Source organism: Crotalus tigris, unplaced genomic scaffold (genome assembly GCF_016545835.1).
Source record: "Crotalus tigris isolate CLP2741 ecotype Arizona unplaced genomic scaffold, ASM1654583v1 scf7180000019249.191612, whole genome shotgun sequence".
Taxonomy (NCBI): Eukaryota; Metazoa; Chordata; class Lepidosauria; order Squamata; family Viperidae; genus Crotalus; species Crotalus tigris.
Window position 1 is genome coordinate 118231 of NW_024097455.1, and position 72089 is coordinate 190319.

Below are 72089 nucleotides of genomic sequence, written 5' to 3' on the forward strand. Positions count from 1 at the left end.
ATATGTTAATTCACAGGTTGTCATTGCAACATTTTGAGATTGCATTGCTGAACAGAATTTTTCCATCCTGAGTGCTGAAATGGTACTCAGAAACATAAATAATTCAAGATCCATAATTAATAGAAGTCTTTTGATCAGGCCAAGAAGAAGAAGATGGATTTCTTACTCTACACATCAATTGGATGTTTTAGTTGTTGCAGGCAGTACTCTGGTTAACTCCTGTAAATTAGGAATTTAACTTGGGTGACTTAATAAATTATGAATTCTTAATCTTTTATTTTTGCAAGGTTAGCCTCTGGATCTTGTGTCTGCCTCCATTTTTAAAGAAAATTGAAGCTAAGTAATCAAAAGGCCACAGCTGAGAGACCTCTGACAAAAGCAAACAAAATAATATACTTAACCCTAATAAAATTATTGATTGGTATCAGCTTTTTTAATGTCAGGTACGTGAAAGTAACTTTAACAACAATAAAGTTTTTCTCTTAATTTCTTTTATCCCAATTTACTTGGTGTTCCTTACTTGTTTTCCATAACTTAGATATAATTGTTTTGCCTGGAAAGGAATAGCAAAATGTGTCCTTCTATAGATGAACTTCAACAATACTAACATTAGAACGAAAGTTGTGCTTAGAATTCTTCTCCCATTACAGTTTTGGCAACATGTGGTGGTATCTAATTTCATTGAGTTTTTTTAGAGAAGGATTGAAATTCTCCCCAGAAGAAAATTCACAATTTAACAGAAATTTACCACAAATATTCAGAGAATGAGAATATTCAGAGAATATTTGGAAAAGAATCTGACAAACATTATTTACCAATATCATTTTTGAGATCATTGCTTAGCTTGTAATAATAAGTTGCATAAAACTATTGAAGGGGGGAGGGGGAAGAAAAAGCAACCAAACAATGTTTCATATATTATCTTCTTTGAATTAACAAATATATCTGCAATGAGGAAAAGATTTATATTTTCTCAAAGATTACTACAAGCAACAAGAATTGATCTATTGGTTGAAAGGGAAAAAAGACATTTACTGCAGAGGAAGGGACGTACATTTTCCCAAAGATTACTACAAGCATCAAGAATGGATTTACTGGTTGAAAGGGAAGCGCTTTTATGGAAGCCTGGGTGGCATAGAATGAAACCTAGAATTAGACTGAAAAAGAAATTTAAAAATGTTTAATGGAGTAAAAGGCAATGTTGATTTTATGGATTGTTTTAAGGATAATGATCTAGAGCCAGAACTAAGAAAAATGCAATTATATACATGCGTGTTTAAATTAGTAAGTGCTTAAATTGATTAGGTGATTTTTGTGTATAATAATATGATCTGATAAGGTATGATAATTAATTGGATGGAATTTGAAGTTTGTGTAATGAACTGAAAGGAATTAAGGTTTAACATTATTATTATTATTTTCTTTTCTCTTTTCTCTTAATTAAGTCAGTTATAACTATATATATGTGTGTTTAAATTAGTTAGATGCTTTGTTGTATGGAATGGTTTGGATAAAAGAAATTTGAATTTGTAATGTTTCGCAGTTGCGACTTGGACCTGCTTAACGCCCCTAGTTGGGGGGCTGCAAGGCAAAAGAGATTGTAAAAAGTAAAACTGCAGTATAGCAGTTAAAAAATGTCAAGGTGTAATCAATTAGATATCTGTCTGAAAAACTTCCTGCATATACTCCCTTGACTCAGCTGGCAAAGAGGGAGGAGAGTCTGTGGCTTGGTGATTAAATCACTGCCTAGTATGTAAACTGCCCAGGTTCGAATCCCATAAAGGGTGTGGCTAACTGAAGAGAGCAGGATGAGCTCGAAATGGCCATCTTAGTCTCCCAATTTAATTCTTTAATTATTTGTCAGAAAAAGAAATTTGGATTTGTAATGTTTCGCAGTTGCGACTTGAGCCTGCTTAACGCCCCTAGTTGGGGGGCTGCAGGGCAAAAGAGATTTGAAAAAGTAAAATTGCAGTATAGCAGTTAAAAAATGTCAAGGTGTAATCAATTAGATATCTGTCTGAAAAACTTCCTATATATATGTGTGTGTGCTGATAAGGTATGATAACTAATTGGATATCTGAATTTTGAGTAATGAATTTAAAGGAACTAAGGTTTAACATTGTTTTTTTTTTTAAATTAAGTTAGTTATTAGTGGAAGAAGAAATGAATGAGATTGGTGATAAGAAGAGGGTTGAGAGAGATTAAAAACTTTAATATACATGGTAGAGATACTTGAAATGATAATTTGTTGATGTAAAACAATATTTGATTATGGTAATTTTAAATTGATAAAGCTTTAAAACAGGTGGAGTAGTAACAGAAATTTAAGCTAGAAATGTAATATATTAAATCTATTATGTTATTTGTGAGAAATAGAGAGATGATAGTGAATGTATTAAGTTGAGCTGTTTATGTATGTTTTTCACCTTGAATTGTTTGTTTACCCAAACACCACGGTGTGTCTAAAGTACTCTTTGTTAAAATTAAAAAAACCCAATAATATATATATATATTTTTAAAAAATACAAATATATTTGCAAGCAGAGTGATTCGAGAATAGGAAAACATATATTATGACATCACAACTGAATCTCCTGGTTAATACATGCATAGCAATGTTGCATATAAATACATTGGAATCCAGGAGTATTTATGGCATAATCCCTGGTTCCCAAAGACATATACAACTGCTAATCAAATCCTTACTTTTGTTTTAATTGTATGCTCTACTCACTTGATAAAAAAAGAACAGGGCTCTGAAGTTAGTGACCAAAGCTGAGAATACCCACATAAAGTGTACAGTTTGGGACTCTTTGCAAAATCTGTCACCAACCTACCCATTGGGCCCCCATATATTATACGGATATTGAACCTATCTCTGGAAGATTCAGATTCCCCAAAACTGCCATGAATGAATCAAAGTAAGGCAAAGTGGAATACATATTTTACCAGAATAGCCACTTAAGGATATACTAAGCAAGTGCATATTCTCATATGTCTGATTTGCTCAGCTCTTGGACATTTTTTTTCTGCTGACAAAAATAATCAAGAAAAAATAATTCAGTTCTACTAGATTTCCATGAACCTTCTTGGAATATTGGTAAAAGTGATAAATCAAAATGGACATGATATTGATTCTACCTGATTAAACCAAGTGGACCAGATGAAGTCATCCTCCCTAATGGTCAGCAGGTGACGCCAGAGTGGGTCTGGATCTATGGTTCCCACCTTAACTCTAAGGAAAGATTGGTTTGGGAATGTGACCCAGTTTATGATATCAAATTTTCCTACAAATTCTCCATTTTCATCAAAGGAAATCTTGCCTCCGGCACTGTTATTAAACGAAACTCTTCTCAGGAAATGGTGAAGCTAGACAGCAAGGAGGAAAATGTTGGAAAAGAGATAAAAGCATGGTGTGAAGGTTGATTGTATATGCTTTGCAAAATGTCACCAATATGATGGATGCCATCAAATAAGAAAACACATTCTCGGCACAATTTTAGTACTTTCAATGGAAGATTGCATCATTGTCTGGAATCTTAAAGCCTCTTAGCATTCTAATGAAAATGATTAGTAAGGTTTTGCTACAAAGTTCCTTTGAACTACAGAAATATGTAGAAATGAGTCATGATCCCAATAAATCTGGCAGACTCATAAAGTCTGGTGGGATTTTATATGGAGATTTCTTTTGAAAAACTAAAAACAAAGTTGCATCAGATAATTAAGTTTAACATTAGGAGATTTTTTTCCTTTTCACAAAAGCGTCCTGATGGAAAATAGTTCAAGATCATGAGAAAATAGAAATTTGCCATGTATGTTATCCATTGTTACAAGGATGGAGAGAGTCCAACATGGAGAAAGGATTCTAATGATCAAATAAAGGAAAATAATTCCCATCCGCTTTGGAATAAACTTTTATTGGAATGGCATCATACTGGATGAAAATTGGAACCTAGGACAATTGAGGAAATGAAAACAAAATTGCTAATTAAAATGCACAGAAAGCATGAAAGGAAAGACAAGAAAAAATGGATGAAAACTAACTAAGGAGAAAAGCAACCAGAACTAAGGAGAAATAAGAGCAATTAATCAGTTGAATAGTTTGCCTTCAGAAGTTGTGGATGCTCCATTACTGGAGGCTTTTAAGAAGAGACTGGACAGCCACTTGTCTCCTACTTGAGCTGGGAGTTGGACTAAAAGACCTCCAAGGTTCCTTCCAACTCTGTTATTCTATGTATGTTCATCCCAATTTTTTTCTCTTCGATCACACATCTTCATAGAAGCACCCAACCTGAAGATAACACTGATTTTATTTCATGGTAATAAGATCTCTGATCGCAAACATCTCACAAGGATCAGTTAAATAAAATAAATCGGTTGCATCAACAGATACAGTGAAATACCCTGCGCTAATCTAAGAAGGAAATTTACCTTCCACGATTCTTGTTTAAGAATTTTCAGTGTCATCCTCGATCTTTGCTTGTTTATGGATGAATATAAGGCTTGCAAAGCCTGTGCAACAGCATAGACAGCATTATAGACACAGTAACTGTGGGGAGTCATCTTTGTTTCAAAAACAATCATGGGAAGATCCTCCAGTTTCTCTTCCCCAGTGCAGATATTCTGATCTATGGACTCAGATGAAGAGTTTGGAATCAGACAATCAAATAGTTGCAGCCAGATCTCTTTCAAGAAGCCATCTTCTTTATGCAAAAGAGGGTTCCTCATCTGAACAAATTTCTGAAATCCTGACACTTCCTTAGATTGGATTGTCAGGGATATAGCACCCTGGAGGAAATCTATACTCCAGTTTCTTTGAAACAGGATTGATGTAAAGTCCACATCTGCTGTCATGATCCAGACTTTTGCTTTTTTCCCTGCCTTATCATAATATTCTGAAAGTTCAAGTAAAGCCCATAAAGATGTTAAACTGTGAAATTCTCCATGAAAGATCACTATATTAGCTCTGCTCTTCCAGGCAAGGTTTAATTTAGCACGGGATGCTTCTATAAGTGCATTCAGATCATCAAATAGCCCACCAGCTAAAGTTTCAATGAAATCAAAACAGATGCCATGCTGTGAAAAGAAAGGTAATATCTTCCTTAGCAATAATTCTGTTTGATTTCCCATGTTAATGTAAAATATGCCCAACCATGTCCACTTGAAATAAAGCAATAGCTGAAGAATTCCATAATATTGATAATCTGCATTTGGGAACATCCAATGGAAGGAAATTGCTTGATTTGGTCTATTCATCTCTGGAGCAGAAGAATAGGCAAGCTAAGAGAAGGTAGCAAAAAATGAAGAGAAGAAGGAGAAAAACAGAATAGGAAAAAAGTTTGTCTCAAAAGGAATTAGTGATTTTGACTTTTTGTTTTTTATTGCAGGAAAACCCTTAGTATATTTTGATTTCTAAAACTATACTGCCTTTCATTGACTGAAATCATATGGTCTGATACTAATGGGAATTATGCCTTTTATGACCTGTTAAATGGAAGTCTCCCAATATTAAAAATAGTAAAATATTTAATTAAGGTAACCATTAAACAAAATATAGTTCAGTGGAAATACTGAAAGTAACCCGAATTTCAAAAATCAATTCAATAAATAAATATTTCCATATTTTGGTTTATTTCACATACTTCCTTGACTGAGTTCCATTTTTTGTTTACCCTTTTTATTCTGTTTAAATTTAGAATTCTAATTAGTAGCCAAATCATCATTCTGGAATCCAAAATCTTGTGTTTCATATTTAACAAGCAAGGAAATTCTTATGGATTTCTTCAGTTTTTCCCTTTTCATGAACAGAAACTACCTGGGCAATCTTGTATTGACTCAGACTGGTTGCTATGTGAAGAAAATCATTTGAATTAGGTCCTCCAATGACTGCTATCAGATTGTTCTGGAAATCACATTTATAGTTTGGGATGAACCTGCCTGGTGTGGAGAGAATTTCCATTGTTGCTGCATATGTCAGTTTTGGATTAAAATAGTTGTTATAGATGTTGAAGCCCAGGGTGACATTGGTCAAAATCTGGGGATTTCCATTAATCTCTATTACAGCAAATACCAGAGCCAAGATATGTTGATAGGTCTGAGTTAGTAATCTGAAATACAAATGAAAAATAATAAATACCTTCAATGAATGTTTACAGAGAGACCTACTTACAATTTTAAATAACTCTGAAGTTCATCACAATCTGAATTCATAACAAATACATTGGAAGTATCTCCAGATATTTACTACCATAAATCTGGATAGTAACAACTAAATATTTAAAATATAAATGCAGAATTAATCCTACTTCTACAAAATTTGTCTTATAAATTGTCTCTGCAAATTCATGGTAGAACTAATGCTTGCCATTTTTAAATTTGGTTCATATTCAACATACTCCCCAAAAACCCAAAACAAAACAAAACAAAAGTAATGTGAAGGTTGTCATCTTTTCTTTGAAAATATCATTATCTCCAAGAATGAGGTTCTACAGATGACAGACCCTTTTTGTCTTTCTAAACTAAAAAAAAGTGATTTTTCAGAAATCAGAAGAAATGGTTACTTTGAGTTAAATAATGGCCAAACTGAAATTTCTTTTTGAAAGATTTTTTACTTACTTAGTTTATATATGTTGTATCAGGTCATTGACAGAAATATCATCTATCTATCTATCTATCTATCTATCTATCTATCTATCTATCTATCTATCTATCTATCTATCTATCTATCTATCTACCATCTCTCTCTTTCTCTCCCTCTCTCTCTCTCACCTATCCAAAATCCACCCCATCTCTTCACACATAAAACAGTAAGCAAACTATACCATCACCATTTGTGATATTAGCAGAAATGAGATACAACATACAATATGTCTAAAGCATCCAACTCCTTACATAAATTCAGCAGAGCTGTCTTCAAAAGGATGTCTTCTGAATGTGATCGTCTGTGAAACTATAAAGCTGTGAGAAATTATACCACCAAGTATGGAGTCTCCTGGTTTATGGTATTTATGAAAAAATGGACTGCGATCACCCCTAATGCCTTTTGAAAAAGAAACTTTGCAAATGCTCATAGGAAACAGTCCTAATACCAAACTTCCAACTATAAGATATTCAAATGCAGTTCTAGAAAATTTTTTCACTTCACCCATGATTGGTGGAATATTCTCCAATTGAACGGTCAGGATTTAGCTGGAAAGCCAAACAAGTTGAGAATAAACTAGCTATTGAGCTACAAGTCATCTGTATTCAGAGTTTGAAAGATCAAAGGGAATGTTTGCAATATCCTTTATTTTCAAAGTGCTGGCTACATCCTGTTGTGTTTTACAGGGAGTTGCCAAATTGAAAGAAGAAGTCCGTCAGGATTATAAAGACAGGGAAGAACAAGAGTTCTTCCTGAATCAAAACAGTGAGAAAATATTCCCCCTCCCCACACCTTGTTGCACAGTTATTTTTCAGCTTATCCCCCTGGTACAATTAGGCCATGTTTTGTAATTATTATTCCAAATGTTGCCAGGGAAAAACAGTGACCACAACAGATGAGTAACTTCAGAAGAATGTTTTTCATAAGATTTGCATTAAGTGGAAACTTTTCTTAATGTGCTATAAATGATGCAACCTGTATTGCATCGTTACAGATACTGAGATTGTCATTGAACATTACAGGGCTTTTCAAATCTGTTGCATTTAGCACTTCTAGTTTTGATCTGCAACAGTGTGGTTTCAATTCATTTAGAACCAATTCAATTCAATTAGATCTATTTTAGAAAATACAAACAAAAATAATAAGTGAGCCCCAAGGAATTGGGAACTAAACAAGGTGCTGATCAGAATAGTTTGCCTATTGTTAGTAGTATAGACAGGAATGGTATTTGCTAGCAATGAAAGGAACAAAAATGTGTGGATTTTTACTCCCCCCTCCATCACTGCCCATTCTGGCCAATGGTGAGCCACTGCATGGGTAGAGTAGGGGTAAGCAACCCAAAACACTCAAACAGCCACTTGGACCCGTTTCCCACCGAAAACAAAACACTGGGAGCCGCAAAATCTAAAATGAAGATAACACTGCATATATCCTTTTTTACCTTTATTATATATATATCTTCAGTGTTATCTTCATTTTAGATATAAAAAGGGTCTCTCTCTCTCTCTCTCTCTCTCTCTCTCTCTCTCTCTCTCTCTCTCTCTCTCTCTCCCTCCCTCCCTCTTTCTGCCCTTGGTCTGCCAGTCCTCTTTCACCACTCAATGTGTGTGTGTGTGAGAGAGAGAGAGGGGGGGAGAGAGAGGCAGTTGCACTTCCTCTCTCTCTCTTTCCTCTCTCTTTCTCTCTCTCTTTCTCTCTTTCCCCTCTCCCTCTCTCTTTCTCTCTTTCCTCTCCCTCCCTCCCCCTTCTTTCTCCAGGTGAGGAGAGAGAGAGAGGGGGAGAGAGAGAGGCACTTGCGCTTCCTCTCTCTCTTTCTCTTTTTCTCTTTCCCCTCTCCTTCTCTCTTTCTCTCTTTCCTCTCCCTCCCTCCCCCCTTCTTTCTCCAGGTGAAGAGAGGGGGGGGAGAGAGGCACTTGCACTTCCTCTCTCTCTCTCTCTCTTTTTTCTTTCCCCTCTCCCTCTCTCTTTCTCTCTTTCCTCTCCCTCCCTCCCCCTTCTTTCTCCAGGTGAGGAGAGAGAGAGAGAGAGAGAGAGAGAGAGAGAGAGAGAGAGAGAGAGAGAGAGAATGAAAGGCAGAGGGCACTGTAGGGGTGGGGGGGCAGGAGGCAGCAGAAGACCCTGTTGCCGCTGGAGGCACCCAGCTCTGCTGCCCGCCGGGCCTGCAGGGGCACCCCAGCTCACAGTCACGTTGGTAGGCCGTCCCATGTGCTGCTGGCGTCCCTGAGCTCAAGTCGGGGCCATGGGGCATCTGCGGAATGCCCCGCCCATTGGCTGCATCACCAAGCCTCCCTTTGCACTGTCAGCGTCCCCAGGCTTAACTCACAGGGCATCTGCAGAACATCCCCATCAGCTGCTGGAGGAGCTGGGGCCACTCTGCAATGCACGACGCTCCCGGCCATCCATGACCCACCAGCATTGCCCAGGGAGCGATGCCCCCGCCGGCCACCACCCCAGCCAGGACTGCCACCTGGGGGACAACAGGAGGAAGAAGGGGAGGAGGAGGAGGGCAAGGAAGCCAGTGCCGGACCCCAGGAGGAGGCGTTCCCACGGGTCTAGTTGGAAAATGCCTCCCCTCCCTTTCTCTCCCCCCATCTTCTACTCACCTCTCAAAACAGCCAGGACTCCGGCGCGCCTTCCCGGACAGCTGGGCCAACAGTCCCATGGCTGGGGAATGCAGAGGCAGCTGTCACTCAGGGCCGCAGCTTGCAGGAAGGCTGGCCCGCTAGGCTGAGGCTCTGGTGGGCTGCTCCCAGTGGGGTTCCCAGGGATCCCCTGCGTGGTTCCCCGGCCACGTGCACCTGGGACAGGGCAAGCCAGAGAAATGGACTTCCTGGCTGCGCTTGTCCCAGGAGGCAGGGCACCCGGGTGCAGGGCCAACTAGGAGCCCTGTGAGGAGGCAAATCCGCATGAGAGAGAGAGAGAGAGAGAGAGAGAGAGAGAGAGAGAGAGAGAGAGAGAGAGAGAGAGAGAAGCACAAGTGCCTCTCTCTATCTCTCTCTCCAAATGGTAGAGGAGGCTCAGAGCCACAGGGGCAGGCTCAAAAATGTCCCCAAAACTTTTTGCTCCATCGCCCCCATATTGCCCCCTTTTCGTTCCTTCGCCCCCATGTCACCCCTTTTCATTCCATCGCCCCCCTGAAAAACGAAATCATGTTAAGAACCACTGATTTAGATTATGAATAATTTTTAGTTTTTAATTTGGAATTGCTTATATTGTTAAAGTTTTTTTTAAATTTGTTTAAATTTGTTTTGTATTCGAGTTAAAGTACATTATTGATTTTGTTATTTGTATAGCTGGAAAAGTTTATTTAGAATTTGCTTGTTTATTTGTAATCCTGTAACCAGCTCTGGGAAGTGAGGGGGGGAGGGAGGGAGGGGGTTATTTTAGGGGGGGATATTGTTAAAAACTTGTATAAAACTTTTCAATAAAATAAAGTCATTTACAAAAAAAAAGAGAGTGATGCTCCAAATAATTTAGTTGCTGTTATTGCACGACCTAATGTCAACATATCTCTTCTCAATACAACCATCTTGTCTATCTATAAGGTAGCTATAAAAGTTTAAAGGTATGAATGACAGGTAATTAAAAACACTGAAAAAATACTTCAGCTGTCTTGTCTTTCAGAGATTGTTTTGTCACTTTTTGAAAAAGCAAATTATCTTTTTGCAGAAGAAAGAAAGAAAAAGTATGATTAAGGTTTATGATAGAAATGAATATCCTGCATTTTCAGAGTCAATTTATTCAGAAGAATTTACAGCTTAGCAACAAACATTACTTCCCTTATTGAAACTCATTAAAACACATACTGTATATCACAGAAATACACATATATTAATGTGTATATATTCATACATAGATATATACATACACACTAATCAATATGAAAGGAATGGACTAATTTTGAAATATTGGAATATATGTTTATTGAGACTTATTTTATAGTTTAACACAAATATAGACAACTGCAACTGAAGGAAATTATTAGAAAATAATTAAAACAGCCTTTCATCCACTGGTTATTATGTTACAGAATGTCTTCATTCTTGTTTGCTGTCCCCTCTTCAATGGCAATGCAAACTATTTGTCTGAAAATTGGCCAACCAATATTCTAACATTTCTCACCAGAAAGTCTAATTCTGATATGCAAATTGCAGGCTTCTATCAAGCACAGTCAGCAAATCTAATAATAAGAAAATGCAGAAACTGGATTGGAAATTAGACACACAACAGCACACACAGGATGACAATTCCATGTAAAAACTGATCTATTGAAGTTATTGAAGGAATGCCAGGTTGTAAACTACACAAAGATAAAGTTGCTTCTGTAGAATCAGAACACAGAATAACCAAAACTTACTGCAATGTTTATTATATGAACACTATACAGTGTACAGGAAGGGACCCTATCAAAAGGATAGTGCAAACAAAAGAGATGAATTGATGTTTATACATTTCAAGAAAGGATAGAAAATGATGCACACAATACATATGCAAAAGTAATAGATGATGAAACCATACATTTTCTTAAGTAATGGTCCTTGGGTTAGTTCCCACCTTTCTGATGCCTACTTTTTTCAAGAGAACAATGAAATAGATCAAAAGGAGGGCATAGTTTTAGAATGCCAAATGCCAGGAAGAAGACTGGCATCTTGAGCACAAATTCATAGGTTGCTATGAGAATGTTTTGATAAGATATTCAACAGGCTGCACCTCTAAGGCTAGGGCACATTCCCTTCAGGCTCCAAAACCAAGAAATATATGTTGTGACTTTTTTCCAAGCAAATTTCTTTATTCTTCCTTACTTAATGACAGAACTTTGCCAAACTAAACCAAAATTTATTGATCAATTTCCTCTTCTTATTAATTGCTCTCGTTTGTTAAGATCGGGTCTCACTATAATAATGTAACATTTTGGGGGAAAGACACAAGCCAGGAGTCCAGCACTGGAGGCCAAGATGGAGAAAATCTCCACAGCCACTGTGTATTTCCCTTTGGTGCTGATATACGCAGGGACAAATGATAACCACACACTGCAAAATACCAGCATGCTGAATGTAATGGATTTAGTTTCCTGGAAAGTGTCTGGTAACTTCCTAGCTAGGAAAGCTGCAATAAAACTGACCATAGCTAGGAAACCCATAAAAGACAAGACACTATAAAACATGACAACTGACCCCTCATTGCATTCCACAACAATTTCAGAAATAAAGGTGTGTTTATCCAAGTCTGGGAAAGGGGGAGAGGTTATGAGCCACACAATGCAAAGAAGAGCTTGAATAAAAGAAAAAGAAAGAACAATGGAAAGAGCCAGTCTTTTCCCAACCCATATCCTCATCCGTGATCCTGGCTTGGTGGCCATGAAAGCAAGAACCACAGTGATGGTTTTGGCCAATATGCAAGAAACAGCCACTGAGAAGATGATCCCAAATAAAGTCTGTCGAAGGAGACAGGTCACCATCATGGGTCTGCCAATGAAAAGCAGAGAGCAAAGAAAGGAGAAGAGGAGGGAAATGAGGAGGGTGTAGGAGAGGCTGCGGTTGTTGGCTTTGATGATTGGAGTGTTGTGATACTTCCTGAAAATTCCTAGCATGAATATAGTGATAAAGGAAAGTACAAGAGCCAATGTCACTAAGATGGTCCCCAAAGGTTCTTTATAAGTTAAGTAAGTTATATCCTTTGGTACGCATACATCCTGTTTGTTGTTTGAATATTCATCTTCTGGGCACTGGAAACAGTCATCTAGATCTGATAAATTAAATTTACAAAGTTAAATAAGGATATATTTTTGAGTTCTCCATATTTAGTATTTCAGATTAAAGAAATAAATGTATAATTGATTTGTCTCATAGTATGATTTGTTAATATAGATTTTATTGATGAAGAGTAATAAACAGTATCCATTTGTATTTCCTTTTTTTCTTCAGTTCACATATTGTGATGCCATGGAAATATTTTAAAAATTCATATAGATCTCAGTACAGAAGGAACAGATTGTGTATGAGAGAAACTACATAAAACAACATTTTGGAGGGTTTTTTTGCTTGTTTGAAAAATTGGCTAAAATTAAAAGAAATTTTAAGAAGAATCTTAGGTCAATTGAACATACTGTACCTTGATATCCAAATATTCAGACAAGGGCAATGTCTTTCTTGGAATCTCTTACCTATCTGATCTGAGATCTTTCCTTCTGGGCATGGAGTGCAGTCATAGCAACAAAATGATCGCCCTTCAATCTTAGTCTTTCGGTATCCTGGGTTGCACTTCTCATTACAAAGTGAAAAAGGCTGTTCCTTTCCAGAAAAAAAAAAGGTTCATCAGAATGAATAGGACTTTTTAAATTCTGGAGATCTGGGCAGGTTGAACAATTGATTCATGGAGAATCTACAATCCTTTTAGAATACTGTAGTATAAGACTACTTGGACAATTCACTGCAGTTTTCTTGGCAAGGTTTCAAGAATTGGTTTACCTTTGCCTCCTATCTAAGGTTGAGTAAAGATAACTGGTCAAAGATCATCCAACTGGTTTTTTGTCTAAGGTGGAACTTGAACTCATGGTTACCATGTTTCCATCCTGATATCTTAACAACTACATTAGACTGGTCCATTTCTTCTGTATCTTAAATGTGGTCATGTAGGAACATACTGAGTCTTAGGAAATAAATTTACTGTATTATTGCATTTATTTATCAGCATGCATTTTTTTAATCCAACAGAGTTTGTTAATAGGATTGAACAGAGATGGGTACCCTACATGAATTAAATTTTGTGGACCAAATTCTCTGTTATTTGCAATGGGGCCACAAAATACTCTTAACTTTTATTCCTTATCCAGAAAATGCATTAACATTCATTGGAGGAATAGATTATAGAATATGCATTTGCACCATAATTCCCAAATCTTTCCATTACTAGAAGCTAAGAGAGAAGCAGATGACAAACCATCCCTGTCTTTTTGAAGGAGATATTGTTTTCCATATAATTACACTGAATACAAGGATTACAAACAAAAAAACAATTCACATGTCTGAATATCTGCCATTTACATTAAATTTTTAGCAGTTTAACACTTTTGGGACAGTAGGAAACGAAGTGCAACAGAAATTAAAATAACATGGACTACCTGATTAAACCAGCTGGGCCAAACCACTTCATGCTCATAAATAGTTAAACATTTATCAGTGGTTGCCCATGGATCTATCTTTCCAACTGTCATTCTGAGAAACGTCTGGTTTGAAAAAGTGATCCAGTTTATGATGTCAAATCCTGCCAGCAATTCACCATTGTGGTTAAAAGAAATTTTTTCTCCAGCACTGTTATTAAAAGATATACTTCGTAGAAAGTGGTGGAGCTAAACAATAGTGAAAGAAGTGAAAACATATATATATATTTGTAGGATAGTCAGTAGCTAAAGTTCTCTTTCAAAAATGCTAATAATAATGTTAGTTAATAACTTAGCAAATAAAATATTCACTAACTCAATAATATGATGTGGAATATTTACACTTACAGAAATGAACAATACATATGTGAAACAATATATTTTTCTTCTTTTCTTCTTCTTTCGTATATTGAAAAGAATTTTTTTATAAAGATGACTTAGTGCATCATTAAAGGAAGTCTAACTATTTATCAAAAATAGAAAATGTATAAGAAACAATACAATAATAAATAATCTACTAAATATCTGGGTCAAACACAGAAAAAAAACTTATGTTTACCTTTCTACTTATTTCCTTGTTGAATGTCTACTTTTAAGAAGACTTTTATGATGATAACAAGACATCCCATGGAAAGATAATAAATTAGAAGATTTTATTGTTAATAATGAGAGGTCTTGGGATTCTTACTTCATATTAACCTAGTGTGCTCTCCTGATTCAATGCTTTAAAATAAGAAAAATACACAAAAAGAACAGGAGAAACAAGAAAATATTGAAAGACTTTTTGACCCCTGAATTATAAAATCTTGTAACACACAATTTTGATTATTTACTCCATTTAATTTAGACATTGTTGCAGTAATATTAATTAGAATCTAAAAAGGTCAAATATATGATAAAATGTATATTGAATTTGATTATGGTAGCTGAGATGCAATAATTGGAATTTCAAGGGAAGAACTTTATTGTGAAAGTTCTTTCTCTGCTCTGTCTCTCATTCTCTCTCTCTCTTTCTCTGCATATGTGCATACATGTGTATGTGTATACATGCATCTTTGAGTCAGTATTGACTCCTAGTAACTACCTGGAAAACCCCTGGAGTTGAATGTTATACATAGAGAACATTGGTATAACGTGTTCTATTAGTGGTAGAACAGTCTTGATTGTTAAAATAAACAAATTATTTTCTAGAAAAAAAGTTGGAAGTCTAATGAATCACACACACACACACACACACACACACTAACACAGAGAGTTTTGAGAAGTTATTAATAAAGCCAGAAACAAATGTTGAAAGTTAAATTCTCATCATAAATTGTAGTATTTTTGTAAAATTTTATTAAACCATATATTCCTTCAAAATATACCTAATTTGCTTTGTATATGCTAATTGCTGTAAGGACATTATAAATGTCTTATGGGAAAGCATATTGGATTTCTTCCTTAGAAGAATGACCAAGTCATTTATGGGAGTAATCTTCAATATCTAGAATAACTTCATTTCTAAAACAATAAATCTGATTGTAGAATTCAGATCTATTAGGAAACAATACTGAGATATAGTTTAATACACAAATTTGTATCTCATTGGGCATAAATACTGGAAATTATTAGAGGTCGCTACATACCCAAGCAACTTGAAAATGAAAAGGCTGATACATATCCTCAATCACTGCATAAATATACCTAATGGAATGTCCTAATTATTTTCCTTACCCTCCATGACTGTTGACTAAGGAAATTCTTTCTTGTCATTGTTTTTTGTTGCCCTTGGAAAGAATACATGGCATGCAAAGAATGTACAATTGCATAGACAGCATTGTAGATACTGTAGCTGTGGGCAGTCATGCTGGTTTCAAACACAGATACAGGGAGAGTATCTAATTTCTCCTCCCCAGTGCAGATATTGCCATCTTCTTTGTCTATGAGGGAAGCTTGGAGCAAACAATTAAACATCTGCTGCCAAAACTGAATTAGAAATCCATCTTGCTTATCTAAAATTGGGCTCCTCATCTCAACAAATTTCTGGAATGCTGACACTTTTTTTGAGTGTATTGCAAGTGTGATAGAGCCATAAATGAAATTAAGATCCCAATATCTTTGGAAAGGAATGGATGAGAAGTCTACCTCTGCTGTCATAAACCAAACCTTGGGGTTATATGGCATATCGTCATATTCTGAAATTCTGAGCAAAATCCTTAAATTTAGCATACTCTGAAATCCTCCCAGAAACATCACTATTTTAGTTGTACTCTTCCAAACAATACTTAACATATTGTATGATGTATGCATTGTCTTCTCATCTTCACTGAGAAATCCACCTGGTATTTTTTCTATAAATTCAAAGCAGATTCCGCTTCTGGAAAACATGGGAATAACATTCCTCAGCAAGTTCTCAGCTATGTTGCCAATATTAAGGTACAACACCCCAATCCAGGTCCAGCCAAAATGTAAAAAGAATTGGAGAAGTCCTTGGTATTGATGATCAGCCTTTGGGAGCATCCAGTAAAAGAAATGACTTTGGGTGATGCTATTGGTCTCTGGGATAGAACTATATGCAACCTGAAACAAACAAGATGATTAAAAAGGGCACATGGCAAATTCTTTTTTTATTCCTTTTGGTATATCTATATTAAATACTGCTTTTTAATATGCTACTTAACGTTAACTAAAATTAATTTAATTAATGTTTCAATTTAATCAATTTATTTATTTATTTTTATTAAGTTGATTACATAGAGCCCACTCGTATTAAGTTCCTGATTATCAGAGCCCACATGAGGTGGGTGAGATACATCTTCAGAATGGACATGCCTTGCCAGTTGCTCTAGAGCAGGGATGTCAAACTCGCAATGTCACGTGATGTGTTACAACGTATCATGACTTTTTTGCCATTGCCATTGGGTGGGTGCAGTTTTGTTGCTATGATGCATCTAGCCCACAGGCCAGCAGTTTAACACCCTTGCTCTAGAGTGTATGGAAGTTTGGGAAGACTTCAAGCTTGTCCATGCAAGTGCTACAAAGATGCTGCAAAAGATCCCTATACCAATGTGATATCCAGCTAAGGAAAGTACAAGTTGTGGCTTCTTATAGTGAGACCATTGCTAGACAGTCTCCACTGGCTTTGAAAAAGAAGCCACTAAAAACTGATAGAAAACCATGAGAAGGCCCCAGAATAACTCCCACAATTATTATAACAATGATTTCCTGTGTCCCCTATTTTATTAGACTCTGCACAGATTGAGATTGCAGTGTCATCTCTGTGTCCAGAGATAAACCACATAATATCAAGTCTTCTTTGAACCTGAAAAATTATCATATATACTATATATATATATATATATATATATATATATATATATATATATATATATATAATATATATATATATATCATATATATATATGATAATTCTTCAGGTTCAAAGAAGACTTGATATTGTATGGTTTATCTCTGGACACAGAGATGACAGATCAAAGGTTCTTTTTCATGAGGCAATTGGACAACTTGGTGGACAGATACATCAAATTCACACATGAAGATGTTAAGGAAAATAGTCTAGCCTTCCTGGACTTGCTTAAGGAAGACAGAAGCCTTAAAACTGAAATTTACAGGAAACCCCTCCACGCAGATCAATATTTATATTTTGATTCCCACCATCCACTGGAGCACAAAATGGGAGTCATCAGAACCCTACACCACAGAGATGAAGGCTTGTCTACCTAAGAAAGTCCAGTTACATCATGGAAAAGCATCTTTGGCATAACTATGGCTGAATGACTGAGAATCTCCATAGACATATCATATATATAGCTATATTTGTTATATGAGGATGCTCTTTACAGAGTTCAACTGAGATTATCCAAGCTACATTTGTTTTGAAACTTTCTTCAAAAGAAAACTCAGTGAAATGTATTGCCCACAATGAAAATTAGAACACTAAAGTATTGTTAACCCACCTCAATCCCCAATAGGTTAAGCAAAGGACTTACCTGCACAAACTTGTAAGCTGTCATAATGATAGCCATATCTAGAAATTCAATAGAACTCGGTCCTCCTATGACTGCTATAAAATTATTCTGATTGTGACACTTATAATTAGGGATGAATCCATTTGGTGTAGAGAGGAGTTCCATTGCAGCAATATAAGTATATCTTGGAAGAAAATAGTTATTGTAAATGTTGAAGCCTAGTGTGATATTGGTCAAGATCTGATGATTTTTATTAATTTCCTTTACAGCAAAAACCACAGCCAAGATGTGTTGGTAGCTTTGTGACAATAATCTACAATGAAATTAAAAAAATAGTTAAGTATTCACTGTGTAATTAGTTCTGAAATAAAATTTTCTTCTTTCCTGTGTTCAAGCACTGGAAGAATGATGTATTTTATTATAAATATTTCTTGTCTCTTATTGAACTAACATTAAAATGATTTAAACTGTAAGATGTATTAAAGCCCTCAGTCTACATTGAACAGAAAGAGGTTTTTTTCTGAAGAAAAATAAACAGATACTATAGTACATAATTTAAAAAATACTTGGTTCTTCACATGTGACCAGAATCATACAGTGTAGATTGTCTTGCCCAGAAAATAAAAAGAAAGAATAAGAAGACGTAGGAGGAAGTTTTAAAATATCTAGTTCCTCACATGTGTTCTACCAAACCATCCTTACTGGGATGACATCTGAATGATATTCTTTCAGATATAACGAAAGTCTGAGAAATTATGCCACCAACAATGAGGTCCCCAGATTGATAATATTTATGAGGAATTGATGCAGGCTCAGTGATTGTGCATTTTGCTAATGGAACTTTGCCAACACTCTTAGGGAGGAAGAATAATATGAGGAAACCAAGAATTATAGCTACATAGAAAATCATTTGTGAAAAAAAAGACTTCCCCAGATCCCACATTATTGTTAGCACACCCTTGACCTGCAGAGCAAAGTGATGAATTAAAAGCCAGGTAAATGCAGATTAAAGCCTAGGATAGCATGCTATCTCTGTAGTCTCCCTATTTCTAAAGGCCAGGAGAGATGCTTCAAGCCTCTGTCAATAATAATAATGGCCCTGGGAATTCCCCAGTTTGCTGCAGAAGTTATAATTATAGAAAAGATGAGTGACTCAAGATCTATTTTTGTTCTGTTCTTCTTTTGCAAAACTATAGAAAAGATTGCAGTAGACATTTAAATAACTCCATATTCTTGATCTTCAAGATGTGGGAAAAGAAGCAGAACATTATAGTTTTAACTGGCTTGGTTAAATGATCATATTACATTGTTGGGGTTTTTCAGAGATGAAAACCCCTCGTGTTGCTACTTTTCTATAAAGTGAAAGGGAGAAAGGATGAAATAAAAACGTTAAAGACCTGAACACTGATTCATCTTGTGTAATCACATATAGAAGAACAAAAAGAAAATAAATGACAGACTGTTTGCCAGAGCAGTTTTAGAATGGGAGCAGTTAAAAGAATTTAGACTCTAGATACAGTATATAGGCATATCTTGGACTAAAAGAGTCATTATAGATATTGAAGCTTAGGGTGATGTAAGGTTAGAACTGGGGATTTTCATTAATTTCTTTTATAGCAAAAATTGATTGCTATAAAAGTATGTATGACTCCTAGTTGCACTGAACCTTGACTACTGAAGGACATACAGACAACATCATTTAAATTATACCATGATAACAAAACTGAATATAGACTATGTGAGAGTCATTGGCTTCAAAGTCCATCTCAGAAAGTACAAAAATAAAAAAGAACATACACAATTCCCTTCATGTTGCCACAATAACAAAGATGATGTATAGAAACACATGCTTTGATGAGATTGATATGTCAAGTAATTTTTTTTATTTTGTTATATATATTTATTGTGTTTTATCAACAAGAATAAGCTACAAAGCAAGAAAACTCAGAAAATCACACATCCAACTCTAACAACATCAACAAAGAAAATTGTATACAAAAGAAGAAAAAAAAAGACCCAAATATTAAATAAGTCTAACATTGAACATAAAAGAAAATCTAACCTGGCTGGATGCTGAAAATAAAATAACAGCACCTGATAAATTCTCCTTCCTTTACATAACAGGTCTTCAAATAGTTATACACTTTCTATCCTTATTTAACAAGAAAATTATGTTATATAAACAAATATTCCAGATGAAGAGATCTCTATCTGATAATAAAATCGACCCAACATCTCCCTCTCCCTATCTGTCTGTCTGTCTGTCTGTCTGTCTGTCTGTCTGTCTGTCTGTCTGTCTGTCTGTCTGTCTGTCTATCTATCTATCTATCTATCTATCTATCTATCTATCTATCTATCTATCTATCTATCCATCCACCTACCTACCTACCTACCTATCATCTATCTATCTATCTATCTATCTATCTATCTATCTATCTATCTATCTATCTATCTATCTATCTATCTATCTATCTTTTATAAACAGTGAACAGATTAGCCCAAACATTACACTAATCTTCAAATCTCTCTGTTAACTATATGTTATTCTATTGAACTCATAGAAAGTCCACAAATGGTTTCCAGTCTCTTATAAAACTTAGTAGTCCTTTGTCTCTAATCAAAGCAGTTAATTTTGCCATCCCTAATAATTCAGTCAATTTTAACATCCATTCTTCAAAAGTTGGCATCTCCTTTCCTTTACAGTGCTTTGCAGGTTCAATCCTTGCAGCAGTCTCCATGCAAAGAAATAGTGTCCCAAATAGTTTTTCAATGGATTTATCCATAATACTAGAAGAAAAGCTTCAGGTTTCATTAATATTTGTATCTTAAATAAATTCTGCATTGTCATTACCATGTTTATCCAATATGTTTTCACATGCTTCCAAGATCACCACATATGATAAAATGTACCTGTATTTTGATTATATTTCCAACACTTGTTAGAAATCCCTCTATACATCTTTTCTAATCTATCTAGAGTCAAATACCAACAATACATCATTTTATTAAAAAATTGTTTCAAACTATAATTCAAAGTAAATTTTAATCCATTAGTCAATACATTCTCTCATTTATAACATTATGATGTCAAGTAGAATTTAAATGTTGCAAACTATTGTATTTCCAGCAGTGGAGAAAAAAAAGTACAACATTTTTATTTGAAAAAATCCTAACCACAACCCCATCCCTAATCCTAACCCTAACCCAAATCCCAACCCAATCCCGACCCCACCTCACTCCTAATCCTATAAAAACTAATAAAATTTATATTTTAAAAAATCACATTTTAATTCACTCTTTTTGTCAATTGCTCTTTTTTATTAAGATCTGGTCTAATTATAATAATGTAACATTTAGGAAAAAAGAGTCCAGCACTAGAGGCCAAGATGCAAAAGATCTCCACAGTTCTTGTGTATTTTCCTTTGGTGCTTATGTAGGCAGGGACAAAGGACAACCAGACACTGCAAAACACCAGCATGCTGAAAGTAATTGACTTGATTTCCTGGAAAGTGTCTGGTAACTTCCTGGCTAGGAAAGCTGCAATAAAACTGACAAAGGCCAGGAAGCCCATAAAACCTAAAACAGAATAAAACATTGCAACAGATCCTTCATTACATTCTATAATTATTTCACTACTTATGGACCACATGTCAAAGTCTGGGAAGGGGGGAGAAATTCCAAGCCATACAGTACAAAGGATACTTTGAATAAGACAACAGGAAAGAACAATGAAAAGGGCCAGTCTTTTCCCAACCCATGTTCTCATCTGTGATCCTGGTTTGGTGGCCATGAAAGCAAGAACCACAATGATGGTTTTGGCCAAAATGCAAGAAACAGCCATTGAGAAGATGATCTCAAAAGCAATCTGTCGAAGAAGACATGTTATCTTCATGGGTCGATCAATGAAAAGCCGAGAACAAAGACAAGAGAGGATGAGGAAAATGAGGAGGGTGTAGGAGAGGCTGCAGTTGTTGGCTTTGATGATGGGAGTGTTGTGGTACTTCAAGAAGATTCCTAGCACCACTATTGTGATAAAAGAAAGCACAAGAGCTGATATGAATAAGCTGGTCCCCAACAGCTCTTTGAATGATAGGTAAGTTACATGCTTTGGCATGCATAAATTCTGGTCATTGTTTGGATACTGATCTTCTGGGCATTGGGAGCAATCTCTCATATCTGGAAAAACAAATGTATATATTTAAGTCTTAGGAGAAAGCTTGGAATTTTTTTTTAGATGGTATTATTATATAAACAATATGAGTAACTTTTATGATTGAACCTAGGCCACTTTTTTTTGGCCTAGGTTTCATATTAAAGTTCACAATGTTGTCAAATATTGGTATGAAAACCTTTTATTTTATATTGTATACTAGTGTATTTCTATTAGATAAACTATAGCTGTATATCTTCCTTCCTTCCTTCCTTCCTTCCTTCCTTCCTTCCTTCCTTCCTTCCTTCCTTCCTTCCTTCCTTCTTTCCTCCCTCCCTCCCTCCCTCTTTCTTTCTTTCTTTCTTTCTTTCTTTCTTTCTTTCTTTCTTTCTTTCTTTCTTTCTTTCTTTCTTTCTTTCTTCACCTTCTCTGCCTTTCTTCCTTACCTCCCTTCCTCTTGTTACCTGTTTGGTCTGAAATCTTCCCCTTTGGACATAGAATGCAATCATAGCAGCAAAATAATATTCCTTCAATTTTGGTCTTTCTGTAACCTGGATGGTATTTTTCATTACAGACTGAAAGAGGCCGTTCCTTTGCAAGAATGAAAAAGATAGTTTGTTATGTAGAAAATTATTTTCAAATGCTGCACTTGTAATGAATGGATAGCAGTTCTCCATTCTCTGAGAGGAAAACCAGATGTGTGAACATAAAACTGAAAACTGAATAGTCATCTGTCATCAAACATAGAAGAAGATGTTTCCCCAGAATACTCTAATGCAGGGGTGTCAAACTCAATTTCCCTGAGGGCTGCATCAGCATTGTGGTTGCCCTGGGGGGGCTGGTGGGTATGGCCAGAGTGGGTGCAGCCTACTGCGTAGGTGTGGATGGAGTGGGTGTGGCCTACTCGGTGGGCATGGCCAGTTCTACATCAATCGCATCAAGGGTGCCTATGGGGACCTGGACAGGAGTGGGACAGATCTGAGGGTCTCTGGCAGAAGGGAGTGGGACCGGGGCAAGTACCAAGGCATGGTCCATTGGGGCAAGTGCCAAGATGGCCACCACAAAATTGTACATTGGCTCTCGGCTGGCCTGGGCCAGGGCCAAGGCAGCAGAGACCGTTCCCTCACTGTTTCCAGGATGGCTTCGCAGGCCACATGAAACCACTTCGCGGGCTGCATCTGGCCCCCAGGCCTTGTGTTTGACATGTCTGCTCTAATGAATCTAGCTAAAAGCAGATTCAGAATATCATATTTCTTGTTTTAGTCAGTTGACACCCTTCTAGAATCAAGCTCAATTTCTGATGAATATATGGTCCTTTGTTTTATATATGGTTCTTTGTTTTACTATAATACTGGTGTAGTTTTCCATTACATTTTGTTTTTATTTGTTTTATGTATGCATTTATTCAACTTCCCATTTAGCTTAAAGTGGAGAATTTCCACCAAGAATAATTAGATTTCACCCAATACATGATTTTAGATTGATTCAAAATATAATAATCAATATTTTGTGGTCATTTTATCCAAATGTTGGGTATGAGCTTAATTTCTCTCCCCAATTCTATCCTAGCAATATCATTGCCTAAAGAGCAACAAATATGTAATTTGGAAAAAGTCAAAGTTAGCATAAACCATTTCAGAGAGTTTGGAGGATGTATTCTCTGCAGTCATCAAGTTAATTTTGATTAGAAAATAAGAAAATAATATATCCATGATGCCTCTGCATCCAACAGAAATGTCTCCATAGTGGAAACTGATTTCAAAACTAGTGCAATCACTAAAAATATATAGTAATTTTTATGAAAATCCCTAACATTTGTTAGAGAACGTGCTCATTATAAAGTTCAGAGGGAAGGACTGGTATTTGTTCAATTTTGCTCAGCCAGATGATTATTATACAATCCCGGATTTTTAAATTGAGATGAAGAAAATTTGAGTCTCCATGAAACCTAAAAATTTGCAGATAGTACTTCATGGAAGATAAATTACATCTATATATCTACAGTACCTCTCTCTCTCTCTCTCTCTCTCTCTCTCTCTCTCTCTCTCTCTCTCTCTCTCTCTCTCTCTCTCTCTCTCTCTCTCTCTCTCTCTCTCCCTCACTCCCTCCCTCCCTCCCTCTCTCTCTCTCTCTCTCTCTCTCTCTCTCTCTCTCTCCTCTGAATATTCATGAATGGTCAGAATAAAAAGGAACCATGAAATGAGATGGACCTCACCTGATTAAACTGGTTGGGCCAAATGATCTTTTCTCTTTTCTTCAGAAATAGTCAACAGTTTTTCAGAATCTATTTCTGGTTCTAAGCCTCCAACTTTGACTCTTAAAAATGTCTGGTTTGGAAATGTGATCCAGTTTATAACATCAAATCCTGCAACTATTTCTCCATTATTATCAAAGAAAATCTTCTCACCAGTACTGCTATTAAATGAAATACTTTGCAGAAAATGGTGGAGCTTTAAAAACAGGAGATGAAAAAGTTAAAATGATGGAAATGCATTTCATTAGATCAGCATCCACATTGTATTTAATTGTCCCTCAAAACTTTCAGCAGGCTGTTGCAATGTATACTAACAGTTCAGCAAACAAAGTATTAAATCAGTTTATACACAGTCAGTAATGTATTTAAAAATAATAATTCCTGTATGATTTCAATTTTAGCTTATGTATATTATTAGAAAGTGCTGTATATTGCAGAACCATAAATTTTATTACTGGTGAATGACATAGTATACAAATAAACCAAATAAAATATCATTTTCTACAGAGGTAACATGCAGTTTTCATAAATTACAAAGGAACATTTTAAAGTAATGAGATAGTTTACTAATAAAAATGTTGCAATTCCCTTAATACGTGGAATTCAGTTAATGAGAGAATTATTTACCTTATTTTCCAGCGTATAAGACGACTTTCTAAAGTTCTAAACCATGAAAATCTTCTCAAAAGTTGGGGGTTGTCTTATACGCTGGGTGTCATCTTATAGGGTGGGTGCTGAAACTTACTGAGCCAGACTGGAGAATCTGTGGTGTGTTAGTGCTGGAAGGGCAGGCGAGATGGATGAAAGAGGCATGTTTCTCTGGGCACAGCGCTGCTCTTGCTGCACTAACGCTGCCCCTGGGCACTTGCCAGATCTCATCATAAGTCTTTTTTGGAAGATCTCGGCGAGGGACAGCACTAATAAAGGTATGGTACTTTTGGAATGTGGCCAAAGCAGTCTATAACCTGATCTGAGTGGTCTAAAACACTCAGATCAGGTGACAGACTCCCTTGAAGCAGCCCCCTTTCCCTGCTCTCTATCACATTGTGCTACCACTCGGATCATCTTGGAGAAAGGGAGGGCTGGGCAAGCAGGGAGAGCTGACCCACCCAATCCAAGCAGGCTTTGTATACAACAACCAGTCAATCACCGGTAAGGTACATCACTTGCCGTGATTGGCTGGTTGTTGTATACTGGGTACATACAGTACAGCACCTGTATCTGTACCAGTTCATACAGTACAGCACCAGTACATACAGTACAATATACAAATGTCCAACAAGCCCATCATGGCTCCACCAGCAAGAAGAAAGAAATATGAAGCCAGTTTCAAACTTAAAGTTGTAAACTTTGCCATGGAACATAATAACTGTGTTGCTGCAAGTCAATATGGAGTAACAGAAAAGATGGTTTGGAACTGGAAAGCAAATGAAAAAGCATTAAAGAGTATGCCAAGGGGTAAGTGTGCATTAAGAAGAGGCACCTCACATTGGCCAGAACTTGAAAAATATGTAGCAGACATGGTGAATGAGCATTGCCAAAATGGTTATGTAGTGACACGAAATAAAATACGTTTGTTTGCACTTCAGTGGGCCAAATCTAACCCAGATCACAGCAACAGATTTAAGGCCACTGTATCCTGGTGTACTAGATTCGTGGGAAGGCATAATATGGTACTGAGGCAAAAGATGAAAATTGCACAAAAATTACCTGCAGATCTTGATAGCAAAGTAAATAGTTTCCATCGATACGTAATACAACAGCGCACTAAACATGGCTATGCATTAAGTAGTATTGGAAATATGGATGAAACTCCAATGAATTTTGATATGGTTGGAAATTGTCCATCAAAAAGGTGAAAAAACATTTTTAATTAAAACAACAGGACATGAGAAGTCCAGTTTTACAGTGGTACTAGTATGCATAGCTGATGGTGCCAAACTGAGACCAATGATTATTTTAAAAGAAAAACAATGCTGAAACTCAAGTTCCCTGTTGTTGTTTTGTACATGTGAATAAAAAAGGCTGGATGGATGAAGGAGGGGTAAAGCTATGGCTTGATAATGTATGGAGCAGGCGACCAGGTGGACTTATTCAAAAATGTAGATTACTGGTGTGAGATATGTTCAGGGCTCATTTAACTCCCAGCACCAAGCAAAAGCTTGCAAGAATAAACACAAATGCGGCAGTTATTCCTGCAGGATTGACATTGTTGGTACAGCCACTGGATGTGTGCCTAAACAAGCCATTTAAAGATCGCATTCGAAAACAGTGGAATGAATGGATGGTTAGCGGCAAAAAGTCATTCACAAAAGGAGGAAATATGCGTGCTCCACAGTTGGATGTTTTGTGCAAGTTTGTCATAAAAGCCTGGAATGATATTGATGCAGAAACAGTAATCAAGTCTTTCAAGAAGTGTGGCATATCAGATTCATTAGATGGTATGGAGGACGACTACTTATGGCAAGATGAAGAGGAAGCCGAAGCTGAGACCACACCATCTGATACGGAATTCGATCCATACGATGACCGTCTTACAAATGTATCACAAGATATCATTGATGTACTTATGATATCAGATGACGAACAGGATGATTGTGAAGGCTTTTAAAGGGAAACTGTCACACCAGCAAAACCTGTAAAAATAGCTTGCAGTTATGATGGGCATTGCTGACTCGCCAGGGACTTGCCCGGTACTTGCTCTCTCTATTGTTTGTTATCTTTCTCCTATCATCATCAGTTCCAGTTTGGTTGACAGCTTAGAAAACAAACAGCATGGCAGCTCCCATGGGTTTATTGTCTTATCCTTCGTTTCAGCTTTAGAGTGAATTAGGAAAAGTTTAATCCACTTGCACTGTTTTATGTTTACATGTTTGATGACAAACAGCCTGATGTTTATAAGTGACAGTTTTCTTGCTAAGTACCTGCATGTCATAAGCATTTGAATTAAAATTACCATATTAAAATCAAATCTAATGTTTTTTAATTTTTATTTGGTGTGTGTTGGAAGAGGGGTAGTCTTATACGGTGAGTATAGCCCAAACTCTATATTTTAACTGGAAAAGTTGGGGGTTGTCTTATATGCCCAGTCGTCTTATATGCTGGAAAATACGGTATCTAAATAATAAATCATGGTCTCTATACTATAGTAATTGCTAGGTTTTCTTTGCTAAGCTAAAATTACATTACATTTTTTTTTCAGGACAAAAGAAAGATATGTAATTTTAATTGTTTCTAATAAATCACTATAGATGTATAATATAAAAATGAACCCCACAAATAAAAAAATATATTATTAAGTGACACAAGAATTTGGATAATAATGAATGCACCATTGACAATCCTACTGTTAAATACAAGCTTACCATTCAGGTGATCTCATCATTGGTGGTGTTATTTCTCTGATCTACATGATGTCTAATCTGATCACCTTCAAAAGAATTCCATCTGAAGAACTTATTAATGATCCCTTATATGTACCTATCATTTTTAATTACATAAGTTCCCAAATCTGACTGGATAATTAGGTAATGTGTTTTGGAGTGGCCATAAATGATTGAAATATAACTTTTTATTTCCTTCCAGTTATAGTTCCTCCTCAGATATTCTATTTTATTTCTTACATTAATAGAATCGAATCGAATCGAATAGAATAGAATAGAACAGAACAGAACAGAACAGAACAGAGCTGGAAGGGACCTTGAGATATTCCATGAGATATTTAAGAAATGCAATCAAATTTTCTGAACATATGAAATGAACGTTGACATAACTCTAGAATTAGAAAACAATACATTTTTATCTTATCATGTAGAAAACCAACCACAAAGTATAGAACACAGAACAGGTGGTTCCAAATGCATTGTAGCCAACAGTGGCAAAATATGCAGCTAGATCAGCCAAAGGTCACAAAGAATGGAAGTTTCTAAGATATGAAAATATACCAAATAAGCTTAAGGATGAAAAGGCTGATAGACAATTCTGCATCTTAATCAATGAACTATATCTGCTGAGATGTTCTAAGTAGTCTACTCACCTTCCATGAATCTTGACTGAGGGCTTTTTGCTTCCTCACTGCCCTTTGCTGGTCTAGGAAAGAGTATAAAACATGCAAAGCATGTGCAATTGCACAGACAGCATTGTAGACTCTGTAGCTGTGGGCAGTCATGCTGGTTTCAAATACAGACATAGGGAGAGTTTCCAGTTTCTCTTCCCCACTGCAGATAGTCTCAGCCTCTTCCTCTGTATAGGAAGTAGGGAGCATGCAATTAAATGTCTGTTGCCAGAATTCTGTTAAAGCTGAGTTTCTCCTTTGAACAAAATTTTGGAATCCTAATGCCGCCATTGATTGTACTGAAAGGGAAAGAGTTCCATGAATGAAATCAACTTTCCAACTCCTTTGAAAGATGACTGAGGAAAAATCTACATCTGCTGTCATCACCCAGACTTTTGTATTATAATTCACATTACTAAATTCCATGAGGTGCAATAAAAACCTTAAATTTATTATACTCTGAAATTCACCATGAAACAGAACTGTATTTGTTGTACTATTGAAGACTGTGTTTAAAATGTCATGTACCTCTTGGTTAAATTCTTCACTCACAAAACTAGATGGCATATTTTGTATAAATTCAAAACAGACACCTTGTTTGGAAAACATGGGAACCACATTCCTCAACAAGATCTCTGCTATGTTGCCAACATCAAGATAAAACACCCCAATCCAGGTCCAACCAAAATGCAGAAAGAGCTGGAGAAGTCCTTTGTACTGATGGCTTGCATTTGGCAGCATCCAGTAAAAGAAAGGAGATTGAGTTTGAGCATTGATCTCTGGAGCAGAACTATATGCAACCTAGACCACAGAAGGAAATAAGAAAGGAAAACAATTAGATTTATTGTGAATTGGGACTCTTCCTCTATCCTTTTTGCATTATTACATACACTACATTTAAATTCCTTCTTCCAAACTTCAACTAAGATCATCCAACCTAATTTTATTTTGAGTCACATATATGAAAAGTCGATTGCATGAATTGAAATGTTGGAGAATACATTCCTCTTTTTTTGTGACAAAGAACTTACCTGTACCAACTTGTAGGGTGTCATGACGGTAGCCCTATCAAGAAATTCAGTAGAACTTGGTCCCCCTATGACAGCTACCAGATTATTATGAAGATGACACTTATAGTTTGGCATGAATCTATTTGGACTGGAGAGGAGTTCCATTGTAGCTACGTAGGTATATCTTGGATTAAAATAGTCATTATAGATACTGAAGCCTAGGCTGATGTTGGGTAAGAACCGGGGATTTTCATTAATTTCCTTTACAGCAAAAACCAAAGCCAAGACTTGCTGATAGCTCCGAGTCAGTAACCTGGAATAAAAAGGAAAAAATATTATTGTAATATTCTCTGTGTAATTGGTTGAGAAGGAGAAGTATATAATAGACTTATGATGAGTGATAGATTTTATATGAATACTTATGTTACTTATTATTAAAATAATCCCAAAACTGTTTCTGGGCTGGAAATGACCTCTATGGTCTTCTAGTCCAACCCCTGTCTCAAGACAGGAGACCTTATACCATTCTGGTCAAATGGTTGCCCAGTCTGTTTTTGAAAACCTCCAGTAATGAAGCACCCACAACTTGGAAGTAATTATTCTCACTGTCAGAAAAAACATATTTTTTACTTCTAGATTAGAGCTCTCTTTAACAAGCGTCCACCCATTGCTTCTTGTTCTGCCATCTGGTGCTTTGAAGAATCAGTCAGTCCCTTCTTCTCTGTGACCCCCTCAAGTTATGGAAGCCAGTTTTTATGTTTCCCCCTCATTCTTCTCTTCAATAGGTTAGACATATCTAGTTCTTTCAACCCTTCATCATATAATTTACCCTCCAGATCTTTCATCATTGTTGCTCTTCTCTGCAGAGAAAGGAGCTCTTCCAAATGACATATTAGGCTGCATTTTGCTTTCATTTTAAAATAGTATTTCTCTCCCCTTCCCAGCATAGAATATTTATTCAGAATACATATGTAAAATGTATTATTGATCATTAAACTTTTGTCACTTTATATGCCGTTTATTTATCCTGTACTACAAGGAGTAGCTGACTCCACTAATGTCAAAAAGTATTTGTTTAAGAGGAACTGTTAATGCCATGTGTGTTTAATGAATGTGGAACATCCTTTTTAAAGGGAAAAGGAAGAAAACTTGTATGTAATTTTAAAATACATTACAGCTACTTACACAGGGTTCAAAATTATGTCCTGGAATGGGTGTCTTCTGAATTCCATTGGCTCAATATAAATGAATGACTGTGAGGAGATGCCACCAATGATTCTATCTCCTGGCTGAAAATATTTATGAAAGATAGTAATGGGCTGGGTTCCGAGGCATTTTTGTATTTGAAGCCTGCCATCACGCTTAGGAAAAGGCACTAGAACCAATAATCTGAATATTATCACCATGAATAAATATCTCTGTGTAAAAGTTGATTTCATTGGGTTCATTAATGTATAGGCAGCCTCAAGTTGCAGATCTTAAGTCAAAAGGCAAACTATTTCTTACTAACTTGTTAATACAATTTCTTTTTGTATCAAAAGGAAAGAAGGCAGGAAGGAAGGCAGGAAGGAAGGACGGAAGGAAGGAAGGAAGGAAGGAAGGAAGGAAGGAAGGAAGGAAGGAAGGAAGGAAGGAAGGAAAGCAGACCAGGCCCAGCGCCAATGGGAAGATGCACGGCCAGGTCTGCCTGGGTGACGGCAAAACCAGCCAGCCCTTCTGTGGGAGCACAGGGGGAAGGAGGAGAGTGGCTACCTCTGAACACGACACCTGCATTCCCCACAGACATCGGGAGTGCCCAAGCACCTATCGCTTATCCCAGGGCAGCTGCCACCATTCAGTGCTCTCCAGCCCATCACTGGCCAGCTAGGTGAACTGAGCTTGGGCCTCGGGCAGATAGAGGCCAGAGGGGAGTGAGAGTTCAGGTGGGCAGCGAAAGGCACAAGGAGCCCTGATACCAGCACAGCCTCTCCCTACTCTCCTCCTCCCCCCTCAGAAGAGCTGCAGGGCTCAGGAGCCTCCCCCCATCCCTCACAGGGAAGAAAACCATTGCAAGACACTCTTCTGTTTTAAGTTTTTTTCCTTGTCACTTTTTGGTGTTTTCATTCTGCTTTCATGAGACGGCAGCATTTGGGAGGGGGTGTAGCTGCCCCAAGCCATCAGCTGAGCAAGATGCCCTCCTGGCCAGTCCCCCACCCACCAGAAACCCCCTAGATCTCCCCCAAACCTGCCCAGCCCCCACAGGCATCTCTCCCCAGGAGCAACATCGAGCTGGCCTCGCCCACCCTGGCCATGCCCACTAAGTCTGCCATGACCACCATAGCCACGCCCACCCAGTGGGCCATTCCCCTACCAGTGGGCCATGCCCACCCAGCACCCGGTGATACATAAATGTATCTGTTCTATGTCCTTGAGTTCTCCTGAAGTGTTAACAAGATTAGAATGCTATATGGTGCCAGGATACCTTATGATGCAATGCTAGCATTAAAGATTTTCTACTCAGATACACCTTGTGTAAAAACCTGCTGGATTGGCCAAAGCAGTGAAAGGATATAGACAGAGTTGTGGGATCAACCAGAATGGAGTGCTCTGATGTTGCATAAGTAGGCAGGATGCAGTTTTCAGAAGTATTCCATTTTGTAAGAACCCCTTTTAAGGAACTCTTTTTGTCTATCTTCTTTTGTTGCTATCAGTACACTATTTTCCTGGGATTGAAAGGAGGGTTTGAAAGGAAAGGTCCCTTCTCCCAAGGTTTGTTTTGATTCCCAAGCCTGCTGCTCAGTTCTTCATATGATTGTGAAGGGTTCTCAGTTGTACTAGAGAACATGAAAGGACACTAGGTCTATAAAGCTTTATTTGGACCAAGGTCCTACTAGGCTACTGGATAGCAAGGTCATAAACTAAGGAAATAATTCTTTGTTCAAAGAGGAGTTTTTTGTGATTCACAGTGTCTTTTTCAGATTCTGTATGATTTGAATAAAGGCACTGTGAATATGGTCAAGAAATATACCTCTTTGAGGGCAAAAAATGTCTGATATAGTCTTTGGCTTAAGAATGATGTGTGTAGGGGGTGGTGCTCATCTCCATTTCTCAGCTGAGAGAGCCAGCATTGTCCAAAGGCATTTTCCATGTTATGTAGTTATGTGACTAGCATAACCAGGGCTTTTTTTTTTTCTCATAGAACGCCCAGAACGGAGTTCCAGCACCTTTTTTGGATGGAACCTTGTAGGGTAGGCAAGGCAGGTTGTATGACATGTATGAATCAAGACTAACTCAAAGGCGTGCACACACACACACACACACACACACACGCACAGAGTTAAAGATGTTGAGCTTGTCAGATTGAAGACCTAAGCAACTATATGAGCTCCTGTTACTTGCCCCAGTTCCTGCTCACTTAGCAGTTTGAAAGCATGAAAATGTGAGTAGATAAATAGGTATTCTTCAGTGGGAAAGTAGCAGCATTCTGTGTGCTTTGGCATATAGTTATGCTCATCTCATCAGATGTTGCTTGCTATTTAACTCAGGCCTTAAAACAATTATATAGCATTTGGGAGAAAAGATACAGATCAATAAACCAGCACCAGAGGCCAAGATGGAGAAGATCTCCACAGCTACCATGTACTTCCCCTTGGTGCATAAATAGGTTGGAACAAAGGACAACCAAACAGCACAAAATAACAACATGCTGAAAGTGATAAACTTGGCTTCATTAAAACTGTTAGGCAATTTTCTGGCCAGGAAAGCAAGAGTAAAACAGATAACAGCCAAAATACCCATAAAAGCCAATACACAATAAAACATGATAGCAGAACCTTCATTACATTCCAGAATAATTTTTTCAGTTATTGAGTGAATATCAAAATCTGGGAACGGAGGTGAGGTCACCAACCACACAGTACAAATAAAGGCTTGAATAAAAGAGCTAGCAAGAACAATGGAGGTTGCTAGTCTTTTCCCCACCCATTTTCTCATTTGGGATCCTGGCTTGGTGGCCATGAAGGACAGAACCACAATGATGGTTTTGGCTAATACACAAGAAACCGCCACTGTAAAGATGATTCCAAAAGCTGTTTGGCGGAAGAAGCATGGTATCTTCTCAGGTCGCCCAATGAATAGCAAAGTACAAAGGAAGCACAGGAAGAGAGACACAAGGAGAGTATAGGTAAGGTTCCGGTTATTGGCCTTCACAATGGGAGTATTCTGGTGCTTGAGGAAGATTTTAAGCACCACAGCTGTAATGAAAGAGAAGGAAAGAGCAAATATGGCCAAACTGATCCCTAAAGATTCTTCATAAGACAAGAAGCTTATATCTTTTGGAAGACATGCATCTTGGTCATAGTTTGGATATTTATCCTCTGGACACTGGATACAGTCATCCATATCTGGAAAAGAAAGCATTAGCAAAAAATTCTAGAATGATTTAGAAATGTACATAGATTTCCACTGAAATTTTGTAGATTTATATACAATTTCAGTTAGACATTGGGAAAGAAAATCACCTGTAAATTTTAAATTTGTGGGATTGAAGGTCACAACCAATATTTTGAAAACATCTCTGTATCGTATCTCTTACCTGTCTGGTTTGAAATTTTCCCTTCAGGACATGGAAGGCAATTGTAGCAACAGTTTGGCTTCCCTTCTATCTTTGTCTTACTGGTGCCTCCATGACATTTGTCATTACAGAGAGAAAGGGGGCATGTCTGTTCAAAAATGGAAAGGGTAAGTGATTTACAATTATGAAATGAGCTGACAAAAATGGAAAGGGTAAGTGATTTACAATTATGAAATGAGCTGACAAATAGCTGACAAAAAAAGTACCACTTTTCAAAAGCATTTGGGGACTAATATATAGTAATTACACTGTTTTACAAATATGATGTTAGCTGTGGCAACTACTGGTATGCCCAACATCTCAAGTAACTTCTGCTTAGCTTTTTCATTTTATATTTTTAATAGTTATTAGATCTATTTTTTCCCTTATATGATAGGTGGAGAGAACAAGCTACAGGTAGCCTGTGATTTATGACCACAATTGAGTACAGAATTTTGGTTGTGAGTCTTTGTGGTCATTAAGCATGTCACCATGCAATCAGACTTTCTGTCACTAACATTTTTATAATGATCATAAAGCAATTCACCGTGATAGTTATGCGAATCATATGATGGTTAAGCGAACAACATGGTTATTAATGAACATGGCATATCCAATGGGAGTTTTTTTTACCATTTTTGCCAGATAATGGGGAAAAAGTTGCAAATTGTAGTCACATGACTTCAGGCTTCTGCAACCTGGTTGCCAAGCTCCTGAAATGTGAACATGTGACTAAGGGTCAAGGCAGCAGTTGTAACTTCAAGGATGTGTCATAAACAGTTTTTTGAAGTCTTTTCCAACTTAAAATAGTCATTAAGCAATAGTCATTAAGTTGAGGACTATTTGTAGTAGCTGCCCTAATGTGATTTGTCCATATTTTTGCCATTGTGTTGATAAAGTATTCCTAAAGATTTCACATATCATGCATCCCCAGCTATTGTGATGTGAACTTGGTTAAGATAAGACAAGTAAAGTCATTTAGGAATGTGGCCCTAGACATGTTTTGGACCCCAAATCAAACAATAAAGTCTGTATATTTGGAGGCTAAAATGAGTGAAAGAAGAATCTTGAAATATTTAGAGGGAGTAAATAAATAAATTAATATAAATTCAAAGAATTATTCAACTACAGGCAAATTATTTCACAGAATACATGGAATGAACTCTTTTTTTAACATCAGAAAATCACTTAAGTTATTGCAATATAAATTAAGTCCTTACCTGGTTGAATCTACGTGGCCATTCAATATCATCTCCATAAATGTTTAACATTTTTAAAGAACAAGCTGATGGTTCTACTTCACCAATTTTTACTTTCTGAAAGGATTGGTTTGGGAAAGTGACCCAATTTACAATGTCAAATCCTGCAATTAATGAACCATTTTCATCAAAAGAAACCTTTTTACCAGCAGAGTTGTTAAATGAAACACTTCTCAAGTAATGGTGCAACTGAAATCAGAAAATATTTATGGAGTTAAAGAAATGCTAATATGTGTTTAAAAAAGATAATAAATCACCTAAATCAGTGGTTCTCAACCTGTGGGTCGGGACCCCATTTGGGATCGAATGACCATTTCACGGGGGTCGCCAAACAACGCAGTCCACCGTTTTTTCCCCCTTTTCCTTAGCTGTGGTACTCGCTTTTATTCTATTGGCTTTTGAAAGCCAATAGAATAGACTCTCTTGAATAGAGTCTAATTCTATTGGTTTTCAAAAGCCAATAGGAATTGACCAGGCTGTCTCTGCCCTGCTGAGCCCACCAAAAGTCCCATTCTGCAAACGGTGCTGCACCAGTTGAGTAGTCCTCGACTTATGACCGGTTGAGTAGTCCTCGACTTATGACCGGTTGAGTAGTCCTCGACTTACGACCGGTTGGGGGTCACGGCATTAAAAAGGTTGAGAACCACTAACCTAAATGATCTAGATCCACCTTTCTTCACCACTGACACCCTTTAAATATCTTTTGTGGCCATGGACCATGGTCACAGATCTTCAAGATTGAACTGAAGGATTAAATAATAACATTTCTTCAAGCCTTTGTAAACCCCCTGTGATGACAGGTTATAACCACTAACCTAGATATCCACTTACAAATGTGCTGAACAAGTATGCATATTGTATCTCAGCTTGGAAGTCCATTACCTGCCACATTGACTTATTCAGAAGCTTCCATATCCCCCCATTTCTTCTTGATCTTAACATGGACTTGGTTGAATGCATAACATGCAGAGCATGAGCTACAGCATGGATAGCATTGTGGATGCTGTAGCTGTGAGCAGTCAAGCTTGTTTCAAAAACAGATGCAGGAAGAGAGTCTAATTTTTCTTCCCCAGTGCAGATTGTGCTTTCTTCTTGGTCTGCCAGAGAAACAGGGAACACACAATTAAAAGCTTGTTCCCAAAAAGCTTTAATGAAACCATCTTCTCTTTTCCCTTTAGGATTTTGGTCATGGACAAAGTTCTGGAAGCCAGACAGTTCCTTTTTGTGCATTGCAAGTGACACAGCACCATGGATGAAATCTAAATTCCAATCATTTTGAAAGGGAATTGATGTGAAATCCATTTGAGCTGTCATAATCCAGACCTTAGTTACCATTGGTATATTCTCAAATTCCGAGAAATGAAGTACCATTCTCAAAATAATGATGGTCTGGATTTCACCATGTACAATCAATACATTTGCAGAGCTTTTCATGATACCCAAGAATGTTTCAAAACCTTCCTTCACCATTTGATCAGCAAATACAGAAAAAGTTAGCTGAGGGAATCTTTGTATGATGTCAAAGCAGATGCCTCTTTTGGAGAATGTAGGGAGCACTTCCTGGACAAATCTCTCTCCATTAACATCATTCAGATAAACCACTCCAACCCATCTCCAGTTGAAATATAGCAATAACCTTAGAATACCCTCATACTGGAGTGCCACACTTGGGAACATCTGCTGAAAAAAAACTCCTTCAGTTTGTTTCTCCATCAATAGAGCAGAGCCATATGTGAGCTAAATGAAAAGAGAATATTGGAAAAGATGTTTCCAAAACAAAACAAAAAAACCTCCAAGTATGGGTGTTGTCCATATATGTTGCTGATGCTGATGAATAAATTCTTTTGTTCTATTTTTCATTCTTCTGTTATTGTTCACAATTCAATTTTTTCTGGATCTGGGTTTCAAATTGCAAAAAAAATCCTAATGCATCAATTTTTACCATTTTCTTATGTAAGGCAAGAGTTTCTTCTCCCCCATATCAGATTGTATGAATTTATTTACATGAAGGTGGCTATCAAATCTTGTATATTTCCTCTTCACATGACATGATCTACCTCAATGAAGAAATCAACAGACAGCTCAAAATGGAATTCATAAATTCTTTCCCAGAATGAAGAGTTCTATTTAAGTTAAGTCTTTGGATTTTTATCTATTTTGTTCACTTTGTTCCATAACTTGGTCAGAAAAATGCCTCAAATTTTAGAGATGGTGCTCTCCCTTTTTAAGTTCTTAAGGTATATTCACACTGCCTACCTGTGGGATCTTGTACATGCAGAGAATTGTTGCCATGTTGAGACAGACATCAGAGTTAGGTCCCCCAATGACTGCTACCAGATTATTTTGAGCATCACATTTGTAATTTGGAAAGAATTTGTCTTTTGTGGACAGAAGTTCCATAGAAGCAAGATAAATTACACTGGCACTGAAATCATTATTGTAGATATGGAAACCCAGAGTGATGTTAGGTAAGAGTTGGGTGTTGTCATTGATGTCCTTTAAAGCAAATTCCAAAGTCAAGATATGTTGGTAGTTCTGCTTCATGACTCTACAATGAGAAAAATCAATAGCTTAAAAATGATCTCTTATTTGAAATTAAATTGCTTGGTCTTTGTCCTTATGACTTCTCTAAAGAGTTTTTTTCAGAATGCTAATATGCTTCAACCACATTAAAAGACAAAACATGTGAAATTATTTTCCAAATATCTCTTGGTGTTTTTTTGTTAGAATAATTTTGTATGCTTTCATTTTTGAAGCTCTTTTTCTAGTTTCTAGTGAACCTGAAGAGCCCAAGTACTTCTGGGGACTTCACTAGAACTTTCTATAATCCTTTTTTTGGAATACTGTTTTGCATGATTTCATAGCACTCCAAAAAGTTGAATGAAGTTAATGATTTTAGGAACAGATTTTTTTCAGAGAGGTATACCTAACTTCTTCAGTACCGTGCTCAAAGTTGAAATGGTCACAAAATCTCATTGATTGAGCTAATAAATCAGTGCCTCTCACGTTCTTAGTATGGTGACCTCCATACATGTCAGATTTCAGTGATTTGCTGAACACTGAAAATAGGCAGAGCCATCATTTTAAGTCCTATTTTCAATCACATTTTTTGGACTGTGATTAAGAAAAGATAAAAATACGGAGCTTTGGCAAAGGAACACATTATTGTGTTAAAGTGTTAACTGAGTTCAAATGTGACTGCAATGTTTAATACCATGACCATAATTTTGTTACAAAATTACTCTGATTTCTTCTAGGAAACTCTTTGTGAATTTTTGATTTCCTTATTGCCTGACTTCTTTTTAGAGGAAAAAGAATAACACTTACAGGATCCATGGCTATCATTTTCTCCCTTTATTACCCTAAAATAAATGAAAGTCACCCAGATTAAGACTGAGAATATTGTATTTAAGATGCTACCTTGAACTTTTCCTTGCTACTTATTCCTCTCCATTCTTCAAGTTGTGCAGAACATCCAAATTAACATTGGAAATATTACAGATAATAGGGCAAGTTTAAAATAGTTTCTCCATGTAATATCTCCATTCTTCAACCACTGTAGAAGATTTTTAGACCATTTACATGGAGCACACAAAGATTAGGATGAGAGAATTAGTCTCGCAAACAAGTCCTTAATTCAATTTACAACACTGACATGTAAATTAAATTAGAATGTGTGTACATGCTTCTTTCTACTCTTGCTAAAACATTCTCTTCAAAATTCAAAGATATTTATTATCCAGTAGTATGGTAGCAGAAAATAGTAATTTGTAGATCCATCTCAGAAGAAAGAATTCCTAATTGCTTCCCTTCAAAATGTCCCTGGATGGAAATTTGGAAGGACAAGGAAATAATTATGATGTTGAAAAGAAACATTCATAACTTTAAATACTTAGAGTATAAGGCAGAAATATGGCCCTGAATCACAGTGGAGTCTGCCTCCATTCTTAAAAAAGAAATCTCATTTTTTTTCTACTGAACAACTAAACAAACCTGCATCAACAAAATCTCACCCTTCCCAACACACAGCAACAGATGTAGAATATAACTGGAAAGCACATGCAGCAGGATTAAGAAAATCAAATGTCTTACACAAAGTCACCAAAGAGTGCAGATGAAGGACGCTTTTTATAGGAAGTAGGATTTGAAAACCGATAAGTATGAGAAATAATTACAGCCATTATGAGATCTCCAGACTTATAATACTTATGATGAATAGGAAGAGGCTCACTAACATTGCATCTAAAGTTAGGAATCTTGCACACTGCCAATGGAAGTAGCATGAATACCAACAACACCAGGGCTACATCTTCCATGCAACTCTTCTGACTAGAAAACAAAGTCAGAGACTAGGAGGTCTCCGTATAGCATTGTTCAACCTGAGTGGTTGCTAACTGTGAGAACTGAAGTCATGACTGTTCTCTGTAAATTATGTGTCATCCAACTGAGGAAGAATTATAGATTTAATCTCTAGCTTTCAATGATCAGTAAACACATTTTAATATTGGCTTGTTGTTTTTCCAATAGATCTAATAATCCTCCAAGGAACCGAGAAGTCAACATAGCTAATTTCATAATTGCATGGGGAAAATATAGCTATTATCACTAGCAATCAGTGACAGTGTTTCTTTGAGACTTTGAAAATATGTGATCATGTTCCCTGGATTTGAATTAAATTTTGTAGGACAGAAAAAATGTACGTAGTTTTTAAACCAAAGGGGGGGGGGAGAAAGAGAGGGAGAGGGAGAGAGAGAGAGGGGGGGCTTTTATAAAAAAGAAAATTAAACACTTTCTAAACCAGGTTACAAGATAATTGCATGATCAGGAAGATATGTCATTTCAAGCACCAATTTTATAACACAGAAGAATATTTGGAGAGACTAAATAGAGATCCATACAAAAGTCGGTTGTTCTCAGGACTGATTATATATATATATATATATATATATATATATATATATATATTTGAATTCTGTAGACATTGTCCACACTGCATGCTTTGGATGGACTCACAAGGAGTTCTCAGTTGTAAAATAAAGAGAAAAATATGCATGTGAAAGGCATCTACATTTATCTGTCTCTGTGTGACTGTGTTGTGTTTCAGTGGGATGGGGAATAATGAAAATCAGGATTAATGGATTTATGGCAGTTCCTGTATAAATGTAAATGCTCCTGAAACACAATGTTTGCTCAGTGAGGGAGCCATATAACATCACAGTTGATAATCTAAACCAACCTAATTATTTCTGTTAAATGAGCAAAGGAACATGCAGGTATTCGCTCTTTGTCATTTGAAGTGATGAGCAGCTTCCCAAAAATAGAAGGAATAATCAAAAGTTTGTACCACTAAAAGAGGCTAAAGAAAGTGAGGTTGAAGTGTCATAATTTTATTTATAAATTTCAATAAAGATCTAAATTAAATACTCACACACTTAAAATAATCTCTACACTAAAGAGAGATTATACTCTCTCTCTCTCTCTCCCTCCCTCTCCCTCCCTCCCTCTCTCTCTCTCTCACACACACACACATACACACACAGAGAGAGACACACACAATTTTTAATAAAGAATGTCAGAATTTCTTTAAAAGTTCTGGAATCAGAATTTGAGAATTTAAATTTTCCTCATTAAGCATATAAAATAGCTGATGTGTCATACTTTTTAACACCATTAAAAGGTTATCTTATCTTTTTTTTCTTGCACAGACAAGATAGCAATGCCTCCTAGAAGAATTTGTTTTTAGGTTACATGTACAAAAAATGCTGACAAGAAAGAACACTAAAAATGAAGAGTCAGCTTTTACATAGAGGCATCAACAGTTGAAATAGCACATACTGTATAAGAGATAAAACCAGAGAAACCTATACATCAAAGTGAAATCTTCAGACCCGTTTTCCTGCAGGTTTTTTGTTAATAAATTTACAGTATTTCAGCTACATTGTTCAGATTTTATTTTTTCTTGTTAACTGCTGCCTCGTATTCAGATTTGGCTTCAGCAAAATGATGTAGCATTTGGGGAAAAAGATGCAACTCAGTATCCCAAAACTGGAGGCCAAAATGGAGAAGATTTCTACAGTCACCATGTACTTCCCTTTGGTACTTAGGTAAGTTGGAACAAAAGCCATCCAAACACTGCAAAATAGCAACATGCTGAAGGTAATAAACTTGGCTTCATTAAATGTGTCAGGCAATCTCCTGGCCAAAAAAGCCACTACAAAGTTGACAATGGCCAGGAAACCCATAAAGCCCAAGACACAGTAAAACATGAATGCTGAACCTTCATTACATTCTTCAATAATTTCTGCTGCCATTGAATGCATGTCAACATCTGGAAATGGGGGAAAGATGACCAGCCACACAGTACAAATGATAACTTGAATCATTGAGGAGGAAAGAAGGATGAAATTGGCCAATCCTTTGCCCACCCATTTTTTCATCCTGGACCCTGGCTTGATAGCAGTAAATGCTAGAACTACTACAATGCTTTTGGCCAAGATGCAAGAAACTGCTATTGAGAAAATCATGCCAAATGCAGTTTGTCGAATGAAACAAGTCAGCTTCTCTGGGTGGCCAATGAAGAGAAGAGCAGAGAGGAAGCAGAAGAAGAATGAACTGAGGAGCACATAAGTCAGGTTCCGGTTGTTGGCTTTGACGATGGGAGTGTCATGGTATTTAAAATAGATGCCCAGGATAAACACAGATAGACAAGTAGCACAAAGAGCAAAACTGGCCAAAGTGCTGCCCAAGGGTTCTCCATATGACAAGTAGGTTTTCTTTTTTGGAATGCATGAATTCTGGGTAGGGTTTGGATAATGATCATCTGGACATTGACTACAGACATCCATATCTGAAATACACAAACTGGATTTCTAGGAATATTCTACAACATTCTATCTTCTGGTTAAGTGCTATATCATTCCAGAATATAATTTTTATCTAAAAATTGTAAATATTTTTTCACACTATTAAATAAAACCAAGAAAGAAATATCATTTAAGAAAGTCATGGTGTATGCAAATTTGTGTATTTGGAACCATATCCTTCCCTCTGTTTCCTGGAAGGATTAAATAAACCAACATTCCCTTGCATGGTCCATGCAGTAAGTCCTGGATTCAAGAAGATTCTTTGAATACACTTCATCACAAGATTGAAATCCCATAGGCCAGCATTGAAAACTTATATTCACTTAACATCGACCCAATTTAACCCCAAGAATTCCTGGAGAGAAGAAACCTTCTTGGGCCTAACCCAGTGGTTCTCAACCTTCCTAATGCCGCGACCCCAACCATGTGGTCGTAAGTTGTGGACTATCTGTATTTCCCTGCGGGCAGGGCAGGAGGAGGCGAGCACGCTCCACCTCCTCTCCTTTGGCTGCACGCGGGCTGTCGCCCAGCAACCGCCTCGGCCCGGGACCGCTGTGCATGCGTGGTGCCGCCCCCTGCGCCGGCCGACAAGTAGCTGGCAAGCAGCAGTGACAGTGCAGGCCGACCACGAGCTGGGCCACCAGCTGGCCTAGCCCAAGGGAGGTAAGCCACCCACCAGGCCCCACGCGCATCAGCAACCCTCCCTGCGCCCACCACTGCCCCACTGCCCCACATTCAGTGCGGTGGCAGGCAGGTCCAGGCGCTCTGGGCGGCCATGGCATGCGGCAGCGAGGGCGCAGGCTTTTGAATGCCAATAGAATAGAGTTTCTTGAATAGAGTCTAGTAGTACAGCTAAGGAAAAGGGGGAAAAAAATGGCGGACTGCGTTGTTTGGTGACCCCCGTGAAATGGTCGTTCGACCCCAAATGGGGTTGCGACCCACAGGTTGAGAACCACTGTCATATACCATTTTGGACAAATGGCTGTCCAGTCTCTTCTTAAAAACTTCCAGTGTTGGAGCATTCACCGCTTCTGGATGCAGGTTGTGCCATTGGTTAATTGTTCTAACTGTCAGGAAGTTTCTCCTTAGTTCCAGGTTGCTTCTCTCTTTGATTAGTTTCCACCCGTTGCTTCTTGTCCTGCCTTCAGCTGCTTTGGATAATATGTTCTAGATTATTTCTAGACAAGGGGAGGGACATGATAGCAGTATTCCAATATTTCTAGGACAAGGGGGGACAAGATAGCAGTATTCCAATATCTCAGGGGCTGCCATAAAGAAGAGGGAATCAAGCTATTTTCCAAAGCACCTGAAGGCAGGACAAGAAGCAATGGGTGGAAACTAATCAAGGAGAGAAGCAACCTAGGAGAAACTTCCTGACAGTGAGAACAATTAATCAGTGGAACAACCTGCCTCCAGAAGCAGCAAATGCTCCAACACTGGAAGTTTTTAAGAAGAGACTGGACAGCCATTTGTCTGAAATGGTGTAGGGTTTCCTGCCTGAGCAGGGGGTTGGGCTAGATGACCTCCAAGGTCCCTTCCAACTTTACTATTATTATTATTATTATCAATCATTGCACAGTCAGCCAGATGTTCAGACTGGATTTGGCATTTTGTCTACCTATCGAGTCCTTACCCAGGACCTGGGATAGGCAGATGTGGATGTTTGATGGTATTACAGATATCGTCGCAGGATGGAGGCAGTTCCTAATAAGGCCGCCTTTTGCAATTGACTAATAGCGAATTTGTCAATGCCAATTGTGTTCAAGTGGTGCTCCAGTTGTTTTGGGATTACACCCAAGGCACCTATGACTATTGGTACCACCCTTGCTTGCTTTTGCCACAGTCTTTCTATTTCTATTTGTAGGTCTTTGTATTTTGTTATCTTCTCCAGTTCTTTCTCTTCTATTCTGCTATCTCCAGGCACTGCCACGTCCACTATCCAGACTTTTTTGTCTTTCTTATCGACAATTGTTAAGTCTGGGGTGTTATGTTGCAGGTGCTTGTCTGTTTGAATTCTGAAGTCCCAGAGCAGTTTAATTTTATCATTTTCTATAACTTTCTCTATTTTATGATCCCACCAGTTTTTGCTTACAGGCAAATGATATTTTTTGCAGATCTTCCAATGCACCATTGTTGCTACTTTGTCATGCCGCTGCTTGTAATCTGTTTGTGCAATCTTCTTGCAACAGCTTACCAAGTGGTCCACTGTTTCTTCAGCTTCTTTGCATAGGCGGCACTTACTGTCTGTTGCTGTCTTCTCAATTTTGACTTTGTATGCATTTGTCCTTAAGGCTTGGTCTTGTGCAGCCAGAATTAGTCCCTCGGTCTCTTTCTTCAATTTTCCTGCTCTTAGCCATTGCCAGGTTTTATTATTATCTGCTTTCCCAGCTATTTTTTTCATGTATTGGCCATGTAGTGCTTTGTCTTCCCATGCCTCTATTCTGTTCTTCATTTGGTCTTTCTTGTAGGCCAGTTTGGTCTCTCCAGTAGTTAGTAAGCCTTCCTGATATACTAATTTCAGTGCATCTTCATCATTGTTCTTCAGATATTCTTCCAAAGCCATTTTTTCTTCTTCAACCATCTGATGTACTTGTAGCATTCCACGCCCACCTATTTGCCTTGGTAGATAAAGTCTATCAATGTCACTGCGTGGATGAAGGGCATGATTCATTGTCATTATTTTTCTGGTCTGCCTATCCATTGCTTTTAGTTCTGCTTGAGTCCAGTCCACTATTCCAGCTGTGTACCTAATGACTGGGATTGCCCAGGTGTTGATTGCCTTTATGGTATTTCCTCCATTGAGTTTGGACTTTAAGATCTTCTTCACTCTCTTGATGTATTCACCTCTAATCTTTTTCTTGACTTCAGTGTGCTTGATGTTGTCAGCTTGAAGGATACCCAAGTATTTGTAGTACTCTTCCTCATCCAGACTCTTAATGTTATTTTCGTGGGGCATCTTGATTCCTTCAGTTTTCACTATTTTTCCTTGTTTGATAGTAAGTGTGGCACATTTGTCCAAGCCAAACTCCATTACAATATCTTGGCTATATATACGGACAGTGTTGAGCAGCGATTCTATTTCAGATGATGTTTTTCCATACAGCTTCAGATCATCCATATAAAGGAGGTGGGATAGTCTGGCAGATGTTTTTGATGTTTGATAGCCATGTCCTGAGTTATTCAGTATTGTTGACAGAGGAAACAGTGCAATAACAAATAGTAATGGTGATAATGAATCTCCTTGAAATATTCCTCTCTTGATATTAACCTCTCCCAGCCTCTCACCATTGATCTGCAACTGTGTCTTCCATTGTGCCATCGATCTTTGCACAAATTTTCTGATGTTTCTACTGACTCCTGTTATTTCTAGGCACTTGATTATCCAATCATGTGGCAGAGAGTCAAATGCCTTTTTGTAGTCAATCCATGCCACATTCAGGTTGGTCTTCCTTTTCTTGCAGTTTTCCAAGATCATTTTGTCTATTAGGAGTTGATCTTTTGTTCCTCTGCTATTGGGGCGGTTTCCTTTCTGCTCAGGTGGAAAGAGATTGTTTTCAACTAGATGCTGTTGCACTGCATCAGCTACTACACCAGTTAGTAATTTGAAAGTTGTTGGTAAGCAGGTAATTGGCCTGTAGTTACCTGGTGTTGCCCCTTTTGCTGGATTTTTCATTATTAGGTAGGTTTTCCCAGTTGTTAGCCACTTTTCAATTTCTCCTCCTTGTAGTATATTGTTGAACTGTTTGGCAATGAGTGGGTGTATAACAGTTAGATGTTTCAACCAAAACCCATGCAGTTCATCTTCACCTGGTGCTGACCAATTTTTGATTTTCTTTGCTCTTTTTTCTACCATTTTTGTTGTTATTACTAGTTCTTTCATTTCAACTTCTGTTTTATTTGCATCCACCTCTTTTAACCAAGCCTCATCCTTGTTGTATTTCTTTGGGTTATCCCATATCTGCTTCCAGAACTGCACTGTTTCTTCCTTGTCAGGTACTGACTGATTCCTTGCAGTTTCTCCATTGATGGATTGGTAGAAACGTTTCTGATCGGATTGAAATTGGAGGTTCTGCCTGTAGTTTGCAATTCGAGCTTCATATCTACTGATTTTCCTGGCTATAGCTGTTATTTGTTGCTTTATTATTTCCAGTGCTTCCTTGATCTTCCTTGTTTCTAAGTGGTATTCCTTGATTAGGTATTCTTTGGTCTTCTTGTTCTTCAGCTTCTTTTCTTTCATCTGTTCTAGCTTGCTTGCATGTGATCTTAACTTGCTGATCTTATTTTCTAGTCTAACCGTCCATTTTTTCTGGTGCACTGTTTGTTTGTTTTTCTTTTTTGTTGATTTTGCATCTCAGGTATTCTGTTATAACTGCAGCTGTGCTGTACATTAGTTGGTTTGTTTCTTGCAGTGAATTGGTGCTTATACTTGATATTGCAGTATTTGCATCTTTTAATGCTTGTGCTAGCTGTTTCTTTGGAACAAGCTTCAATGCATGCAGCCTTATTCTGTTGTTTTTGTGCTGTTCTAGATGCTCAGTTATTCTTTGTTTCAATTCTTTTATTTCTTTAGTTAGAGGTTTTTGTTCTTCCTGAGGAAGAGGTGCCTGGTTTCCAAATGAGAACAGTTGTATATCTCTGCTGGATTCCTTCACTGCCAACTCCCCCTGGTTTGCCTCTACATTCTGAATTACTTCTGGTAAAGCTTTGATTTCTTTGCCCTGGGTAAACCTTTGCAGTTCGTCCAATTCTGTTTCTGTGAATACTTTATTTCGTGTTATAAATTGGCGTTGATCTGCTAGTCTCTGTTCTGTTATTTATGATTCTGGATGTTGTTCTTTCCAGAACTGGTGCATTCGTTTTAGATATCCTCGTCTTGTTGGACATGATCTGTAGTAACAGATCATTATTTCTTTGTTTTCCATCACTGTGTATCTGCGACGGGTAAACACCTTTTCTTCCAGTAGTTCTGCAGCTGCTGGCCCTGGTTGCTCAGCCAACAGTCCTGAGTCCTGTAACCCATTTTTCACCAGATATCCAGGAACTCTGATATCTAGTGCGGACCTTGTTAACCCGGGCGACGTCTGAGCTGGTATGGCATTCTGCAATTTACGTCTCACCATATTTTTTATGGGAGAGACACTCTTTGTCTGACTCCTCTGATGAGACCTGTCCAGTATGGTTGAACCTCTGGCATAGCTCTCATCTTCCTCAGAGTACACAAGCCCCACAACCATGTCAAGGTAGTGCCTCACTGGGGGATTATTATTATTATTATTATTATTGGATCATCGCACAGTCAGCCAGATGTTCAGACTGGATTTGGCATTTTGTCTACCTATCGAGTCCTTACCCAGGACCTGGGATAGGCAGATGTGGATGTTTGATGGTATTACAGGTATCGTCGCAGAATGGAAGCAGTTCCTAGTAAGGCCGCTTTTTGCAATTGACTAATGGCAAATTTGTCAATGCCAATGTTCAAGTGGTGCTCCAGTTGTTTTGGGATTGCACCCAAGGCGCCTATGACTATTGGTACTACCCTTGCTTGCTTTTGCCACAGCCTTTCTATTTCTATTTGTAGGTCTTTGTATTTTGTTATCTTCTCCAGTTCTTTCTCTTCTATTCTGCTATCTCCAGGCACTGCCACATCCACTATCCAGACTTTTTTGTCTTTCTTATCGCCACTTGTTAAGTCTGGGGTGTTATGTTGCAGGTGCTTGTCTGTTTGAATTCTGAAGTCCCAGAGCAGTTTAATTTTATCATTTTCTATGACTTTCTCTATTTTATGATCCCCCCAGTTTTTTCTTACAGGCAAATGATATTTTTTGCAGATCTTCCAATGCACCATTGTTGCTACTTTGTCATGCCGCTGCTTGTAGTCAGTCTGTGTAATCTTCTTGCAACAGCTTACCAAGTGGTCCACTGTTTCTTCAGCTTCTTTGCATAGGCGGCACTTACTGTTTGTTGCTGTGTTCTCAATTTTGACTTTATATGCATTTGTCCTTAAGGCTTGGTCTTGTGCAGCCAGAATTAGTCCCCCGGTCTCTTTCTTCAATTTTCCTTCTCTTAGCCATTGCCAGGTCTTATTAATATCTGCTTTCCCAGCTATTTTTTTAATGTATTGGCCATGTAGTGCTTTGTCTTCCCATGCCTCTATTCTGTTCTTCATTTGGTCTTTCTTGTAGGCCAGTTTGGTCTCTCCAGTAGTCAGTAAGCCTTCCTGATATACTAATTTCAGTGCATCTTCATCATTGTTCTTCAGATATTTAACCCGGGTGACATTCGAGCCAGTATGGCATTCTGAAATTTACGTTTCACCATATTTTTTATGGGAGAGACACTCTTTGTCTGACTCCTCTGATGAGACCTGTCCAGTATGGTTGATCCTCTGGTATAGCTCTCATCTTCCTCAGAGTACACAAGCCCCACAACCACGTCAAGGTAGTGCCTCACTGGGGGTTGTTGTTGTTGTTGTTATTATTATTATTATTATTATTATTATTTTCTACTGAATTAATGAAAACAAACCTGCATCAGCAAAGTTCCTTTCCCACAAAACAAAGCAACAGAAAACACACTTAGAAAATAATTGGAAAACACATACAGAAGGATTAAGAAAATAAAGATTCTTACACAAAATCACCAAAAACTGCTGACGAAGGGCGTTTTTTTATAAGAAGTAGGACTTGTAAAATGGTAAGTGTAAGAAATAATGCCAGCCATTATGAAATCTCCAGATTTATAATACTTATGATAAATAGGAAGAGGCTCACTAACATTACATCTAAAGCTAGAAACTTTGCACACTGTCAGTGGAAATAACACCAATACAAACACCATCAATGTTATCATCTTCCATGGAACTCTTCTCGTTAAAATGAATCAAACAGCAGTGATGAGACTCAGCAAGTTTTCTGTCCACTATTATTCAGCCTGATTGGTTGCTTACTATGCAAACTGAAGTCATGTCTGTTCAGTGCAAATTGTCTGCAATCCAACTGATAAAGAATCATAGATTTCCTACTTCAACTGATTGGCTGATAAACATACTTTGATATTGATTAGTTTTGACTTGTTATTTTTCCAATAGATTTTAAAGCTCCCCAAGGAACTGAAGAAAGAAATAATATTAATGTCATAATTACAGGAGGGAATTCTTATAATTATTATTCAGAGATACAGTTGCTTGAGGGTATGAAAAGGCGAATATGTTCCCTAAATTTGAACCCAACTTTGGTTCTTTTTTTTTTTAAGGTGGTAAAGTTGCTGACGTTTTTAATGATATATAGAAATTTCTCTCTCTCTCTCTCTCTCTCTCTCTCTCTCTTTCTCTCTCTCTCTCTCTGCATATGTGTGTGAATATGTGTGTGTGTGTGTGTGTTTGCATATACTGTATAAATAAAGATTAAAACCAAGAACATTATACACTCCCTAAATCATCCAGTTTCTGAGTTACAAATAGTCCTCGACTTGCAATTGAATTTGGGATCTGATTTCCAGTTGTAAATTGTTATGGTCATAAGTCAAGGTACCCATGTGTCCAGATCTGTTTTTATGACTTAATTTTCAGGATCTCTTAAATGAATGCATGGCTGTAAGTGGGAATCTATTCTTTTGAGTGATTTTTTAAAAGCAGAAACTGGCAAAGTCATTGCAAATCATAGTAATATGACTATGGGATGCTACAAATGGTTTTAAAGGTGAGCTGGTTGCTAAGTGCCTGAAATGTGGTCATGTGACTGCATGTGTGTTGGTGTGTGGGGTCAAAACCTTCGTAATTTTGAATGGTTGTTAAGCATCAAGTTTTAAGTCAAGGACTACCTGTATTTGTATGTAATAGTGCCACAATCCATTCAATGTGTTCTTATTTAAAGCTGATCTCTCTCTCTCTCTCTCTCTCTCTCTCTCTCTCTCCCTCCCTCCCTCTCTCTCCCTCTCTCTCTTTCTCTCTGACATGTATGCATCTATATCAATAACACTTTTTCTGTCTGTATATTTATCATAGAACTGAGAGCTAAACCTTTAAAGAATTTGCTCATTTGTCTAGGCCAGGGTAGGCAACCTCGGCTCTTTTATGATTCATGGACTTCAACTCTCAGAATTCCTGGGAGTATAGCTGACTCAGGAATTCTGGGAGATGAAGTCCATGAGTCATAAAAGAGCCGATGTTGCCTACCCCTGGTCTAGGATATCAGAAGTTTCTAGATAAATCCAGAATGACAGAGGCTTCTAGATAATTATAAAATAAACTCAATATGGAGTAAACTACCAAAATATTCATAATTAACCATCACTACTGCAATCAACTCCAATCTGTTCCAGGTAGTCTACCCTTTTCAAAGACAAGATCTGTTTCAAAAACAGTTACAGGAAGAGAGTCTAGTTTTTATTCTCCAGTGCAACTACTGGGACAAGTAGGGATAGATATACTCAGGGATCAAAACTGAAATATGTACATAGTCATCCAATTCATATCATCATGATTCTGAATGACCTACATCAACAAAAACAAAAGATAAAAAAATTACAGTTAATATGTTCGACATCACCAGGAAGAAGCCAAAATCAACATAATAAAAGTGTACAGATTCATTCATCATTTTGGCCCAATGTCTGTAGGAAAACTAGGTCCATATAAAAGAAAACAATCATTTATAAATATCTAGTATACTCAGCAAAATTAAATATGGTGGTATATGGTCATGAGAAAAAAAAAACCTAGTTGAGTTAGAATTATAGATTTCTCACTTGTTTACTTTTACTAGGTGTCTCTTGCTGTTCAGCTCAGGCCTCAACACAATAATATAACATTTTGGAGAAAAGATAAAGCCCAAGCACCCAGCACTGGAAGCTAAGATAGAGAAGATTTCCACAGCTACCATGTATTTTCCCTTGGAGCTCAGATAGGTTGGAACAAAGGTCAGCCAAACAGTGCAAAACACAAGCATGCTGAATGTGATGAACTTGGCTTCATTAAAACTGTTTGGTAATTTCCTAGTTAAAAATGCCACAATGAAGCTGAGAGTGGCTAGGAAACCCATAAAGCCCAGGATGCAATAGAACATGACGGGAGAACCTTCATTACATTGTAGTATAATTTCTTCAGTCACTGAATGCAAATCAAAATCAGGGAAAGGGGGGGAGGTGGCCAGCCACACAATACAAATCAGGGCTTGAATAAAGGAACAAGAAAATATAATGGAGTTAGAGAATCTTTTCCCCACCCATTTTCTCATTCGAGATCCAGGCTTGGTAGCCATGAAAGCAAAAAGCACTATGATGGTTTTGGCCAATATGCAAGAAACGGCTATGGTGAAAATCATGCCAAAGGAAGTTTGCCGAAGGAGGCACTTCCACTGTTCAGGCTTGCCAAGGAACAGCAAAGAACAAAGGAAAGAGAACAGGAGAGAGATCAGTAGAATATAGCTGAGACTTCGGTTGTTGGCTTTGACGATGGGTGTTTCTTTGTGTTTCATGAAGATTCCAAGCACCAAAGCTGTGAAGAGAGAAAAGCAGAAAGCAAGCATCGCCAGAATGATCCCCAAAGGTTCTGTATAAGATAGAAAAGTTATTTGTTTTGGAAGGCATCCATCCTTGAATCTGTTTGGGTATTGATCCTCAGGGCATTCAAAACAATCCTCTATATCTGAAAAAGAAAATGATACATTATACTTTTTCAGTACAGCACTAGCAATAGCACTTAGACTTGTATACCACTCCATAGTGCTTTGCAGCACTCTCTCAGTGGTTTACAATGTCAGCATATTGACCCCTAACAATCTGGGTCCTCATTTTCTGATCTTAGAAGGAAGGAAGGATGGAAAGCTGAGTCAGCCTTGAGTCGGTCAGGATTGGCTGTGGGCAGTTAAACTGCAATATTGCATTCTGACCACTGCATCAGTTGTAATCCAAAGCTGAATCACTTTCCTTAAATAAAAGGAAAGTTTAAAGAAGAAAAAAAATGGAAAGTACCATTTCTTAAATGAAATAATAGATCAAGAGTTATAGTTATCCTAATTATCTCTTTTTATACTGAAATACTTTCCAGTTACCTCCTAAATCTAGCTACCTTTTCACAGAGATACAGAAAATGAAGAAAAAAGTATAAAACCAAAGCCACTTATGTTACTTATATGTTTATTAATGATCTCTTTATTAGTGGATTTTCTTGTTCACCAAATTCTTTGTAAAAAGTAAAAATGTATTAAAACAAGAAAATATTTTACAATCATGGTTCCAATACTTACAAATTGTGGATAGGTGGACTGTAGATAAGAAAGTTGGAATAACATTAGGAGATGAAAATTTGGTAATTCAGATTAAAGATCAGAAACAAGCTCATATTAAAAGAATTTATAATGAGTTAATAAAATTGGATTCGGAAACAGATTTGGTAAAAGATTGCATGATTAAATGGGCTCAGAATATCCAGGAACCGATTTTATTGGATTTATGGGAGACTATTTGGATTAGAAATGTTAAATTTACACAGGCTCAAAATTTGAGGGAAAATTTTTATAAAATGTTTTATAGGTGGCATTTGGATCCTAAAAAACTGTCTTGTATGTATCCTAACTTACAGCCCAAATGTTGGAGGTGTGGTGGTACTGATGCAACTTATTTTCATGTTTGGTGGACTTATAAAAATATTAAGGCTTTTTGGATTATGATTTGGTGGAACATTCAAAATATTTTTAAAAGGAAGATAAAGTTTACTCCTCAACTATTTTTATTAGGGATTTTTGAGGATTTTGATGTCAAAGAAACTATTTTAATGTTGAATTTAATTACAGCAGCAAGGTTATTGATAGGTCAATATTGGAAGAAAGATTCGTTGCCTACAATAGAAGAATAGATATTAAAGGTTTCTAATTTAGCAGAAATGGCTAAAATTTCTGCTTATTTAAAGAATCATACACAAGAAAGATATATTATGGTATGGAGAAGATGGATAGATTATATTCAGATTAAATATGGAACTAAAAAGTTTCATTTATTTTATGATTAAATTTTAATATAATAAGAATTATTAATTGTATTTTATAATTGGAATTATTTAGTTTATTCATTGTTATTATGGTTTTTTATAATAATTGTTTAAAATGGATTTGTTTATAATATTTTATTAAGGTTTAAAGGGAGTTAAGGGTTAAGTATGAATTTAGTTGTTGTATAAACTGTAAATTTAATTAGATTAAGTTTAATTTATTTGTTGAATTTAATTAGATTGTGTTTAATATGTTTGTTATAACCCTGTACTCGGCTCTGGGAAGTGGGGGGGGGCAGGAGGGTGGGGATGGGTGGGTTAGGGTGTTTATTTTGTATTGTTTATAAAACTTTTAATACAAAAAAAGTAAAAATGCTACAAAATGAATGTTAACTATTTTTTTTTAAAAAAACAAAACATTAAAATATGGCAAGAACAATGATACTAAAGGAGATTCTAGCTCACTGGAAGCAGGCATTTTTTCTGATTTAGAAAAGTTGAGGATGAGCAAATTAAGGGGGAAATACTGCAGGGAGGCATGCAGGATTAGAGGAAAAGTGAAGTGAAGAGAAGGGCAGAGAGGAGAGGAGAGAAGAGAAGGGAGGGGTGGGGAGGGGAAGGGAAGGAAAAGGAAGAGAAGAGTTATATCTTCGGTTCTTTAGGCATTGAACGAGGCAGAGTGTTGAAACAGCAAACAAGTTTATTAACTCAGAACAGAAGCAGCCCTAAGGTTGCTGCACAGCTACTTATACAGTTAGCCCAGTGATTCTCAACCTGTGGGTCGGGACCCCATTTGGGGTCGAACGACCATTTCATGGGGGTTGCCAAACAAGACTGTCCGCCATTTTTTCCCCCTTTTCTTTGGCCACGCCCCTGGCACCCGGTGATGTATAAGTGGTTGGGGGTCACCACAACATGGGGAACTGTATTATGGGGTCGCGGCATTAGAAAGGTTGAGAACCACTGAGTTAGCCTCTAGGTGGCAACCAATAGGTTTAAAGTAACAGTTTCCCACCCCAAACCTCATTATCAGCTTGGAGACAGCCAGTCTGGCTTTCAGTAACAGCAACCCTTAAACAATACAGCAATGTAGGTCAGACATTAAGCAAGTGATTTAAAACAGTTGCGGCCAATACATTACAAGAAGAGAAGAGAAGACTTAGGAATTCAGAGCAAGCTTTGTTGGCATGCAATGTACATTTTGGATGAACAGAAATACTGCATGCTCCCAAATTTGGTCACAAGCTTTCCTGTATGTATAGCTATTTCTTACCTTCTTTGTCTGAAATCTTCCCATTTGAACAGGGAATGCAATTATAGCAGCAGAATTGTTCCCCTTCCTTCTTGGACTTAGTATACCCTAAATGGCAACGGGCATTACAGAGAGAGAGGGGCCGTGTCTGGGAAAAAAAAACAAAACAGAACGGAGTTAGTTTAGATTTTGCTACTCATTAGACAATATATGGCTTAGGAAGACACGATGATAGAATTAGAAGACATTTATATATGTATTTATTTCTATTACTTTTGCTGAGATAATATTCTCTGTTAAGTTTATTAGTTTTTATTCTTGCAGGTTTTCTATGAAACCCAAATCAAACAAATCTGGGGGATTTAAAGACATCGGAATAACAACAACAATAGCAACAACATCAACAATCCATTAAGACGGATTCCAACGACATTTTGAGTGGGTTGAAGACTCTGTGAAATAAAACTGGCTTTTATGATCTGGAAAATATATTTTATTCTTGAGTTGTTAATTTTTTTTCTAACAAAGGCAGCTTTCTTGCTTCCAGTTGGTTTTTTTTTTCCTTTACCACATTTGTCTGTTATTTATTTATTTTTAATTTCCTTATAATTCATGCCTCCCCATCAATTCTGAAAATGTAGGTTCAAAATATCCATCTTTTCTTTCTACAGAGGATAATTTTGTACTGAAATCATGCTTGGATCATGCTTTCCTAATTTATTAAAGGCATACACAAGCTATCAAAGGATAAGATATATTTTTTTTCATTTTAAATTTCTAGGAACTATATTAACATGATCTCCTCCTCCTCCTCCTCCTCCTCCTCCTCCTCTTCCTCCTCCTCCTCCTCCTCCTTCTGCGTTTTATTCCTTCCACTCAGTCATGATTCCTGCTGACTACCTGGACAGGTCCCTGCCATTTTGTTGCCAAGATTTTTTCAGAAGTGGTTGGATGTTACATCTTTCTTAGGGTTGAGAAGTCCTAAATCATAGATTGAAAATCAGACACCTCTGATTTTGTGTTTAAAGCAGAACTAGAACTACAATCCTCCAGTTTCTAGTCTGATGCTTTAACTATCATACCATCTGGTTCTGTCTTCAGAAGGGTCATATTTAGCTTCCAACCCATTCAAAACATTATTTGTACCAAAACTATATACCGTAAATGCCGGCATATAAGGCGACTTCCACGAGCGCTGAAATCGGCGCCAAAGACGGGGGTCGTCTTATACGCCGAGTCGTCTTATACGCCGGAAATACTGGTAGTTTCTGGCGTATAAGACAACATTCTAGGAATGCGGCCCGGCGATAAAGACGGGGGTCGTCTTATACGCCGGGTTGCCTTGTGCGCCGGCATATACGGTATTTCCCAAACAAAGAATATACAGTACTTCTAACAATAAAGTTAATTGGGGATTCAGCTTAATTCAAGGGTATCACGACCCATTTGATTTGTGCAGGTCCAGAAATATTGAACTATTTTTTAAACTATTGTGGATAACAACTTTATACAGCTTCATATGCATTTTAAACTTACCTGGTTAAATATCCCAGGCCACACAATGGCATCTTCCTGGATAGTAAGAATTTTGCCTGAGGACTCCTTTGTGTCTATCTTACCAATGCTAACTCTCAGAAAAGATTGATTGGGAAACATAATCCAATTTAAAATATTGAAACCACCTACTAATTCTCCATTCTGATCAAAAGAAATCTCTTCCTCAGCACTGTTATTGAATGAGGTGCTTCTCAAATAATGGTGGAGCTAAGTTGAGAGGAAAGAGAAAAGCGTGAAAAACAAAATAATTCTCCATAGTGGATATTGCAGTAATTGGAGACAGCAGAATAGAAAATAAGGTACTGGAAAAAAGAGTCTCAACATACAAACATCTGCAAACAGAAGTAGAATGACTATGGCAAAAGAAAGGAAATATAGTACTAATAGTAGTAGTTGGAGCATCATCTCATGGCCATTGGCATTGACAAAAATCACCAAATTTTATAATGTACAAAGTCAATTGTAAAAGACAGCTTGACCTAAATCAGCTTACATCCTGTGACCATACCTTTAACACTATCAGACAACATCTGCCTATCCCAGGTTCTTGGGAAGGACTCAATAGATTCACAAAAATGCCAGATCCAATCTAAACATCTGGCTGATGGTGTGATGAACCATACTAATACTATACTAATTCACATTGTCAGTTTTTACAAAAGATGCAGGGGAAAGTGGATAAAGATAAAATCTGGGTATGTCTTATAATTGGAACATTTAAAAAAGTGGAAGGCTTGATTTTGGCTTTTCTAAGTGCAGGCTATTTGAATTAATTCAGTCAAAGCCAGACCTGAAAAATCATTGAATGATTCAGAGTGCATAGGAACAGAAGGAAGTTGGTTATTTACTCGGCTCATGCAATGAAATTGCATAAACTGATAATAAACAATGAATCATTTCAGTTAAATGACTGTCCAGTCTTTTCTTAAAAACCTCAGGTGATAAAGGACCTACAACTTCTGAACATCAAGCTGTTCCACTGGTTAATTGTCCTCACTGTTAGGAAGTTTGTCCTTAATTCTAGGTTGCTTCTCTCCTTGATTAGTTTCCATTCATTGTTTCCTCTTTTGCCTTCTGGTGATCTGTAAAATAAGCTGACCCCTTCTTCATTGTGGCAGCCCCTCAAATAATGGAATATTTCCATCATGTAACCACTGGTCTTCTTTTCTGTAGGCTGGCCATACCCAATTCTTGCAACTGTTCTTCATAATGGTCTCCAGGCTTCCAAAATCTCAACATATGTTTGTAATGTGACCAAAACTGGGTGCAATATTCCAGGTGTGGTCTTAGTAAGGCTTTATACAATGGTACTAATACTTCACAGGATTTTGATTCTATGTCTCTGTTTATACAACTAAGGATTGTATTAGCTTTTTTGGCTGCTGCCACATGCATCTGGCTGGTGTCATACAAACAACAAGTGATAAATCATAAGATACTAATAGGAGAATGTAGTAGGAGAGATGAAAAGGTAAGAAAGATGAGAAGATGATAATAATGAGAAGAAGACAAGGATAACAGCAATACAGCCTATACATGTTTCAATCTATTACTTCTTATAGTTTTCATCTTTTGCTTGTTCTGCCTTCAGGTGATTTGGAGAATAGGTTGACCCCCTCTCTTTGTGATAGTCCCTTAGATATTGGAACACTGCTATTATGTCACTCTTAGTCATTTTCTTATAATAATACTAAATAATACACATTTTTAACAGAGGCCACATTTGAGGTATCTTCATTGAAACATATATAAACAAATATGATCAATAGTTTGCGGCAGCAGCCAAAAAAGTCAATGCAATCCTAAGTTGCATTAACAGAGGGATTCAATCAAGATCGTGTGAGGTACTAATACCACTCTATAAAGCCTTAATAAGACCACACCTAGAATACTGCAACCAGTTTTGGTCACCACACTATAAAAAAGATGTTGAGACTCTAGAAAAAGTTCAGAGAAGAGCAACAAAGATGATTAGGGGACTGGAGGCTAAAATGTATGAAGAACGGTTACAGGAACTGGGCATGGCTAGTCTAGTGAAGAGAAGGACCAGGTGAGACATAATAGCAGTGTTCCAATATTTGAGGGGCTGTCACAGAGAGGAGGGGATCAACCTATTTTCCAAAACACCTGAAAGCCAGACAAGGAATAATGGATGAAACTGATCATGGAAAGATTCAACCTAGAAATGAGGAGAAATTTTCTGTCAGAGAGAACAATCAACCAATGGACCAGATTGACTTCAGAAGTTATGGGAGCTCCATCACTGGAAGCTTTCAAGAAGAGACTGGATTGCCATCTGTCAGAAATGATCTACTCCAACCCCCCACTGCTTGGGTGGGGGGTTGGAGTAGATGACCTATAAGGTCCTTCCAACTTCTATTCTATTCTATTCTATTCTATTCTATTCTATTCTATTCTATGCTATGCTATGCTATGCTATGCTATGCTATGCTATGCTATTCACATTTAGCCCAATGTAATTTGCTTGTACCATAGATTGTTCTATTTCCCATCATAGGTTCAGAACATTACCTTCCATGGATGCTGATTGATAAGGTCCAAGCTCTTTGCCTTTACCAATGTATTTTGTTTGCTGGATAAGTGCATGGCATGAAAAGCATGTGCAATAACATAGATAGCATTGTAGATGCTGTAGCTGTGGCCAGTGATGCTCATTCCAAACAGAGTCATAGGAAGAGTCTCCAGCTTCTCTTCCCCGGTGCATTGTTTTTCAACTCTTTCATCTATTTCACCATCAGAAAACAAGCAAGTAAAAGCATGCTGCCAAACTTCTAACAAGAAACCATCTTTTTTTTCTGAGAGGGGGTTTCTCATTTGAAGAAATCTGTGGAATCCATGCAACTCTTTTGAAGGAAGGGCAAATGATAGGGCACCATGGAGGAAACTGATATCCCAATTTCTTTGAAATGGTAGTGATATGAATTCTATCTGGGCTGTCATGACCCAAACTTTAGCTTTCGTTTTCATTGTAATATTATCCCAGTCGACATATGCTTTCATGATTCTGAAAAACATCAGAGCATGAATTTCACCATGAATAACTACTACTTTGGCACTGCTTTCCATAACAACCTTCATTTTTTTTGTGCCCTCTTCAATGCTTTCAGGTATATAATCAGAAAAGGTTTGTTTCGGAAGCCTCTCAATGAAATCGAAACAGATCCCTTTTTGGGAAAAACTAGGGAGTACCTTTTCTACAAACTCCTCTGTAATATCCTCATTTTGATAAACCACCCCAATCCATATCCAGTTGAAATAAAACAGTAGCTGGAGAATCCCATTATACTGATCGGCCCGGTTTGGAAACATCTGATGGGAGAAGACAGCTTGAGTTTGTTCATTCATCACTGGAGCAGAGCCATATCTGATCTGTAGACATTAGAAAGAGAAGAGAGGAAGACATAAGTCTAAAATATAATATGTGTATTTTTATCTGATGTAGGAGATGACTAGGCTGAGCCTGAGGGAGGGATCAAATGCACCATTAGTTTTGCATCCTTTTGTGCCCACAATAGATCTAAATACAGCAACAACAACAACAACAACAACAACAACAACAACAACAACAACAATAATAATAATAATAATAATAATAATAATAATAATAATAATAATAATAATAGAGTTGGAAAGGACCTTGGAGGTCTTCAACCCCCTGCTCAGTCAGGAAATCCTATACCATTTCAGATAAATGGTTGTCTAGTCTCTTCTTAAAAACTTCCAGTGTTGGAGCATTCACCGCTTCTGGAAGCAAGTTGTTCTACTGATTAATTAATTGTTCTCACTGTCAGGAAGTTTCTCCTTAGTTCTAGATTGCTTCTTTCTTTGATTAGTTTCCATCCATTGCTTCTTGTCCTGCCTTCAGATGTTTTGGAGAATAGCCTGTCTCCCTCTTCTTCATGGCAACCCCAAAATATTGGAACACTGCTATCATGTCACCCCCCTAGTCCTTCTCTTCATTAAACTAGACATACCCAATTCCAGCAACCATTTTTTATAAGCTTTAGCCTCCAATCTCCTAATCATCTTTGTTGCTCTTCTCTGTACTCTTTCTAGAATCTCAACATCTTTTTTACATTGTGGTGACCAAAACTGGATACCCTATTCCAGGTTTGGCCTTACCAAGGCATTATAAAATGGTTAAATTCCATTGACTCTTATTTATTGCCAATTCACTTTGACAGTTAGTATTTCAGGTTTTTCTAGAGAGCTGTAGCATACAATAAACCTATATATTCATTTGAACTGCCTCGACTCCTAATTTCCTGTGCTTGACCTTAGCCTTTCAATTATCCACTAATTGAAATCTGATGTAGCATAAGCTGAACAATTTCAAACAGTGCTTTCAGCAATTTCATTTACGAATCATGAAGGTGCAGAGATTTATTTATTTCTGTGAATGTGCTAAGATTATAAGTGAATTCTAAGTGCCCACCCCTCCTCCATGTTCTATAGTATACACAGAGTGGTATGTCTGAAGCACATTAATGCTAGAAAAAACTTGGAGCAGCTTTTTCCATGTAGAGATAGTGGAATGCACTTAGACTCATTTGAGGTATCCTGATTTTTTTTTTTTATCATGGAATGGAGACTGAAATTATGAAGCATCATTTAAAAAAAAAACATTCCAAATCAAGATGAACTATAGGTAGTTCTCAACGTCCAACAATTTAGTGACCATTCAAAGTTACAACAGGGCTGAAAAAAGCGAATTCTGATTATTTTTCACACTTGCTACAATTGCAGCATTCCCCATGGTCATTTGATTAAATATCATGGCAATTGATCATATTTATGATGGTTGCAGTATTCTGGGGTCAAGTGATCACCTTTTGTAACTTTCTGACAAGCAAAGTCAATGGGGAAACCAGATTCACTTAACAACCATGTTGTTAACAACTGCAGTGATTCACTTAACAACTGTGGAAAGAAAGATCGTAAAATGGGACAAAACAAAACACTTAGCTCAGTTGTGGTCTTAAGCTGGGGACTGTCTGTATAGCTGTATTGCTTTATTAAATGGTTAGCTAATACAGAGCTGTCTGTAATATTTCTACATAGAAGAAAATTGTACCTGAATGGAAAAAGGTGGAAGAAGAAATAATTTCAGGAGGAAGAAACAATTTTCAATATCAACTGTACTCAGAATTTGTCATTCTCGTGCATTCTGTTTCCTCCCCCCACCCTTCCCTTTTCTCTTCCAAGAGAAAAACGTTGCAAAGTGAATTTCCATTTATAACTTGAAATGGATGATAAAGATTTTAGCTCCATGTTCCTCTGATTTATTCCCTTTCCTCCAAAAGCTCAAAGGATCAGATATCATATTGCTGCTTTAATTTTCATTCCCATCACAACAATATACCTGTGAACCAATAAGAGCTGAAACACAAGTAAATAGTCAATAGATACTCAGTTAGCTTTCCATGGGCGAACATGAACTTGAACCTGTGTCTCCTCCATCCTGATCAAGGACCCTATCCATGACATCATATTAGGCGCCAACTCAATTTGTTTTAAATCTGATCTTACTTGTGGCATCTTAAAGACAGACAGGATGGTTGCCATGTGAAGGCAGACATGTGAATGAGCACCTCCAATGACTGCTAGCAAAACATTCCTGGTATTACACTTGTAGTTAGGGATGAACTGGCCCTTCCTAAAAAGAAGTTCCAATGAAGCAAGATAGGTCCAGGAAGCTTTGAAATGACTGTTATAAATATGGAAGCCCAAGGTGATATTGGGTAAAAGCTGGAGATTTTGATTGATCTCCTTTACAGCAAATGCCAAAGCCAGGATGTGTTGGTAACTCTGAATCAGTGTCCTGCAATGAGAATGGCATAGTGCAATATAATCATGCCTTCACATTAGGCCATTGACTATACTTCCTTTCTAAAAATATTTAAGAAAGTGTATAGAAATGGCTCATGTCTTGTAAGTCTACCTAAGTCTACTTAAGCAATTCATCTCAAGACCAAACCTTCTTAAGCTAAGCATGCTGAATGGAATATAGAGTTGAAAAAAAAACCTTCAAAAATTCTAATACCATAATTGTAACCCTATAACTAAACCTTAAACATAAAAATTCTCAATGATCCCAAAGGTGGGATATAAGCCCCATTAGAAAGATGATGGGACTTCTTGCCTAGTGAGAGATTTATCTTTTAAATTCTCTAGGACACTAGGAGACCCAAGTAGCCAAAGAGGAGGGCATAAAAGCTAGAACTATAAATATGTTCATTGGAGACTTTATTGACTTGCTGTGTGCCATGGCTTATTATTTATCTCCAAGCCTAATTCATAGGTTTTACCTTTGTGGGAAGTCTCTCATTCAACTACAATCAAGCCTGACTCTGTTTAACTTTTGAGCAAGACATTAGAGAATACTCATGCCAGTGGCTTTTATTAACTGCAGTTGAGGAAAAGTAGAAATATCCTAGACTTTATAAAAACTAAAAAAAAAAATTAACTACCTTATGAGTACTACCTCAAATAACAATGCTTGCCAGAAGAACAAGATCCAGAACTTTATATCTGCCTTGATATCTGAAGCAGAAGCAGGAGAGGGAGAAGGTGGAGGAAGAGGAGGAGGAGGAGGAGGAGGAGAAGAAGAAGAAGAAGAAGAAGAAGAAGAAGAAGAAGAAGAAGAAGAAGAAGAAGAAGAAGAAGAAGAAGAAGAAGAAGAAGAAGAAGAAGAAGGAAGAGGAGGAGGAGGAGGAGGAGACCTCATAAGAGGTCTAGCTATTAAGTATCAATGGAAACATTAGGAGCAATAACAAAACAAAGACAATAATGTATCCATCGATATAGTTTGTTTTGTTTTGAAGTCTAGCTACTTACATAAGACCACTTGGAGAGCTCTGAAATGGATTTTTGTCAAAGTTCATGACTTCTGAAAATACATAAATCTGGGACATGATGCCTCCAATTATAAGATCCCCTGGTTCATAATACTTGTGAAGTACGGGAATAGGGTTTTTGATGAAACACTGCACAATAGTGCTCCTACCAACTACCTGGGGGAGTAACATGAATCCATATAATAAGAATATTTCCATATTTCATATTTTCAATAGAGGGAAGACATACTTTTCTAATTTTCTCAGCCAATTAAAAAGGAAAAAAAAAAGAGCTGGAAATGAAGATTTCAGAATCTGGTGCTCCTAAAGCACATGCTGAGGAAAGAATAAGGACTATTTATAATTTTTCCCCCAGCTTTGCTGTCTAGTTTTGCATACAGTCACTTGAACTCCCCAAAGACAAGAAATAGAAGGCATAATAATTATGGCTGATTTAATAATAATAAAGGAGTCAATGGTTCAAATAATTATCTGCAGCATTGAAAAATAAACATGTTTGTTGAATCTTAGGTGTACTTTTGTTGTAGAAAGGGAATGAAATGTTAGTGGAAAAAATCTGCTATATTTCTGAATTTTAAGGAAGAAAAGGATGAGATATTCATAGACATTTATTTATTTAGCAAATAAATATAGCTGATGTGTGTGTGTGTTTGTGTGTGTATGTGCATGTGTGTATGTGTCAGTCATTCACATCTTTGTCATAAAAGGACCATTGGAAATAAACTGGAGGTGGGTAAATGGATTGTATCAGATATTTTTTGAACTTAAAATGTTTAAGTTATAATTATTTTATTTATAAAATATTCCAATGTAAGTTTATCCACAGGCTCATACTGAATGGGAACCACTACGGTGTAATTGTTAAAGTAGGACTGGGAGACCCACGTTGTCCACCACCAGTCATGAAAATTCATTGTGTGAATTCATTACAAGTATATGTCATTCATGATTAGTGCAGTCTACCTCATAGGATTGTTAAAGGAAGGAAGGGAGGGAGGGAGAGAGGGAGGGAGGAAGAAAGGAAGGAAGGAAGGAGAGAAAGAAAGAAGGAAGGAAGGAAGGAAGGAAGGAAGGAAGGAAGGAAGGAAGGAAGGAAGGAAGGAAAGAGGATGAAGAAACTTAATAAGATACACCAAGTATCATAGTTTTCCCAATTTTATTTAGCATTCTACATTAACAGAAATCACATGAAATATTAATATCACTTTATAATGTCTTGGTAAGACCATACTTGGAATACTGCATCCAGTTATGGTCACCACAATATAAAAAAAGATGTTGAGTCTCTAGAACAGGGCTTTTCAACCAGTGGTATGGGTACCACCTGTGGTACATTGGCACCTGGCAAGTGGTATGTGAGCATCCTAGAAAAGTGGTAGCGGGAGAGGGGAGTGAGCTGAACCAGTGGCAGCACCACACAAGCCTGAGCGAGAGATGGCTGGAGCTGCAGGGCTGTCAGGGCTCAGTGGAAGTGCCAGGATCAGTGCCAGGCTCTAGCTGGAATGTTGAGCATCTCCAGAGTCTTGCGATTTACATTCAGATGCTTGGCAACTGATTCATATTTATGATGGTCACAGTGTCCCAGGGTCATGTGACCAAAACCTGCTGCAACCACCCAGCAGATGTGGGGAATAAAAACGAAATACCCCCACCCCACCCCCACTGCCAATCCTCAACAGAAATGCTCACAACAATGAAAACCTTGGACAAGAGGAAGAGCGCCACCGGGTGGGCAGGCAGGTGTCTTATTCGGCTGTGGCTTGGGGGGCACTTTTTTCAGTGCTATTGTAACTTCAAACAGTCATTAAGCAAACTGTTGTAAGTTGAAGACTACCTGTACTTTATCACTTTTTTCCTTTTTTTTTTGGTCATCAAGTTTTTGACACCTTGCTAGGTGACATGGTGGTACTCCGATATTGTCATACTGCCAATGATCTTTTCGGCCATTCTCACCACTCTCTGCACTGCCTTCCTGTCTGAAGCAGTGATGCCTCCAAACCAGACTGTGATGCTGTATGACAGGATGCTCTCGATTGTCCCCCTGTAGAAAGTGGTCAGGACAGGGGAAGGAAGATGTGCTTTTCTCATGCAGTGCAGAAAATGCAGGCGCTGCTGTGCCTGCTTCTCCAGTTTCTCACTGTTGAGCGACCAAGCCAGCCTACTCATTAGCTAAATACCCAGGAATTTGATTCTGGTAACCGTCTCCACAGGTGAATCATTTATGCACAGAGAAGTGTGGCTGTGCCTGCCTTTTCTGAAATCAACAATGATCTCTTTGGTTTTTCCGGTATTTAAAACTAGGCTGTTTTCCTTACACCAGTTCACCAACCCTTCAACCTCCTTGCAATTCCTTGCAACTGTTTTTTGTATATTTTATCCTTCAGTCCCCTTTTGTTCTTCTCTGTACTATTTCTAGAGTCTCAATTTCTTTTTTACATAATGGGAACCAAACCTGGATGTGGAATTCAAAGTATGGTCTTATCAAGATATTATAGAGTAGTATTAATACTTCGTGTGAACTTGATTTTGTCTCTCTATTAATGCAACCTAGGACTGTGCTGGCTTTTTTAGAAGCTGCAACACACAGCTGGCTCATATTTAAATGATCGTCCACTAGGACTTCAAGATTCTTCCTGCAGTTACTAATAGTGAGCCAGGTATCACCAGCTAGCAAATTCAGTTTGGCATGTCATGAAGCCAAACTTAATTTATTATATTAAATATTATATATTTCACTTTTGAAGATCAATACACATTCACATTGATTTCTCAAGTCCTGATGAATTGAATGTTCTCCTTGAGGAACTACAGAGGTCTGTAATCCACAGTGGGCTATACACTAGATGCCTCTTGTTGATATGTAGTATTCATATTTTCTTGATGAACACACTGAATAGGAGATTATCTGCTCTATCAACTTCTCTAGATTCCCTAGAGAAACAAGGGTTCTAGGAATTGCTGGCCAGACTACAAATGCATAAGGAAATGGTTAATCATCCTCTGGACAGAAGCAGTATAAAAACAGCAAAATCTTCTTCAGATATATTTGTGATACAATATATGATCAAAAAAACAAAATAGTCAGACTAAATTTAAAATTAATATTTAATTAATTCATGTCTTTCAGCCAAAACATCCTTGAACAAATGCTATCCACTTAGTATAAAGGAAAATTGCAAAATAGGTCCTTTTTTTACAAAGAGCACAAACATTTACATTAGTAGTTTAAAATATAATATGATTTCACTTAATCCTGAGATGTCTCTAAATTGGAAGAACTTCCAGAAGACAGAGATATTTCCGTAAACTTATTTCCTCCTCACTAGCTGTTCTTTTTTATTTAGTTCAGGCCGTAAAAGAATAATATAACATTTGGGTAAAAAAATGCAAGCCAGTAGTGCTGCACTAGAGCCAAAGATGGAGAAGATTTCCACAGCTACCATGTGTTTGCCCTTGGTGCTCAGATAGGCTGGAAAAAATGACAACCACACACTGCAGAAAATCAGCATGCTGAACGTGATGAACTTGGCTTCATTAAAAGTGTCAGGCAAGTTCCTAGCTAGGTAGGCCACCAAGAAACTAACTAGGGCAAGAATGTTCATGAAGCCCAAGACACAGTAAAACATGTAGGTCGACCCTTCATTACATTCCAGTATTATTTCTTCCTGCAGGGAATACATGTCAAAATTTGGAAATGGGGCAGAGGTTGCCAGCCAAATGACACAAAGAAAAGCTTGAAGAAAGGAGCAAGAAAAAACAATAGAAGCAGCCAATCTGTTCCCCACCCATTTCCTCATTCCAGATCCTGGCTTGGTGGCCATGAAAGCCAGAACTACAATGATAGTCTTGGCCAGCACACAAGAGATTGCTACTGAAAATATAAAACTAAAAGCAACTTGTTGAAGAAGACATGTCAGTACTGTCGGCTGACCAATGAAGAGGAAAGCAGAAAGGAAGGAGAAAAGAAGAGAGGTGAGGAGAAGGTAGGAGAGGCTCTGGTTGTTGGCTTTGACAATAGGTGTGTCATTATGCTTAATGAAGATAACAAGCATAAATACTGTCATGAAAGTAAAGGAGAATGTAAAAATCAAAGACATAATTCCTAAAAGTTCTTGGTAAGATAAGAAGGTGATTTCTTTGTCAATGCATGCATTTTGGTGGACATTTGCATACTGATATGCTGGACATGGGACACAGTCATCTGCATCTGAAAAAAAAATACATTGTTTATATTACTACAATTGAAAACCAAATTATACATCAGAGAGTTTGTGTATTAGAATGGATAGGAAAAAAGATTATACATTCTCTTTTGCAGCCTCCAGTTCTGACCCCTGGTAAACTGAAGTTGAACTTCTGCTGCATCATATTCTGAGGTGTGAAATCTTAACTTTCAAGTGATATGGGAGACAAGGCATCTTGAATTATGGAGGCAGAAATCAACCCATCAACACATTACTTTGTATTTCCTCAATAAATTCTATTGAGGATATCTTACCCTCCTGTGATGAAATCTTTCCTTCTGCACATGGAAAGCAGTCATAGCAACAGAACAATTTCCCTTCTTTCATGGCTTTTCTATGACCTGAAAGACAATGATCATTGCATACTGAAAGGGGCTGAACCTGAAAGGAGAGGAGGGAAAAGGAGAATGTTGCATCCAGGTATTGTCAATATGATTAATTAAGAGATACAAGAGATTAATTAATTCTTGTGCATCCTGTTTAGAGTCCAACAAGATGTTTCTGTAAGATTATTGTTCAGTTAAAGGGCTTTTTTGTCATAGATGCATATAAAACATGCATAAATTGTACCAGAAAAAGCCAAGGAAATCATAAAAACCTCTGGAATGTCAACAGATGGGAACCAGTACAGAAGCAAATTAATTTAGATGTGATTAACCATACATATTTATTTTTATTATGCATATATTCCCAAAGAACAGCAGTATTTTATTATTTGATAAATATATAGGTAAGATGGTAACCATTATATGGAAGAGCTGAAATCTGTGTGGAGGGGGAGTGCAAAGGACGAAAGTAGCAGCCCACGCTCCTAATAACACGCAAATCACATAACTAAAAATCAGAAACAGCAGCAGTATATTCAGGGCAAATGTGTCTGAGATTGTGATTTCCTTTCATTTCAGAACGACTGGCTTAGTTCAGTGCAATACTTGTTTTGCAGCTGTTTTTTGCAGTACTTTTTTCAAACTTGGAAACTGTCCTATCTGTAAACAAATCACAGTCTACAAAGACAGATTACTTATGTAGGGTCAGTAATCTGTGGTCTTCAGGCAGAAATTAGGTGTCCAGTTCAGCCCTTCTGCTCTATTAAGCTGCTGCAATATCAGCCCCCCCCCACCACCACAAAGATCCCGCAGGAGAAGGGCAGTGTGGACAACCATGGGATCTGGCAGGGTGAAAGCTGTGAACCATAAACACAAAGCTTTTGCTGTGTCCCTGCATAAAGGTCCCTTGCTGATTTTTACAGGGACACTAAGGAGACAGGTCAACGTAGTTGTGATATGATGATAACTCAAATAAGCAGGGGATTGTGATCTGAGCGGAAAAATTAGTTTTGGTCAGGGGAAAGTGTGGTGTAAAGGGGAAGGCTTTGGTTATATTAGTCACGATGTCTGCAGCTGGACCAATGAAAAAATGTGCAAAAGAGATGGTTTGCATCCATCCAAGAAAGGGACTGAGTTACTTGGCAATAAATTGACAGATTTTCTGGAGAAATATTTAAACTAAACAACGTGAACAGTGAGTTTATTGATACAGAACCTTCCTGTCCCCATCATTCTAAAAATTATAGGGTTATCAGTGCATGTAACATAAGGGTGTGTGTGGACAAGAATATCAACCTAGCTGTCAAGCAAAATCAAGCTTTCAATAGTGAGTGCCACACCAAGTGCACTAATCAAACAGGTGGTAAGAAAATAGGGGAACTCAGGCACCACACAGGTTATGTAGAAAGTAAATACAGGGTCAATCAAAAAGGACTCACATGTCTATACACCAACACACAGACTTTGAGCAATGAACAGGGTGAATTAGAAATTCAGGTAAATGAGGGCAGATATGATATTGTTGCCATTACAGAAACTTGGTGGGATGAAACCCACAAATGGAACACACAGCTAGAGGGATTTAAATTATTTAAAAGAAACAGACCAAATAAAAGAGGAGGTGGAGTTGCTCTTTATATAGGAAATAACTACATCTCTACAGGATTAGATCACAATGATGAAAACTGCCTTGAATGCATTTGGGTAAATATAAAAAGGGGGGGGGATGACATTGCCATAGGTGTATACTATAGGCCATTCAACCAAACAGAGGAAATAGATAAACTTTTTGCTAGTCAGTTAATTAAGGTATGTAGGAAGCACATCACAATACCAATGAAGAGGAAAAATAACAGCTCTCAAAAGAAGCCAACATGGCTGAATAAAGAACTCTGATAAATTGAAAGACAAAAAGGACAAGTATTACTAGTGGAAAGAGGGGCACATAACTAAGGCAGAATATCAGCAAATAGCCCGAGCCTGCAAAGATGAAGTGAGGAAAGTTAAGGCTCAAAATGAACTAAGGTTTGCGACAAAAGTCAAAAATAACAAAAAAGCTTCTTTTAACATGTAAAAAACAAGAAAAAAGTCAAGGAAATGATTGGCCTATTAGTGGGAGAAAGTTGCAAAAAGATGACAAGCAACAGGGAGAAAGCAGAACTATTTAACTTGTTTTTTGCATCCGTCTTTACACAAAGGGAAAAAACAGCCCAACCTATCAAAAACAGTACCGTAAAAAAAAGATTAGGAACACAAGTTAAGATAGGCAAGAAAATGGTAAGTGAACACTGTCCAGCCTAGATGAGTTCAAATTACAAGGACCAGATGGATTGCACCCCAAGGTTCTCAAGAAACTGGCAGATGTGATCTCAGAACCACTGAACTATATCTTTCAAAGATCCCGGAGCACTGGGGAACTACCGGAGGACTGGAAAAGAGCTGATGTAGTTCCCATCTTCAAAAAAGAAAAAAAATTGGATCCAGGAAATTATAGACTTATCAGCCTGTAGTAGTAGTAGTAGTAATAATAATAATAATAATAATAATAATAATAATAATAATAATAATAATAATGCTCCTTGGGTGCAATCCCAAAACAACTGGAGCACCACTTGAACACCATTGGCATTGACAAATTCGCTATTAGTCAATTGCAAAAAGCGGCCTTATTAGGAACTGCTTCCATCCTGCGACGATACCTGTAATACCATCAAACATCTACATCTGCCTATCCCAGGTCCTGGGTAAGGACTCGATAGGTAGACAAAATGCCAAATCCAGGCTGAACATCTGGCTGACTGTGCGATGAATGATAATGATAATAATAATAATAATAATAATAATAATAATAATAATAATAATAATAATACTTGGGTATCCTTCAAGCTGACATCAAGCACACTGAAGTCAAGAAAAAGATTAGAAGTGAATACATCAAGAGAGTGAAGAAGATCTTAAAGTCCAAACTCAATGGAGGAAATACCATAAAGGCAATCAACACCTGGGCAATTCCAGTCATTAGGTACACAGCTGGAATAGTGGACTGGACTCAAGCAGAACTAAAAGCAATGGCAAGGAAGACCAGAAAAATAATGACAATGAATCATGCCCTTCATCCACGCAGTGACATTGACAGACTTTATCTACCAAGGCCCCCTTTATGGATTACTGCCTTGTCATGGCGAAGGGGCTTGTGTAACTCAATGAAGCTATAAGCTATGCCGTGCAGGGCCACCCAAGACAGACAGGTCATAGCAGAGAGTTTTGACAAAATGTGATCCACTGGAGAAGGAAATGGCAAACCACTCCAGTATCTTTGCCATGAAAACCCCATGGACAGTACTAAAAGGCAAAAAGATATGACGCTGGAAGATGAGCCCCTCAGGTCAGAAGGTGTCCAATATGCTACTGGGGAAGAGCAGAGGGCTAGTACTAGTAGCGCCAGAAAGAATGAAGCGACTGGGCCAAAGCCGAAAGGACGCTCAGCTGTGGATATATCTGGTGGTGAAAGGAAAGTCCAATGCTGTAAAGATTTTTTCTCCATAGGAACCTGGAATGTAAGATCCATGAATCAAGGCAAGCTAGACGTAGTCAAAAAAGAGATGACAAGACTGAACATCGACATCTTAGGAATCAGCGAACTAAAATGGACAGGAATGGGTGAATTTAACTCAGATGACCATCAGGTATACTACTGTGGGCAAGAATCCCTCAGAAGAAATGGAGTAGCCTTCATAATCAATAAAAGAATAGGAAAAGCAATACTGGGATACAATCCCCAAAATGACAGAATGATCTCAATTCGAATCCAAGGCAAACCATTCAATATCACAATAGTCCAAATCTATGCCCCAACCACTAGTGCTGAAGAGGATGAAATTGACCGGTTTTATGAAGCCCTACAGCACCTTATAGAATTAACACCAAAAAATGATGTCCTTATCATCATGGGGGATTGGAATGCTAAGGTAGGAAGCCAAAAGATAACTGGAATAACAGGCAAGTTTGGCCTTGGAGTACAAAATGAAGCAGGGCACAGGCTAATAGAATTTTGTCAAGAGAATACGATGGTCATAACAAACACTCTTTTCCAACAACCCAAGAGACGGCTCTACACATGGACATCACCAGACAGTCAACATAGAAATCAGATTGACTATGTGCTCTGCAGCCAAAGATGGAGAAGCTCTATACAGTCAGTAAAAACAAGACCAGGAGCTGACTGTGGCTCAGATCATGAGCTTCTCATTGCAAAATTTAGGCTTAAATTGAAAAAAGTAAGGAAAAGCACTAGGCCACTCAAGTATGAACTAAATCATATTCCTAATGAATATACAGTAGAGGTGACAAATAGATTTAAGGAATTAGATCTGATAGACAGAGTGCCTGAAGAACTATGGATGGAAGTTCGCAACATTGTACAAGAGGTAGCAACTAAAACCATCCCAAAGAAAAAGAAATGCAAGAAAGCAAAATGGCTGTCTGAGGAAGCTTTGCAAATAGCTGAGGAAAGAAGGGAAGCGAAAGGCAAAGGAGAAAGAGAAAGATACACCCAATTGAATGCAGAATTCCAGAGATAGCTAGAAGAGATAAGAATGCCTTCTTAAATGAACAGTGCAAAGAAATAGAAGAAAACAACAGAATAGGGAGGACCAGAGATCTCTTCAAGAAAATTGGAGATATGAAGGGAACGTTTCATGCAAAGATGGGCATGATAAAGGACCAAAATGGCAGGGACCTAACAGAGCAAAAGAGATTAAGAAGAGATGGCAAAACTACACAGAAGAACTATACAAGAATGAGCTTAACATCCCAGATAACCACAATGAGATGGTCACTGACCTCGAACAGACATCCTAGAATGTGAAGTGAAATGGGCCTTAGAAAATCTGAGCAA

The 72089-nt window shown here is 37.5% G+C and overlaps 2 protein-coding genes across 2 annotated transcripts; both read right to left on the reverse strand.

Moving 5' to 3' along the window:
• Window positions 1–32727: 32727 nt before the first annotated feature.
• LOC120316117 (vomeronasal type-2 receptor 26-like) lies at window positions 32728–39308 on the reverse strand. The gene is made up of 6 exons (XM_039361336.1): window positions 39179–39308; window positions 37345–37520; window positions 35971–36825; window positions 35050–35277; window positions 33812–33938; window positions 32728–33620 (listed from the first exon to the last, which is right to left on the reverse strand). Exons 1-6 carry the CDS (start codon window positions 39267–39269, stop codon window positions 32728–32730), a joined length of 2370 nt encoding a protein of 789 aa, XP_039217270.1. The 5' UTR covers window positions 39270–39308.
• Window positions 39309–41030: 1722 nt separating this feature from the next.
• On the reverse strand, window positions 41031–59074 carry LOC120316116 (vomeronasal type-2 receptor 26-like). The gene is made up of 5 exons (XM_039361335.1): window positions 58277–59074; window positions 55724–55951; window positions 54209–54335; window positions 51025–51594; window positions 41031–41365 (listed from the first exon to the last, which is right to left on the reverse strand). The coding sequence occupies exons 1-5, from the start codon at window positions 59072–59074 to the stop codon at window positions 41031–41033; spliced, it is 2058 nt and encodes a 685-aa protein (XP_039217269.1).
• Window positions 59075–72089: the final 13015 nt, after the last annotated feature.

Coding starts and splice junctions, on each gene's coding strand:
- LOC120316116 (XM_039361335.1), bottom strand. CDS start 59,074: ATGTTTCCAAACCGGGCCGATCAGTATAATGGGATTCTCCAGCTACTG. Junction 54,336..55,723: donor GGCCTGGGATATTTAACCAG/GTAAGTTTAAAA, acceptor TTTTTTTCCCAG/ACACGGCCCCTCTCTCTCTG. Junction 41,366..51,024: donor TATACTACAATGTAATGAAG/GTTCTCCCGTCA, acceptor AATGTAATGAAG/GTTCAGCATTCATGTTTTAC.
- LOC120316117 (XM_039361336.1), bottom strand. CDS start 39,269: ATGGCTGTAATTATTTCTCATACTTATCGGTTTTCAAATCCTACTTCC. Junction 35,278..35,970: donor TGAATAAGTCAATGTGGCAG/GTAATGGACTTC, acceptor TTCTGATTTCAG/TTGCACCATTACTTGAGAAG. Junction 33,939..35,049: donor GGCCACGTAGATTCAACCAG/GTAAGGACTTAA, acceptor ATTTTTGAACAG/ACATGCCCCCTTTCTCTCTG.